Source organism: Staurois parvus, unplaced genomic scaffold (assembly GCF_062004578.1).
Source record: "Staurois parvus isolate SC_StPar_1 unplaced genomic scaffold, SC_StPar_1.0 ptg000086l, whole genome shotgun sequence".
Lineage (NCBI taxonomy): Eukaryota > Metazoa > Chordata > Amphibia > Anura > Ranidae > Staurois > Staurois parvus.
The window spans coordinates 14,286,737-14,358,825 of NW_028317882.1; the positions used below are offsets into that span (position 1 = coordinate 14,286,737).

Consider the following 72,089-nt stretch of genomic DNA (forward strand, 5'->3'; position numbering starts at 1 on the left):
GGTTAAATGTACACTACACACAGTGTAAATATATCTTCATGCTTTGTTCAATGATTTAGAAGCTTTTAGCAGAGTTATGTTTTTTTTAAAGCCCCCATGTGAACATATGTTGACATGTGGAGGCTTTCAGTGGTGCATCCTGGTCCAAGAGTTAGTAGGGCAACAGATTGCTTGTGCAAAGAACCAGTGCTGAGCAAAAAGTTGCACATCAGAGCCTCAGGCTCCATACAAATCTTCGAGGGGTTGCCTATACGAGTTGGGTCCATAATATAATGAGAATTAAATTCCTACACTCAAGAAGGGCTCTGTGAAGGGAAAAACTGGACAAGATCACTTGGGGTGGGGTGCCAGGAATACGTTAGAACACTGATTAGTTGCATTCCAGCCCTGTCAGAGTTGAGACATTCTTTTTTGTGATACCCTGCTAAAGTGCCTTGCATTAAGAAAAATGCAAGCGAGTTTGGAACAGCAGTACGCAATAGAATTTTGTGTGAAATTGGGTAAAAGTGCATAGGAAGCTTTGGAAATGGTGAGAAAAGCTTATGGAGAAGATGCGCTATTGTCTGCACAAGTGTACCAATGGCACAAGGCCTTCAAGGAAGGATGAGAAAGTGTTGAAGATAAACAATGATCAGGATGCCCCTCTTCATCAAAAACTAAACAGAATGTGGATGCAGTGAGGTCTGTTCTCAACCGTGATCCATGGCTCACTATCAAAATGATTGCAGAGGAAACAGGAATTGCCAAGTCAATTGTTCATGAAATTGTGACTCAGGATTTGAACATGAGAAAAGTGTGTGCAAAACTTGTTCCAAAGAACTTGCCACCTGATCAGAAGGAACACCGGCAACTTGTTTGCCAAGACCTGTGGGCCCGTTTGGAGAGAGAGCCTGATTTTTTTTGCGTCTCGTGATTACAGGAGATGAGTCCTAGATGTTTGAGTACAATCCTGAGATGAAGAAACGTTCAGCATGGCACTCACCTACGTCCCCTCGCCCCAGGACAGCTTGAATGGGCAAATCAAGTGAAATCTGTCTGCAATAAGCTCACCTCTGTCCTTGACCTTTTTGTCTCCCGCTCCCTTAACCTACTAGCAATTAAAGAAAACTGGCTTCAAGCAGCAGATTCTGCTTCTCCCGCAGCACTTTCCTATGGAGGCCTTCTCTGGACCCACTCACCCAGACCCAGTGGTCGGAAAGGTGGTGGAGTTGGTTTGCTCCTATCCCCACTGAGCACTTTTTAAGTCCTCCCTAACCCTCCCTCTCTATCCTTCTCTTCTTTTGAGACTCACTGCATCCGGCTGTTTTCTCCCATTTCTCTAAGGATTGCAGTGATCTATCGGTCTCCTGGACCGGTATCGCGGTTTCTTGATGATTTCTCTGCCTGGCTACCCTAATTTCTCTCCTCTGAACTACCCACTATCATTCTTGGAGATTTTAACATCCCCATTAATATCAACAATCCGGCTACATCCCAACTCTTCAACCTAATCTCATCTTTTGCATTAGCACAATGTATACAGTCCTCCACTCACTCTGATGGGAATACATTAGAAATTGTTTTCTCCCATCTTTGCACTCCCTACAACCTCACAAACACCCCCTTTCCTCTCTCTGATCACAATATCATCACCTTCACAGTGTCCCCTTCTTCAAACACTTATCCTTCCAAGCAGCAAACAATTACCTGCAGAAACCTTCACAACTTGAACCCTGCTCCTTTCCACTCTGCAACTGACCAACTCTACGACAGAATCTCTCCCCTGTCCTGCCCTGACCTGGCGACTGCTGTCTACAACAGTTCGCTTTCATCCACACTAGACTCACTTGCTCCTCTAACAACACGAAGCATCAGGCCCCGACCATTACAACCTTGGCAGACTGACGACACCAGAAATCTTAAATGACATAGTTGTGCGCTGGAGCGATTGTGGCGTAAAATCAAATCTCAACAAGCATTCACCCTATATAAATCTGCTTTCTTAACATACAATTCCTCCCTCCATGCTGCCAAACAAGCCTACTTTGTCACTCTCATCAATAGCTTATCATCCAATACTCATCATCTCTTCTCTACTTTTAACTCCCTACTTTCTCCACCTTCACCTCCACCCAGCACCTCACTCACTGCTCACGAGATTGCAAATCATTTCAAAAACAAGATTGATGCAATTTGTAGGGGCATCGCCACTGCAGAGACATCCATCCCACTTAGCATACCTTATACTAAACCTCCCTCAACACTTTCCTCTTTTGACCTGGCTACTACCAAAGAGGTCACTAAGGTTTTTTCAGAAGCCCGTCTCACCACCTGCCCCCTGGATCCTGTCCCCTCACAACTACTACGGTCACCCTCTTCTTCCGTCCTATGCTCCCTCACTCACATCTTCAATCTCTCCCTCTCTACTGGTGCCTTCCCCTCCCCTCTAAAGCATGCACAGATCACTCCCATACTTAAAAAGCCCTCCCTGGACCCCACCAACCTGAACAACTTAAGACCCATCTTTCTGCTCCCGTTTTCCTCTAAACTCTTAGAATGCCTAGTCTACAATCGCCTAAACTCCTACCTCACTGACAACAACCTTCTTGACCCTTTACAGTCTGGCTTTCGCTCAATACACTCCACTGAAACTGCCCTACTAAAACTCACTAATGATCTACTAACTGCTAAAACCAATGGCCACTACTCCCTACTCTTACTACTCGACCACTCTGTGGCTTTTGATACAGTTGACCATCCCCTCCTCCTCAAAAAACTCCACTCTCTTGGCCTCCGAGACTCTGCTCTCTCCTGGTTCCCTCCTACCTATTGCAGCGCTCCTTTAGCGTTACTTATAACTCTGGCTCCTCCTCTTCACTCCCTCTTTTTGTATGGTTCCGTCCTTGTGTCCCTACTCTTCTCCATCTACACCTCCTCCCTTGGTCACTTGATAAACTGCCATGGCTTTAAGTACCATCTCTATGCTGATGACACACAAATCTATCTTTCTACCCCTCACCTCATCCCTTCAGTCTCCTCTCGCATTACTAATCTACTAAGCGACATATCGGCATGGATGTCACTCCACTTCCTCAAACTCAATCTTTCCAAAACTGAGCTCTTAGTATTCTCTCCAGCCCGTGCCCCTTCCATCAGGATCAATAACACAATCATCAGTCTCTCCCCTCATGCCAGGGTACTAGGTGTAACCCTAGTCTCCCATCTGTCCTTTCAGCTCCAAATCCAATCGCTGTCCAAATCTTGTAGATTTCACCTCTGCAACATCTCCAAGATGCGGCTGTTCTTAACCTCGGAAGCCACTAAGCAACTTATTCACTCCCTTGCTATATCTCGCCTTGACTATTGTAACTCCCTCCTCATTGGCCTACCTCATCGCAGGCTATCCCCTCTTCAGTCTATCATGAATGCTGCTGCCAGACTCATCCACCTTACTAACCGTTCTGTATCAGCCACCCCTCTCTGCGAATCCCTCCACTGGCTTCCCATTGCCCAACGGATACAATTCAAAACATTAACAATAACATATAAAGCCATTTATAACTCTGCCCCAAATTACATCACCAATCTTGTCTCCAAATATCACCCAAACTGTACTCTCCGCTCCTCGCAAGACCTCCTGCTCTCTAGCTCCCTTGTCTCCTCCTCCCATGCTTGTCTCCAGGACTTCTCCAGGGTTTCCCCCATCCTATGGAACTCTCTACCCCAATTTATCAGACTATCACCTACTCTGCTCACTTTTAGGCGATCTCTGAAAACCTATCTCTTCAGGGAAGCCTATTATGCCCTCAGCTAATATTGGAATCTTCTACTCTTCCTACCAGTCCATCCCCCACAGTTACTACCTTTTGTACCACTAACCCCTCCCTCCTAGATTGTAAGCTCCAAGGAGCAGGGTCATCCTATCCCTCTTGTATTGAACTGTATTGTTGCTGTATTGTCTCCCTTTATATTGTAAAGCGCTGAGCAAACTGTTGGCGCTAAATAAATCCTGAATAATAATAATATCAATAGTCATTGTTTTTTTTTTTAGTGGAATTTTCCATAAGGAATTTGTACTTACTGGTGAAACAGTGATCAGTTCAACTTGGATCCTTCATGACAACAACGCACCGAGTCAGAGTGCTTTGACTGTCAGAGAGTTTTTGGCTGAAAAACACGTCACGGTGCTACCCCATCCACCCTACAGCCCCGACTTGGCTCCTGTCGAATTTTTCATATTCCCAAAAATGAAGAAGGATTTGAAAGGACACCTTTTTGGTAGTGAGGATAACGTCCTAAACGCCATTCCATCACTGGAAGCGTTGTGTACACTCACAAGGTTCATACTTAAAGGAGACATTGTTCAATTGTAAAATTAAAAAAATATATTTTTTAAAATATTATTACTTTCATTACTTTCAGGACACACCTCCTATACCTTCACTCTATATTTCACCAAGTCTATAATCTTGTTGCAAAAGTTTACACTTTTATTGAATGTAAGTATTGCTTCTATGAAACTCTCCATGACCTAATGCCTCTGCTGGGCCTATTAATACAAGGCTATTGTTTTACAGAACCTCTGTTCACTGAAACCACTCAATTGGATTACAGCTTTTCTTTTATATAGTTGTACAAGGAGTTTGTCAAGCACATCCTGCAACATTTGTGCTTCATTGGTCTAAACCAGATATTACTTGCAATGGCTTTGCTGAGACAGACACTTAATGCCCATAATGAGCATCTAAGTAACTAGGAAGAATATTATCAGAAGTAACATAGAGTAACATATGTAAATGTTGGATTTGATTTTTAGCCACATGCACTTGATAGAAATTGAATGATTTAAGCTGTAGAAACATGCATGCTAAGTGAACAAGGGGGTAAGCAGACAGACACCCCTTGATCAAATTAAACTCAGGAGAAAAAAAGAACAGATGGGTCAAAGAATTCAACACTAGGTTTATTATCCATGGGTGTCTGCTTGCAACCAGTTATATGAGGATCATCACCTAATTCTCTCTAAAACAAGAAAAAAAAATAGTTTTGACTATAAATATACTTTAAATCTTGCGAACAAGGAAACTGTGTCTAAGACAAAAAGTCCCCTAAATGTACCATAACCTGATTTCTACAAAATTCACTGTAGCCATATAGCAAACATCTACTCAGGTTTATTGATGGTGGATCTCCTTCCTGTAGCATACCTCTACTTTATGTATTACGGATCAGAATGACAAATCCAAGGCTTGTTTAAATGGTGACTGTGACACATTTCTTCAGAATAACACTTTCATACATCGACCTTTCTGTATGTGAGAGAAAGATAATAAGGAGTCCACAGCAGATTAAAAAAAATATTTGATAGTGAACAAAATGGACTGGGATGGATTGGTGTGCTGCAGATATATCTGATATACATGAATTAAAAAAATGAAGAGCTGCACAGGACAGCTATGCTCTCTGTATATGATGCAAGGCTTAGTTTTCAATGTTGGCTGGTGTGTTTCTTTATCGGTGTTTTCATAAATGTATAATTTATTTGCTGTTTCTGTTCAGGATGCTACTGACTTAAAATGTATATAAACCCAAATACAAAGGTTGGGTGTATATACCCCACTTTCTACTTTGTAAATGTAGTTGCAGAAGGTTTGTTTTTACTTTAGTGTGAATAAAAGTTTCATAAATACATGTTGAACATGCCAGTTTCTGATCTTTCTCTCTGTGGCCTTTTTAAAAGAGGGACCACCAGCTCACATTTCTGCAGGATGGTGGTCACGCTGTGCTTTCATCCACTCCACAGCAATCGATGCCCTCTGCTGGTTGACCAGTGGCTGAGACAGGGACTTACTGTAAATGTAACTGCCCCTTTTGCTGGATAGTTTGGCTTCTTACAGTTAGTGGAAAAAGAACGGATCTACTGGCAGGACTAACAGGTAACAAATCTGAGCTATGGGGGTATGCAGAAAAACAAAAAGACTGTGTTAATGCTAGGTAATTGTGGGTATGTTGAGTCTATAAGGCTGCTGGTGAAATGTTTAGAACGCTTTCTATAGTACTGGAGACTCCAAACCACTTTTGATGGCTAGGTAATGTTTTCTATAGTTTAGGATCTGGAGTCATATAGTAGATTCATTTGTGTCAATGCTAGTGACAGTCTGCATCATGGATGTATTTTTATTCTTTGGCTCTACCTACACTTTAAATATAAGACTTAGTTAACTAGATAGCCAAGAAGCAATACAGGGGCAATGTTGTATGGTTTATTAAAATGTTTTGTGTGTTATAAAAGAAATGATTCTTGGAATCAAACATTGCTTTAATTGACTAGTAAATGCCGTACTTTAAATTTTATTTGCCGCACTGACAGCACAGCAACTTCTCATATGACTATAGTAATTGGTTTCTGGTTGCTGTGGGATAGTGCACTTTGTTTTTAGCCTGTAAAATAAGGCCAATCATTTCTAACATCATAAATATAATCAATTCATGTCTAACTCTATGATGCATGTTATTAAAAGGTTGTGACAGATTCAAAGGATATTAAATAAAAGCCTGATTTTTATACTTGTGTTCCAGTGTTGTGTTCATGTAAAAGTAAAAAAACACTACACACAGGGAGACAATTTAAAAAAAGAAAATGTATTTGGCCAATATGAGCACTTCATTTTGGATAAGGAAGGACCAAAAATGGGGCCCATGACATCTCTCCACTTGGAAAAATAGTAATAATGAATAGAAGTAGTAACAAACTGTTCTGTTTAATTTAGGATGAAAGGCAAGTGTTTAGCGTTTGAAATAGAACCTAATCTTAAAGTATCATGTTTCCTATTTAATGTAGCCTCATCAAGCAGTTACCAAACATTGCTGGGAAGGCCTGTCTGTTTATCTTACTTTGTCTAGCTTGTTCTGTGATTTGGTGCTACAAAATGGCAAAATCATTTGAGAGAGGAAGATTATATAGCTTTCAGAAGTTGTGAAAAAGTCTTCCCAATTCCCATTCATGAGATGTTGTAACCTTTAAATCTTTACATTCATACATTTCAGCTATGACTTTATGTATGGTATTTTTGAAACTTAAACAAAGAAGCATAAAAAACAGAAAGATTTTTAGTGGATTTAATTAAATTTCAGGCTTAAGTACTGCCAGTTGGCAAGTTGTCACAAGATGATTTGAAATCTTTAATACAACTAGAAGTTTGTGTTAAGCTTGTTAGAACATAATTGGTGCTCTCATATTAAACACACATATGTCATAATTGAAATGTTATTTCACAGAGAAGAATCTTGCAGCATTTTATATCGTCTTTTATAAAACACACAAGCACAACGCGCTTTTAAACGGTAATCCATGCCTTGAAGAAAGATTCTTTAGAAAAACAGCAATTAAAACCAGATGCTGGAACTTGCAGCCTCAGCAGGCGTTTCCTAGGTTTTGCAGGGAAACACAGAAATTCTGCAAACCGATTCTTTTTTTTTTTTTTGTTCAATTTGTTTTATGCAGTTTAAGACACATTTTAAAGTAAGCTCAGCTTCCCTCAAGATGAACTGTGTGAATCTCTACAAATCACAGACAAAGGATTAATACATGCTATGTTTTCGCTCTAAAAGACATAGCATGAAATGAGAGTAATGTAAACTCTCATAAAGATTTGCATTGCCAATCCCAGCTTAGTGCTCTGCTTTTTACTATGGACCATTTCTCCAGCCATAGCAGGAAAAGGTGTTGGAATGTAGAACGATTTGTAGACTAGGACTAGTCAGTTTTCATATGCATTGTGAGAATCAAGTGTTATAAAACATATATCCAGGAACCAAGGTTAAACAAACGTGCCATTTCCTGTTCCTGGAAATATAGCAAGACGGTATCATAGACAAGCTCTCGTGCCTGTGTCTTGCTGTCGCACAAGTCTGACATCATTCCGCACAACAGCAGCGCTGCCTGTAAAAAGTTTACTACTTAGAACTGGCTTCTTAGCAAATGTTCCTTCTATTGCACAACTGAAGCCATCCCGTTTCCGTTATTCAGCAGGAGAGATCATTATTTTTCGTAACTGTTTCCAAAAAATCCCTCTGTAAGTTTATATTGTTCATCACGGGGAGAAAGCACAGTGTTTCTGCCTTGTCAATCGCCTGCCTCCTGTCATTCAGACCAAAATTCTCCGTCAAGTTGTCATAGAGAGACTGGGGGGATTATGCCCAGGCTCTGTCCAGAAATGATTCATGTGGAACGCATGCTTGACTAGCGGAACCGCTGCTGTGAGAGAGCACTTCGGAGACCCTCTTTTCCCACCTTCTTTAGACAATCCTGTATTGTTTGGCTGCAGTCTTAGTGATCCCTGTCCCGGCACACTGACTGACATTGCTTTGAGGTTGCGAGACCTGCTTTGAATTTCTAAAACCTTTCAGGAAGTCCCCATGGGTGCCTTGTGCCATTGAGCTGTTCCTCCTTGGATTTTTCATAATTCTGGGCTTAAAGGTCCCAGCACAATCCCCCTCCCCATTTCACTCTCTTGTTCTCTGCGGTTACTGAACCATTTTGCAAGCACAATTTTCAAAGAGGAGTTAGTGGGATGAGATGAAAGTTAGCTAAACTTTTCATGGCTTTGAGGTCATCATGCCCTTCTCTTAAATTGACTAAATACAAAATAGGATGTTACTCAAAGTATTAATCTTTGTGTACAAGCTGAAGATTCTTTAAAGAAATATATCAGCAGCAATTCATAAGCTATATACTACCTTCTTCTTTCTGCTTTGATTTAGTGGGATGCCAGATTGATTCCATGTACTGAAAAGAATTTCATTAGTTCACTATAAAAGACACACACTACAGCAAAAGTTTGTTTTTTTTTTTTCATTAATATGTAGGAAGATACCAGGCACAACTTCATAAATTTGTAATATTTGTATATTTAAGTTCTAGACTATAATAAAAGTGGCCATAGAAGGGCCATAGAAGGGCCATAGAAGGGCAGATGTCTAGCCAAAAGCAACAGGCATGTATACAGTACATCTGTCCATTTTTTTTTCATCAGTATGACTTATACCAATGTTCACTTTGACTTGGCCAATGGAAACATGTGTCTCCAAAGAAAATGGAATGGTCACTGGCTGCTTGTAAAGAGATTTTCAAATATGCTGGAGAATGCTCTGTGCAATGATGAGTAGTTTGGAAGCTTGGATGCACTTGTTATGCCCCCTACAGAAGTCCTATATGGTTCAGTTGTTGCAAGCAATTCTTAGAATTGTCACATTGATTATAAAAGGTCAGGCCTTGTATGGCCATCCCATGTGTTAGGTTAAGCATTCTGGCCTACAGGTCTTATACATTGCAATCCCACATTTAACATTTGTTGTTTTTTTTCACTATGGTTGTTGGATTTTTAGACACATATAATACTTCTTCTAGTGTCTTGAGGCGATTATGAATGAAAGAGCCATTGAAATAAAAAATGAAGTGTGATTTTATTCTATCACACAATGGTGTAAAATAACAATGTAAAGCGTATTATGAACAGTTCCATGTAGATAAAACTACTGTAAAAATGACAAGCAAACGTTTAAAACAAAGTCACCATTATCTGTCATGGCTGTCCTTGCCATGTGCGATTCTCATGTCCTTGTCCAACTCAATGACTTTGTTGAAGAAGCAGCCGGAAGTAGACGGATATGATGATCTAGCAGCAGTATGCACCTGTTGCAGCTTTTCAGACGTGTGTATGCAAGAGTTATGTAGCGTGTAAGTGTGTGTGTGAGAGAGTCTCTCTTGTCCGATGTCTCATGGTCTTTTAAGAGGCAAATTTACGTCATAGTTAGTGATCTTAATACGTTCTATGGAAATTATTACTGCTTAGCAAAGCCATTTCATATAAGGAAGGGATGCTATACATATGATGTTTGATGGACAGGAACATATGTATGCTGATGTACTAATGACGTAATCCTCAGCTATATATTTACAGAATAGTATAGCTTAAGAACATATCAATGTATAATCACTAAACTATATATGTATCAATGTTAGAAACGTATACTAAATACACACAGATGCTATTAAAATACGTAATGTAATAGTAAGTCACTTCTAATAACCTTGACATAACTAACAGATACTTTTAACCAACTATATCTAAATATAGTATACTCAACCTAACTTGTATATCTTTTGGTCTCAGCTATAATTGAAGAATAGTAAATACTACCATTTGTCAAAGACCATTCACACATATTAATTTTAATTATGACTAATCATAAAAACCAAATATTTTGCAAGCTTGCCATCAATATAAGTGCCGAATCATAATTTAGATTTAACAATGGTTAAGTTGCATAAATAACAAGGTATCAACAAAAACTAGATTGAAGAATAACTATTTCAAGTTTCTGAATCTGAAGATTATTTTAAAATTCCATATTTTTTGCGTGACAATGATAAAAGACAATTCTGTTCAATAATATAAGAATCAAATTAAGCATAAACATGTATACATTGCATAAAGGTAAACAAAAGAAGATATGCATTCAAAGAACTAATCCCCAGAAACACCTTGCCTTGCCCCCACTTCCAAGAGCACACACCATGCTGCCCCAAGCTTATTGATTATTAACCAGAGTTATCTGCTCTGCCGCTGGCACTTGTCAGAAACATGTCTTTTGTCCGTCAGAGAAGCTCCTCTCAATGGAGGTTAAGCATGAATTAATTACCAGTTCATCACATTTAACCTCCTGTCTATCTCTCAAATGCATACCACCAAAAATGCTGCTCTTGTGGCTTCAGGGATCTCCTAGGTCTGAATTAAGAGTTTGCTTCTCATTGACTGACAGAGCAGTTGTGTCTTTTATAGTGTAGCTGACTCTCCAATGAAAATAACATGTTTTGTCTTACAGCTGTATCAACCTCACTTATGCTACTACTTTGAGCAATCATTTCTTTTCCTAAGCTTGGTCAAATAGAGGAAGTCTGTAGAGAGTGCAGAACATTCATTAACATACAAATATTTCCCTATCTGACTGTAATGTGATCTGGTTGATGATCATCTCACATCTATGGACATCTTAAAGCTAGCCATAGGCAAAATATCATGTCTCCACATTTGGCTGTTATCAGAAAGATCAGCTGCTAATCCCATGGCTACATCCAGAGTAGAGGCACACTGATTGGCCACTCTTTGGTGGAATGATGGATCAAGCAATTTTAAAAATGTATTTGTTGTTGTGCCCTAGATAAGCAAAGTTGGCTGCTTTTCTGTTTATCTGCAAGCACTTGACAAAGCTAAGATTTTATGTGTTTGGGACCAATGGATCATTGGATGATTGCTGTATCTGAAGGGGACCAAATTATGGATGTATGCATGTCTTTTGACCATTCATGTTTAGCCTATTCAGAGATTCAAGAGAGACACACTAGAGACACATCAGGGTTTATTTACTAAAGCTGGAGAGTCCAAAATCAGACTCCCTTCTGCATAGAAACCAATCAGCTTCTAACCTCAGCTTGTTCAATGAAGCTTTGGCAATGAAACCTGGAAGCTGATTGGTTTCTATGCAGAAGTGAGTCTGATTTTGCACTCTCCAGCTTTAGTAAATAAACCCCATCATGTCTCTGCACATCATGTCTCTGAGACAAATCACCCCATCATGTCTCTGAGACAAAGCCATAAAGATAAAGAAAGACATTTTGCTTTGACAGCCTTAAGGGTCAGTTCACACATAGTACAATGACTGGAATTTTTCCTCACTGGAAGAATGTCTGTCACTGCTAGGGCACATGGAAATCAATTGTTTTCTGTGTGCCCTTTTCGCAGTGCAAAACAGTCTGGAGGTCCGGTGCAGGGAGCTGCAATTGCAGCACACTAAATGGCATGGCACGGCATGTCACAGCACAGCAGTATAACGCACTGAGCTGCTGTACCTTGACATGGTGTACCTTGAGCACTTTAACCCTTTTGCGCCGACTTCACACAAATATGCAGCCTCACAGAACTGGGCTTTTTCCGCGGAGCCGCATATTTGCGTACCTGTCTTTATGCTGGGAGCACGCCGCACAGCGCGCTCCTAGCACAGAGAATGGGGTGTCACAGAGAGTCCCAGGTTCCAGTTCTAACGGTCGTGACCTGAGAATACTGATTCCAGATCACATGATCGCTGTGCTAGCCTCTGATTGGCTATCACAGTAATCAGTAACAGTATAGCCCGGCCCCCTTGTTTTTTTTTCCTTTCTCTTTCTATGAATGGAGTAGAGAGATACATTGTATCTTTCTAACTCTTAGCATAGAGGGGGGGAAAAAGTTTGTTAAAAAGATAAATAAAAAATAAAATAAAATTTAAGAAAAAATACCTAGATCAAGGTTTGATCTAGTTCAGTACCAGGGTAAGTGGTTGGGTCAAGGTCAAGGTCAAAAGGTTAGGGTCAAAGGTCAGGATTTTTTTTTATTGGTATCAGTGTCAGTTAGTGTCAGTGTGTTTTAGGTAAACTCCCCCCCCCCCCCAAAAAAAACAAAATGCGCACTATTGTTTCTGGGCTGTGCTACGGGTACAAACAACAAATAACATACACATAAATGGTATTGCTGCGATTGTCAAGAGCTGGAAAATTTATTTTGGGTTGTTCTTTGGTGGTAGGTTATGGTAGTAAAAAGAAACACGCAGCTAAATCGTAAAAAATTTTTTTTTTTTACTATTTTGGGCCAGTTTTCCTTTGATAATAAAAAAAAATCAGGAGATATCCATTACCATTTACCACCAAATGAAAGTCCAATTTGTCCTGAAAAAAACAAGGTATAATTCACCTGGATGTACAAAGTAGTTGTGATGATATGTACGGTTTTACTAACACATGTTAACATTGCAAAATTCTGCTTAGGCATTAAGATTTGTTTTACCCTTAGGCATGAAGGGGTTAAATAAAGTTTAGAATAAAGAAGAAAAAAGGAACTGTGTCATTCACTGTAATGCACATCACACTGCTTCCTCACCAGTCACTATAACAGCATTGGACAGCTGCCCACATGCTAAACTTTTCTAGTTTAGTGTGCGGGCAGTGTGAACAGTCCCTTAAGGGTGATAATGAACAATGAAAATGTTTTTCGACCCAGCAAAGTGTAGGCTTGAGTACATGGACTGCCTTTGTAAAAACTGAAAACAGACTGAAGCTTTGTAATTACCTACTACTACTAGTGTCTGCATGTATGCTGTTGCAGTCCCTTTGCAGTATATTTATTAGGCTTGGCAATACAGCGTCCCCTATCCAACGATGACAGATGGTGATGGGCATCTTGTACAACACCCACAAGTAGACTCCTGGGGCAGATGCTTGAAATCTCAAGTTAATAAGTTTATTTGTATATACTCCACAGTTCAACATCAATACAATACAATACAATACCAAACAACAGTTAAAATATGCCCAGATGTCTATATTCTACTTCTCCCGATGCATTTGTCAAAGTCCTACTTTCTCTTGACCCCTTCACACTTTGACGAATACTTTGGAGTATATGCAAATTAACTTATTTGTTGGTGCTAGATAAGTACCTGGGTATACTGTTTGAGTGCAAATGTTCATATCCTTTCAATACTTTTATTATGTTTTTAAAAAATAGAATAAAGTAGAATAATAATCACGCCCGTTAACTAGCAGACTTTGGAAACATTGCAGGGATATGTGGGATGTTATGCCCAACTGCATATAACATTTACTGTTGTAAACTAATAGACATGATTATAACCAGAAAGAAGAGAAATTGCGAAAGTTAAAGGCTGAGCAACAAAGAGAGAATAGGAGAGAAGGGAGAGAAAAGAAGACAAAAAAAGACTACAGCTATGCAGTATCCCGCTATTGCCTATAGATGGATAATAACCAGCAGAATGTAACATCTCAACAATCAAGAATTGGTAATACAATTGGTAATACATTCAATCCAGGGTTTCAACACTTTTTCAAAATGTTGTTGTCCATCTTGTAATGTGCTAGCTAATTTCTCATTAGACATAATCCAGGATATTTTGTGTTTAACTATTTTAAAAGATACCACTGAATTTTTCCATGTCCTTGCTATTGAGATTTTAGCAGTAGGTGGAATAAAAAAGATCAGACCCTGGATTATATCATTGAATATTATGAAGTGAGGATGTTTGGCAACCCAAATACCAGAAGTCCTAAAGATTCTGCACTTTCCAAAATTGTCTAAATCTAGAGCATTCCCACCATATGTGTATCATTGCGTCCTGTAGTTCACATCCCAGGAAACATTATAGCAAGTCTAATGGGCACCATATACCATCTTGACAGAAATTAAAAGTTAGCTTCAATAAAAGAGATACATTCAGAATGCCACAAAAAAACAAGAAAAAAAAAGCATTTAGAATGGCAAGTGTCAATGGTATCAGTTACTCCTGTCTCTGTTTCCCAGGCAATCTTGTATAGTAAAAGTGCAAACATTTTTATGATTCGAATGTTTTATTTTTTGTTATTATATTAAATGTTATTGTACTATTAGTTCTTGTTTTGTCATAATACTTCAGGTCATGTCCTGTGTAAAATTGAAGAGATTATCCATAGAGAAGTCATTTTGGACTATACCACATAGTACAATGGGTCATATTCTGTATGATATTATATGCATTATTCACAAATCTAAGGCAGTATATGAAGTAAAAAGCTCAGATGACCTTTTATAACTTAAGGTCGTTCTATGTTGGTGAGTACCTTTTCATATGGGTGAAGGAATCACAAGTAATATTGAGTGCAGCATACAAATTAGTTGGAATATCACAGTGAAAGATAATTGAAAGTTGTTGTTTCAATCTGGTTGGGAACTGGGTTCACTTTAAACTAAGACCTTTGTTTAAGATTGTATTTCTTTTACAATTTTGATCAAAAGACATATTGTCATATGTGTTTCAATGTTTATTATTAATATTTTGTTCAGGCGGTGCTATACATATTGCATTTAATATTTGTTTTTGATGTTTCTTCACTCTTTCTGTATAGTAGCTGTCTCAAGATCTAACTATATAGATAGTGAAGAAATATTTTCATACAAATCTGTAAGTGTTGATAACAAGTCATGGATATAATGAAGTGTTTTCACTGAATAGGAGCTCATGTATAGGTTTGCAGCCAGCTTGTCTGTGGTTTTGAACTTGAACTTAAGGCCAACCAATGTCACAGGTTTTCAGAGCTCTAGCGTTAGGGAAAACATAGGCTATAAGTTGTTCTTGAAGACCACAGACACATTAAGCTCATTTAGTAAGGATGTTGAGAATGTACACACATAATAGAGTGATGATTCACTTCAATTATCCAATCATGTGCAGATTAAACAATAAACAAGAATTTGCTTTTCACATTACATGATAATTAAAGTAAATCTTCATTCTTTGTGTGAACATTCTGATCTTCTTCAGTAAATTAGCCTCATTGTATACTCACATAATAGGTTAGAATGTGTGTTTTCTTTTATCACCTTTGGGGTTCTGCTTTGGTCACATTCTGGTCAGTGCAAAGTGAGCACAAAATTTGATTTGTGCAGTAACCTATCCAACTGCACAAACGTGCAACAAAATCGAAATCTGAATGATCAGCTAACAACAGTATGGAACCAATAAATCTACACAGTGTACTATAATTCTTTGGACACTATGGGGTTTATTTACTAAAGCTGGAGAGTCCAAAATCAGACTCCCTTCTGCATAGAAACAAATCAGCTTCTAACCTCAGCTTGTTCAATGAAGCTTTGGCAATGAAACCTGGAAGCTGATTGGTTTCTATGCAGAAGGGAGTCTGATTTTGGACTCTCCAGCTTTAGTAAATAATCCCCGACATGCCAGAGCTTTTATGGTATCAGATAATTGTACCATCTGTTGCCAGCATAACTCCTTTAAATTTAAATTATGAATGGGTTTAGTTTTAGTACAGTTATCCCTAAACATGTTCCTGGCCCCTGATGACATCAATTCTGATGAAACAAGTCCAGCGGAGCATGCAGTCTGAGATTATCATTAGAGATGAGCGAATCGAACTTGGCGAAGTGGAATTCGTTTCGAATATTAGGAAAAATTCGATTCGCATCGAATCCGAATTTTAGCAAACTTCGGATGCACGAATCGAATTTTCCCCGATCAGCCGGCAAAAGTGTCACTGCAGAGAGCTCCGCTATTTCTGACAGTTCTCTGACAGTTCTGACAGTTCATTTACAGCGGTTGAAACATTGTATCTATTTGTTTCCATTTAGGATACAGATGTTTTTATTTGGAAATAAATAGATACAATGTTTCAACCGCTGTAAATGAACTGTCAGAACTGTCAGAGAACTGTCAGAAATAGCGGAGCTCTCTGCAGATACACTTTTTGCTGTACTGGAATTCTTCTTCTTTTCATTCTTCTTCTTCTTTTCATTCTTCTTCTTCTTCTTTTCATTCTTCTTTTCATTCTTCTTCTTCTTCTTTTCATTCTTCTTCTTCTTCTTTTCATTCTTCTTCTTCTTCTTTTCATTCTTCTTTTCATTCTTCTTCTTCTTCTTTTCATTCTTCTTTTCATTCTTCTTTTCATTCTTCTTCTTCTTCTTTTCATTCTTCTTTTCATTCTTCTTTTCATTCTTCTTCTTCTTCTTTTCATTCTTCTTTTCATTCTTCTCATTCTTCTATTAATTCTTCTTTTCATTCTTCTTCTCATTCTTCTTTTCATTCTTCTTCTTCTTCTTTTCATTCTTCTTCTTCTTCTTTTCATTCTTCTTTTCATTCATCTTCTTTTCATTCTTCTTCTTTTCATTCTTCTTTTCATTCTTCTACTTCTTCTTCTTTTCATTCTTCTTCTTCTTCTTTTCATTCTTCTTTTCATTCTTCTTTTCATTCTTCTTCTTTTCATTCTTCTTCTTCTTCTTTTCATTCTTCTTCTTCTTCTTTTCATTCTTCTTTTCATTCTTCTTCTTCTTTTCATTCTTCTTTTCATTCTTCTTCTTTTCATTCTGCTTTTCATTCTTCTTCTTCTTCTTTTCATTCTTCTTCTTCTTCTTCTTCTTCGTCGTGCCCCGTGACTGCCCAAATGAGTGAAGTGTGCGGTGATTCTAAGATCGACGGCACTCATCTGCATGTCATACTGACTGACAGTATTATTTCTCTTCCCCAGCAGACTCCAAGGGCATTTAAATTAAAGGTACAGTGTTCTGCACTAATATAAAGGCTCTCTGAAGCCTAGAAACCCTTTAAATAAGTTAAATTCGCGGCGAATAAATTTGCATCGAATCGAATTTCTCCCGCAAATTCGGCGAATCAGCCGAATCGAATTTTTGAATAATTCGCTCATCTCTAATTATCATACATGCACAGTGAGAGGTGCAGCTCTTTTCATTTGTGCGCATTCATTACCTTTACTTGTGAGTATAATTTTATATCAGTAAACCCGGAGTATTTTTACAGTATTACGCTATGTGGGGTCTCTTTCTGATATGGCCACTTTACAGTACTGGTGTTGTGGAGTCCACCAGTGGGAATGTAGGATCCATTGTTCCTGGAAGCATGTTTGAGCTCCTGTATTTGAGGGGTCATAAAATCTGGTAAAAGGCATACTATTTATGTTAGTGAGTGTTACCGGATGCATTGCACAACATTTCTGGTATCATTGAAAGTGGACATTTTTCACTACTGCTTTCACAACGTATGGATGTTTAAAAAAATATTTATTTTTGCACTTGACACTTTTTTGTCCTTTTTGCACAACTGTCCTTTTTGCACAACTGTCCTTTTTGCACAAGTGTTTTGAATTGCACAATATATGCAGAGTATTTATGAATCATTATTGTAAATTTAAAGTGACAGCACAACACTTTTTTCTATATTTATTTTTGCTCAATATCTGTTTGTGGATATTATGTGTATTCTGCTGTCTGTTTCATTAGCTATTATTTCACTGTAATCAACATTAAGCGCAAAGATTATATGATTTTGATATCCTTAAACTGACCCTATTTTTCACCACAGCAAAGTCCCTTGGTCCGGCAACTTCTCTTATGTGATCCTATGATGGAGGGGCTCTCTGTACAAATGAATGGAGATTTCTCCAAGCACGTGCAGTAGAAGAATGTGGAGACATTGCAGAGGTGGCTGTGGGGCTTTCTAGGTGTCAGTTTTATCATCTTTCGTGTTTAGAATCCACTGTGCTCTAATTATTCGCCGTCTTAACTGAATGAACATGTACCAGTGTCGCTGTGGTTATAACATTGCTAATCTTTTTAAGCTAGTTGATGTTAAAATGTGAGTTCATCCAAAATGTGATTAATTTATTTTCTATTCTTCAGAATGCTACAAGAGGTGTAGGAACACCCAAATGTGACTGGGAACAGCCAAAGCTGCAAGAATGGTAGGAATCAAAACATGAATTATGGAAGGGATCAGACCCAGATCCAGATGCCTGCTGATATATAAGAATGACCATTTAGGAAGACTTTCCTCATGTAATCTTGCTTTTTCAGTTGCAACAAAGAGGTGCCTACATTCTAGTAATTCTGACATTCACTAACATTTATAAAAGTCCTTTTAGAATAAACCATTGGCAAACACATATCATTAAGTTATGTGTGAACATGCTTTGAAATTTGAGATTCATAGAAAAACATGGCCCTGTTTCAACAAATACTGATTAACAAGTTGCAATGATTTTCAGAATGTAGGTGAAATTGTCTGAAAAACAGGTGTCAGACTTCTGGAAAATAGAATACTGAAACTTGCGAGTGACTTTTCCACCGTCAATTGCAGTGGAAAATAGGGATCAATGATCCCTTCACTGATCAGAAAGTACATTTCTTAGTTCTTTTTGATAAAGCAATCCAGGCACAGTCTGTTATTTATTTTGCTACTGGAAGACATCAACCAAAAGACGGAAATCGTCTTTAACAGAATCATAACTGCTACGAAAAAGAATGGAAATTGCCTATTTATATATTTCATAGCAGTAGAAGATGAAATAAAAGTTAAAAGTGTAGCATACTGTAATCTATCTATCTATCTATCTATCTATCTATCTATCTATCTATCTATCTATTTTACCTTTACTAAGACACACTAATTTTTCCCTAATACAGCTTTTGTACCTTCTGCATGTCTGAAATAAAGAAACAGCACTAAAACCTAGGTCATCACCACAAGATCTATTTAAGTTACGATGATAAGAAAGGAAACAAAGAAAACACAGAATTAACACAAATTAATACAAGACTTATATAAAATGCAAAAATATGAATACAAATAGGAAATTGAAAGGATCTACAATAAAATGCCAATTGTGTATTCATCAATAGGAGTAGGTTATCAAAAAGGGAGGTTAATGCCTGACAGCCAGGTTTTCTGACTGTAACCATGCTTATTTTGTCTGTAGAAATCACAGGTTTTAAAAACATGACATGGCATTCCCAACTAGCTACCTGCCCATCAAAGCATTAGCTGTTTGTCACATCTCTGTTTTTTTACTAACCCAGCTTGTCCAGTGATGCATTTGGAAGAAATGGCTCCACACTTGATGCCTCCGTTGAAATTGGTGTCTTCTATATAGATTTAAAAAACATATATGTAGCTCATGACAACTTCTTTATAAAGTCTATAAGATTTATGAAGGTGGATATAAAAATAAATTCTGATCACCATTTCATTCATCTTCAACAACCCTTTTACATTATTCCTTGGGAACACAATCAATTCATCCTGTTCCAGCTACTTTTTACCTCACTCTTTTATCTTCCTGACTGCTTTCTCATCTTTCATGTCTGTTTGCTTCCTTTAACATACTACGATAAGCTAGAACTGTAATTTTTTTTACCTGCTTAGTATTTGTTTACCTGCTTGAAACAAAAGTTACTGTAGGTAACGCCCTAATAATCCCAGCAACCCAGATTTGTTTTTTATAGCTGATATTTGCTTTCATTCTCTCAGTTAAATCTCACATTAGTCATCCAATCTCATCTTAAAGTTAAAAACATTTTAGTATCTGTACTATCCTTACTTATGACACAAAGCATAGCCCATGTGTCCCTTAACAGTTGTAGCATCCAAATTTGAGGCCTTTAAATAATCAGGCTGGTACCCCCCTGATTCATCCTGAACTCTTTTTGGTCAATTCATCCATCCTCCTTCCTTCTGCTTGATTGCTATTCCTCTCTGTCAGCTTTTACTCTTTGACAACTAAATAGTTCACACTTTCGATGCTAACATACAAAGTTTTGTCCTACCTGGCCTCTTCCTACATTTCCTAAAAAATGTCCTAAATACTACTTAAAATGTTCCTATTTTCTACAGTTGACCTTTCCCTTTTCCTCCACTCACTTCAATCTCATCTTAAGGACTTCTCACATACTTCTCCTCTTATCTCTCATTTTATTACACCATTTGGCACTTTTAAGTCTTTAACTTTTAAATGTTTCAAAATGACCTCTTTAGGCAAGCATAAAACCTAACGTAAGATATTGGGGTTGATTTACTAAAGGCAAATGCACTGTTCATTAAAGTAAAACTAAAGGAAAATTTTTTTTAGTTTTGGATAGAATGGAAAGGGATTAGAATGCTTGTCAGTTTTTATTGCAATCTGTGGCTGCCATTCAGGAAATTCTCCCTCTCTATTTGTCCTGTTTACCATTATAAATGAAAGTGAAAGTAAAAGAAAATCCCTAAGTTTGAGTTGTCTCCAGAAAAGTAATAGAGGGGAAATCTTCCAATGAGGACACTAGTTCTGGTGGCCTGGGGTTCCCCAATGATCTTCTCTCACTTCCTATTTTGCTATGGGACAGAAAGTGAAGGGATATCTCCACAATAGGATACAGATGCTGAAAAAATTGACAGTGGTCATAACCCTTCCTCGCGCTATCCAAAATGAAAAAAAAAATGTGCCTATAGTTCTACTTTAAACTCATGGGATAATTCCCTTGCAGAGTGCAAATGCACTTGCAAAGTAAACATTCTATTTGCTTTTAGTAAATTAACCTCATTGTTTCCAGCTACTGAGTCGCCACTACTTTCCTACCTACTTATTAATAATATTACCTTACCCCTTGCTGTTGCCATTTTAACTCTGTAGACTGTATGCATGTATGGACAGAGCTATTGTTCCAGTAGTTTGGTATTGATATAGTATGTACATGTCACTGTAGATTTTGTATTATTTGTATTACCTATATTTTCATTCATTGTATTATGCAGCAAACCAAACAGAAGACTATGTTAGTATAGAAATCAATAATAAAATAATAGAAATGCAGGATATGAGGTTCACAAAAGATGTATATATTATTCCTACGCATAGAAATATTATAATAAAATATGTCTGGCCACACTATAATAATAAATTATCACGTTACCTATTTTCATCTTTTGTATCCTCCTTTTTGCTCAGTTGCTCTCAAGGAAGCTGATATACAATAGCTTCTTAATATGTAAGTTTACTGGAAGATAAGAAGAGAATAAAAAAGTGGGATCAAATCAAAGTCTGGTAGACAGTGGATGACTAAATTCACCTGGGACTGATATGTCAGTGTAAACTATGTTTTTTATTCCTCAAACTCTTGAGAAAATAATCTATGCCCTCCCCTGAAGGCCATCACATATCTCATTCGGTTTTGTGTTGAGTTCTAATGTCACCAAGCTCAATGGAGTTTCTCCATATGGAATTCAGAAATATTCACTTCTTAATATCAAGCTGAGCTAGCTATGTTACTTCTACTGTGGGGGGCCAGATGTAGGACTTCTTTGTCAAGGTCTTCAAAAGTTCTAATAAATTTACATATGTAAAATGTTGTCTTCCACTTAAAAGTGGCATATCATTGTAGCCTTACCTATAACTGCAAATTTTGCTTTCATTCATTATTTAATACAGAAAAATACACACTTACAAAAATATGGAAAGCATACAGTGTCCTAAAAAGACAAGTACATTCAACTTAAAAAAATACATAAAATAACTATACAAAAATGAAAAAGAATATGGCACACAGATCAAAGATCAGTGTCTTCAAAGCTCGTAATGATTGTGAATCAATGAAGTTGGTTTACATATTAGGTTTCATATACTTTGATATTCAGCTTCAGAACTAAACATCAGAAAATGGGCATGGCTCCTTTACAGTGAATTTACCTAAAAAAAGGCTCACTTTACTATACAGACTTCTTTAGAGTTGTGCAGGGCAGGGCTCCTTTCTATTTTGAAATAGGTAGCTGGTGACTTTTTACTGTCTCAAAGTTGGATTTTTTTGTTGACCGTGTATTCTGAAAATATGAGAGCATCTCAAGGGAACTCTAGTCCTGTAAGTATTTCCTGCACAAGATCATCATTCTTCTTTACTTGTACCACTGGCATAAAATCTTGCTTTACTATCCATTTAGTGTAAGTGCTGCCTCTTTTACAGGCATTTTATAAGGAAGTGCAATACATGGATTCCTAGATGTAAGCTATAAAAAACTGGCCAGCAGGAATTCAAGAATATGTGAAGAGATTTTATAGTAAGAGACAAAGTCTAAAGCTGCTGTGTCAATGTGTTTGCTTGGCAAAGACAATGAGGATCTTTGCTCTGATTTAATCATGTGTGTTTGACGTGCTGACATGTTAAATTTACATGCAATCCTTTGGTAATGAGCACAGTGAACATTGGGGTGTATATCTAAATGTAGTTAGCATACTGTAATAAAAACAGCTCCTTCCCAGCCATCCTCTGGCAAGCAGTTATAGCCTCCGGTGCTCCACTCTGCTCAAAGAGTGGGAGGTTATAAATATGAATTAGTATTGAAAAAAATTCTGCCTTCTAATCTAAATCCAAATGTTATGATCTAGGTTCCTCACCAACTCTGGATGGGATCCCCCAAAGCACTTGTCACAGTTGGTGAACAATTCACGTTTAGTTAATGAGAAAAAGGGAGACATTTTAGAGAAGAATTTTCTTTTTTTTTTGCCAGGTTCATTTTCTCACTATTGGAAATAGGTTCAAAGTAAATGTGTTTTCTATTCCATTTCCCTGCTAATACCTGATAGTTGTATATACAGCTCTTCAGCTGCAATTAATAAGTCAAACTAAACTTACTTGGGCATATGTTTGAACTGGCAATCCTACCGAACGCTGTAGAGAAACAGCATTTTGCATATGCCACCGCAAATTTACAGTTAAAAAAAGACTACTGCTTAAAATTTCAAATGTTGATAGGGGATGTTTATCTGTGCCAGTTATTGGCTGCAGGAGAAAAACAGTGCAGCCACATTGACATTTATGGTCTATAGGTCTGTGGGTTGGAAGGGACCATCTGTAGTCTAGTTTTCAGACCAGGCACCTTCATACAGTTGCGATTCTACATCAAAACAGAATCTAATTTCTTTTCAATAACACTTTCATTCCTGAGATATTTTTGGTGTGATGTCCTCTTGACCTTATACATGTGTTGTGAGCCTGTATGTATATTGCAGCAAACATATGCTACTGAGAATAAATATAATATACATAAAATGAAAACTCATAAATGCAGCTCAAAGAACTGTTGGCAAAAAAATTGTAAAATGATAACATTTGATGCTTTTTTTTTTACTTTAACTCTGCCACAATTCCCTTCATGAAAGTGGCTGCAGGTTTCTTCATCAGGGTTACGTCCTAGGAGAATATGGTGGAACCCCCTGAGCACATCCAATGTATTGAGAAAAAGTGTCACAAATGTGTTGGGGAGGAAGAAGCGCTAATTGAACAAATCTCTTATTACCATCACATAATGGGTTTGCAAACTTTCACTCCAGGCCCCTAATGCAATCTTGAAAAGACTTCTTAATGGTGTAACACAAGAAGTCTTCCATGAGAAGCACAAATAAGCTTCCCGCTTGGATCAAACTAGTAATTAATTATACATTATTATTTATCTTCCGTCTGCTGGGAAAATGCACATTTTCTATAAAATAATAGGATTCTGTATTTCTTCAAGTGAAGATGCTGAGTAACTCCCATCTGAGCAGAGGACTCTGTCCATACCAGATCAAACAAAAGAAGGCACTCGTATTCATGGAGCTTCTTACTACAGAGGAAAAGAGCTCGTTAATCACATACGCACGCAATCATTTTGGATTCAGTCAAAATCTAGTATTCCCTCATGCTGTCATCTAACCAAATCAATGTTTCTTGAAGGGAGTGGAGCACAAAGAAGAGGGCTCTCTAATGGGATGCTGAAGTTGCTTCACATTGCCTTCTATATAATGAGAAAGTTCATTGGATAAAAGTTAATTACGCCAGGTACACCTGTCATACTCATTTGCTTCATGTCAGGTTGTGGCGTGTCTCTGTGACTTTGTCTGAATACACCACTCTTTGTCAGAGCGGGCCTGACCTCATTCTATTTTCTTTGATGTTTTCCAGAATCCTATTCGATTTATGGGCAAGAAATTCATTAAAGGGCTTAAAAGGGAGGGGAGAGTAATTATACCACTTTAAAATACTAGAGCCCAGATCTCAATGTCCAAGTGAATAACTTTCACTCAGTTTGCAAGGCGAATTCAAGGCATATTTGTATCTTAAATGCTTGATTAACCATTTTTTTCTGTTCAAGATTATACAGGCAACTGATTGCATAATTGAATTGTGGGTAAAAAAAAGACAGGTTTCTGCCCCAGCAATACAGGAGTTAACTAAATAATGATCATATTAGATATGTGCATTAATATACTATGGGGCATATAGTCCTGGCTTCAGGCTGAAGCATTCTTGCTGTCAATTGTGATTTTTTTTTTGCCGGAAGCTTCCGAATTGGTGATTTGGAGTATACCAAATACATAATGCTAACATAAAGAGGGTGCCTATGACAAGAGGGTAATTTATCATAGTCACCAGGGGCAAGAGTATGACAAGGAAAGTGAAATTCTAACAAAAAAATCTAAGCCGATTATTTAACTCTGAACTTGGCAAACTAGTTTAAGTCAAATGTTTGTGTGAATGGAACACTTGATAAAATGCAAAAGGCAATACTGACACAATTAATTAAAGAATGATTTGGTCTGACAAGCATTTTATTTGCTGCCGCGGTAAAGTCCCAGAGTGCACACACACAGAAGACTCCCCTTGCAAAGGCATAGATAATTGTACCAAATTAACACTTATACAATACTGGCTATTAAAGAAGGTTCATGAAAAATCCATTTTTTAATAACCATTTCATGAACTCAGCAAATAATAGGGAGAATCTGGACAGCCTTTGCATGATGAGGTATAATGCATTTAAAAATTAAAGAACCACCTCTTAGCTCTTTATATTAAAAATCATTTGGTAAGAGAAAGAAAAGAATCAGGCAGTGTTCAGATTAGTGTGCGTACAGGTCAGTGTGATACTGCAGTCGCTGGAATCATGCTTATTATATAGCGCACAATACAGTCAAGCTAAATGAAATGTTAATGAATGTTAACTAGAGCACCTGCCCTAGTCATTTCCAGTAAGTTGACACATTCATAGGACTCTCTCACTTATATTCTTGTCAAAGCACATTTTGCAAGGAGCATGATTGCCGCCTAGTGGTCTGTCTATATTAATGGCAAACTTCATTCAAAACAAAATCATCCCTATATATACTGAAGCTCAAGTTAGGTACCTGGGCTTTCTGTTTTATAGGCGTAGAGTGTGTCTTGTTTTGGGGAGCCTTGATATTAATGAACAAATTGGATTAGATATAGATGTTAAGAAAATAGGATTGCACAAAAAAAATCCTAACTAAGGTGATGAGGGTTGAGGATTAGCCAACTACCTCGGCACAACTTTCTATCATCTACACAAACACATCTGTCTATCCTTTGACTAATCCCACTAAGAGGTCTTTGCAAATCATTATTCTTGATCCAGCAGTAGAACCAACTTCCTAAACTTGTCAAGGTTGAATATTGTCCTTGGTTTGTCTCATATTTGGGTTCAGTCTTTTGAAGGTGGCCAAAGATGGTGAATTTGGTGAATAACACATTGATCCAAACAAATTCCTGCTGATCATACACCAAACACTCAAACAGTGCCTGAGTTTTGGCCAAGTAGAGAAAAATAGGATTGACCTTATTATCAATAATAGCATTTTTGCAATTTAATGGTACAGCACAGGGGCGGACTGACCATTCGAGCACTCGGGCACTGCTCGAGGGCCCGGGGTCAGTAGGGGGCCACATGAAATGCCCCTGGTACCTTTTATAGGCTTTTTTGAGTGTGGGCAAGGACACAGGGGCCCCAAGATCCCCTATTGCCTGGGGGCCCCATGAGTTGTCAGTCCGCCCCTGGCAGCTGCAAAGAAATTTATGTTACCACTGCTGTCAATTTGTAAGTTCCAGAACTATCTGTGTTAAGGTTTTGAGCACATGCTATTAGCTATTATTATATTATAATACAGTAGTATTATATATATTATATTATTACACTAATTAGAAATGCTGTTTGTGATGGGCCTACTTATTTTAGCAGATCATTCACGTCTGTGTACTCTAAGAAGTGCATCTTCCCAGTTCCATACATCTTGTACTCAGGAATTTGCAATCTCCATGCCAGGAAATATTCATTTTTTACTGTTTCATCCTAGCTGGCAAAAACAAAAATACAGCTGCTAGTTACACTAAGGCCTGGTTCACACCTGTGCATTTTTCAGTGCTTTTTGCATTTTGCAGAAACTCACTACAGTCCATTTAACATGGTTTCCTATAGAACACATTCACATCCATTCCTTTTTTTAACCGCTATGTTTTTCTGCAGCAGATTGCAACATGCATTGGTGTGAACCAGGCCCTAGGCCCTGACTCGCACAAGAACATGGTCTGTGTTTCTGTGCAATTCCTTTGCAATTCATTGTGGTGCGATTTTGCAGCCCATTCGTTTGAATGGACTAAAGACGTACTGGATTGCACAAGAAGTAGTGCATGTACCTCACTAAATTGTATGGTACTGAGATACTATGCGATCTGGTGCAGATAAACGCATCTGCATATGGGGTGCCATTAATAATGGCATTGGCACCTGCAAAGGCAGTGTGTCTGAACGCGATGTGGGAAATGCACATGGAACATGCCTTTCCAGCACCATGTTCTGGTGTGAAGCAGCCCTAAATAAGTGTCTAAGTTGTCATGTGGGGGTCTTGCCTGCAATGTGTACATGCAGTTAGGAGAACAGTGATTTCCAATGAGCAATTGGCCATCTGGGAGGCAATCGACGGTTACATGGCATGGCCGGTTCTTGCTGTTGCATTTTTCTGGTGTCCACCTCTGTTTCCCTAGAGCCAGTTTCCTCTTGTGTGTGTTACTGGTTATCTCTCTGGGTCTTTCTATTCTTCAGTTCTGCTAAGTTCTCTTTTCTCTTGTATTCCAAATTTTCTTCCTATGCCTAGACATGAAAATCAGAGTTCCCTTTATGTCCTATTGTGTGCACCCAGAATCCCTGACCAGTTTGTTTATAAACAGAAGCCATCAGGAATTCAATCAATTTTTTTTCTCTTTTACTGCCAGTTTTAAAGCTTTAGAGCAAAACTATAGGCAATCTTTTTTCTCCATTTTGGTTATAATCCCTGTCAGATTTTTTTCCCATTGAGGAGCTTTCCCTTCAATTCTTGTCCCATAGCCAAACAGGAAGTGAGAGGAAATCTTTGCATAATAAGGGAATTCCTTGGGACCCCTAAATCACCAGAACTAGTGAGCCCATTGGAAGGTTTCGCCTCTATTACTTTTCTGGGAACAACTCAAAATCAGGGATTTTCTTTTACTATCAATGATAATTTTTATTTATTTATTTCAGGTACTTATATAGCGCCATCAATTTACGCAGCGCTTTACATATATATTGTACATTCACATCAGTCCCTAACCCTCAAGGGGTGTACAATCTAAGGTCCCTAACTTACATTCATACATACACATACTAGGGCCAATTTAGACAGGAGCCAATTCACCTACCAGCATGTCTTTGGAGTGTGGGAGGAAACCGGAGTACCCGGAGGAAACCCACGCAGGCACAGGGAGAACATGCAAACTCCAGGCAGGTGGTGCCGTGACTGGGATTCGAACCAACGACCCTAGTACTGCCAGACGGAAGTGCTAACCACTAAGCCACTGTGCTGCCCATAATGGTAAACAGAATAAATTGAGAGGGTGAATCTCCTTAACGGGGGCACGGACAGCAATAAAAACCTGACAGGGGTTCTAATCCCTCTCTACTCTGTCCAAAACTAAAAAAAAAAAAAAGTTTTCCCTTTAGTTATACTTTATCTTGTACTTTTCCAAAACTTCATGTGCAGCTTTTAGGGCATCCTTATGTAATTTAACCACTTGTCCTCCAGAGGATTTAACCCCCTTCCTGACCAGGCCATTTTTTGTGTTATGGCACTGCGCTACTTTAACTGACAATTGCGCGGTCATGCAACACTGCACCCAAATGAAATGTATGGCCTTTTTTCCCCACAAACTGAGCTTTCTTTCTGAGGTATTTAATTGTCTGTGCATTTTTTATTTTTTGCGCTATAAAAAAAAAAGACAATTTGAGAAAAAAAACTATATTTTTAACTTTTTGCTATTAAACATGTCCAGTAAAAAAAAAATCAACTTTCATCATAAATTTATGCCAAAATGTATTCTGCTACACGTCTTTGCTAAAAAAAATCCCAATACATGTAAATTAATTGGTTTATGTGAAAGTTATAGCATTTACTAATGGCGGTGTATATATATATAGTGGGATTTTTTAAAATTTATTTTTACTAGTATTGGCGGCGATCAGCAACTTATAGCAGGACTGCAGGACTGAAGTGGACATTCTGACACTGGGGGAAACTGACTTGGTGTCACTGACATCCCCAGTGACACCAATACAGTGATCAACGCTAAAAAAGCACTGACACTGTACTAATGGCACTGGGCAGGAAGGGGTTAACATGAGGGGCGATCAAAGGGTTAACTGTGTGCTGGGAGTGTTTTACTAGGGGGTGGTGTCAGTGTGCTTCACTGAAATCGCACTGCTTTGGATGACTAAGCTGTGCACAGCCATCCAAAGCAGTCTGCCCAAGCTGACAGGGAGGAGAACTGTTAGTACACAAAACAGTTCTCCCCATCGGAGATCCTCGGAAATCACCAGGCGCTGGTGAGTAATCACCGGCAGGAACCTAGTGATTGACAGCCGTGGACGCAAATGGCAGCATGGGTAGGGCGTGCATGTGGCACTCGCACGCCCCCTACCCAGGAATGTAAAAGCACGTATATATATGTGATTTTGTGCACCCATGCCACCCTGTAGCAGTATTTCTGCTACAGGGCGGTCGGAAAGCGGTTAAAGGCTTTGTGTATTTTTAAATTTATCCTTTAAACCAAATAAAAGACCCTTTCCTGCTGAACATTAATTTGTAAAAAAATATATGGCATTGATACATGTTCTTCTGTATTAGTGCCCAGCTACATTTGCACTATTTTAGACAGTTTGTAATTTAGTCTTCAAAAAAGGCCAAAAAAACAACAAGATTCTGCTTCCATAAACTTCAATAGGGCTTGGCAATATGTTTCAGGGTGCTAAACGTCCTACTGGGTTTTCCATACCTCCTGCAAACCGGACTTCGCTTGGTTTGCTTATCCCTACTGCCTTTATCCATCAGCAATAAGGCTGCCCTTCAACATTTGCTTTTTAGTAGGAAACGAGATTTTCAGTTTGGCATTGTGCATCAACTGACCAAAAAAAGTTGATTACAGCTTAAACTGTCCTGGTAACCCATACTTGTTCCCCGTAGTGGTGAGTGAATGTGCTTAAGTTCAATTCACAGGACATTCATTTAAAGTGGTTCTAAAGGCTGAAGGATTTTTTATCTTCATGGAGTTTATGCATGAAGGTAAAAAAGCTTCTGTGTGCAGCTTCCCCCTCAGTCCTCCCCCCCCCCAATACTTACCGGAGCCCCCCCTGGACCTGCCGATTACCCTTCCTGCCCACATATGACTCACCCAGCTGCCTGGGCCCCCCTTCTGGCCTGAGCCCCATACAGAAGGACTGGTGGTATCCCCTTATGAATGGCCCTGCTGAAGACACCCAGCCCCCCCCTTGAGGAGCCAAGCGTACCAACAGGGGTTTCAAGAAGAGGATTGGGGCTGCTCTGGGCAAAACCATTGCATAGAGCAGGTAAGGATAACATATATGTTGTTTTTTTTTTAATTCAAAACCTTTAGTATCGCTATAACTCATCAAATATTTAAAAAATTTGAATTTTAATGCAGTATTAAACACAAAACTAAAATGTATTATATTGCAAATGATCAATTTTTAAATGCAGTGCCTGCACCAGCAAATTTAGATTGACATGACTAACGAATTAAAGCTGAACTCCTACTAAAATATTTTTAAGCAGCAATTTTTCTTTTTCCTTTTGTGATAAAGGTTTTACATTGAGGAATATAGGCTGCCCATTGTAAGCACCCATAAGAGTGTTAAATAATCTGTATAAAAGAACAGACTTACTGACTGTATAAACAGGTGAGAATATAGTAAAAAAAAAAGGCTAAAAAATGAATACAGCAACTACATGTAAGAATTGGCAAACTGAAATTACATAACATTTTTTCTTCGTTTTATACACCTTTAATATGACATTTGCAACACGTAAAGAACTATTTTAAGAAACACCGTTCAGCGGGGAGAAGGCCCTTTCCCTTTTATGTTATTTTGAGCATGGTATGTGAAAACACAGATTCTTCAAATTACATGCTTGGGAGATGCCCTAAAACTGTATGTGGTGTTAAGAAACAGTATCAATCTCCTGAATAGCATCAGTGACACCAAATTCTGGCATCACATACATTGCATGTGTATTTTTTTCAAACATTATTCCTTGGCTTATATACAGCAATAGCACCCTAACCTGATTTGTTTTAAAGCGGAGTTCCACCCAAAAGTGAAAGCTACACTTGTTTGCCTCCTCCCCCCCTCCACTGCCATATTTGACACTTTTTGGGGGGGAGCGGACACTTGGTTTTAACAGGTACCCGCTCCCACTTCTGGCTCAGTTCACTGCAGCAAAGTGAGCCAGAAATACGGCCCCTCTCCTTCCTCCTGCAGTCTTCTGGGACACTTCACAGGTCTCAAGACTGCAAGACCAATCAGGATGCGCGCGCTGCCTTGCGCATGTGGAGTGGACGCCCGGTTGTGAAGCCGCAAGCTGTCACAACCTAGTGCCCACAGTTGCGATGCCGGTGAGAGAAGAGGGAGAGAAGGGATGGTGCGGATGAGCACTTTGCTGGACCCTGGGACAGGTGAGTGTGTGTTTATTAAAAGTCAGCAGCTACGGTTTTTGTAGCTGCTGAATTTTAATAAACACAAAAATGACTGGAACGCCACTTTAACTTGAAAAATAAAATTCTTTATTAGACAGTTTTTGCTGGGACACATTTTCTTTTATCTAGCACTAATAGGCCACAAGTAAATGTAACAGATCTAAAAGCTTACGGAATGGTAACATCAACAGAAATAAAAATCCAAAGTCCTCAAGTTTGTAACAATTTCCAAACAGTTTCAAAACATGTTTTCATAACATAGCTTTCCAGAGATGAACGAGCAGGTACGATGAAATAAAAAATTACAGTGTCATATTTCAGAGAGGATGCCAAAACACATCACACAGTGGCTGAGGAGTATTTCAGCAGCTTGACTGGGCAGCAATGTAAGAGAGAGAGAGAGAGAGAGAGAAATGAGTCATTTTTACCAAGAAATAAATATTAAATGCAGCAAGAAATATTGTACAGACTGGTTTCACATTATATAGATAGTTATTTTGCAAAGACACACTGCATGTAAATGGTTTCACTAGGCCATAGTGAAGAAAGAAAGACAGAGCAGATTTCACTAAGAAATAAAAATGATAGTGTATCATGTCAGAGGCAACAGCAGGAAATGTTGCAGACACGTTGCACATCTTGTAAGCAGTTTTACTAGGTTGCTAAGGAAGAGACAAGGCAGTAAGGTAGAAATAAAGATTACATTGTCCTATGTCAGACACAAGGCCAGAGATCATGCACAGGCACACTGCTCATCATGTAAGTGGTTTTACTGGTTTGCAATGAAAGAGCGAAAAGAGTTTTTATTGTGAAATAAAAATTACATTGTATTGAGTTAGAGATAGGAGTGAGATGAATGTTTCTGGGTTTGATTCAGTTTTTAGCATGAACTAAAAATGACATTGTATTGAGTCAGAGGTAGGAATGAGCCAAATGTACCTGGGTTTGGTTTTCAGAGCATGACCAAAGTAAGGGTGCCAAATCTGAACTCCGCTGAAGTCAATGGGAGCCTAAAGGGACAGGGGATGCTGTGTCTTACCTGTGTCCGCGACTCCATGTCCCATGTCAATCCAGTCCACACGGCGCTGCTGGAGGAGGGGTGCTGAGGGTGTCCGTCCGGTGTCCTCATCTTCCTGGATCTTGATTGCGATGTGGGTGGGATGACAAGCCACCCCTTGGATCTGGCCACACCTCTGGGATCACTGGGCAGCCTATGGCAGTCTGTCCCTCCCTCTGCAAACTCCACCTCCTCACTGGTGATTGTCCGCCAGATCTGTAGCTCAGAAAAGGCGCACAGGTGGCCAATCACAGGCGAGGAGGTGGAGCTTTGAGAGGAGGAGCTGAGCGGCAGCGTGAAGATTGAAGATCGAGTGAGGGAGCAGCTGGAGCCGGTGAAGAGGCTGGAGAAGCAAGACAGCTGTTGGGTAAGTGTCTGTGCCTGAAGGAGGGAGCCCGAGCTGGAGCAGGGGTTAGCACAGCGATGTAAGTATAATTGGTGTCAGTGTAAGTAATAGTGCCCCATCATTAGTGTCAGCGTGAGAGGAATAGTGCCCTCTCATTAGTGTCACTGACACCAATGATGGGGCACTATTCCTCCCCCTGATACCAATGATGGGGCACAATTCCTCCCACTGACACCAATGATGGGGCACAATTCCTCCCACTAACACCAATGATGGGGCATGATTCTTTCCACTGACACTAACGATGGAGCACTATTCCTCCCACTGACACTAATGATGGGGCACTATTCCTCCCACTGACACCAATGATGGGGCACTATTCCTCCCACTAACACCAATGATGGGGCATGATTCTTCCCACTGACACTAATGATGGAGCACTATTCCTCTCACTGACACTAATGATGGGGCACTATTCCTCACACACTTGCACTAATGATGGGGCACTATTCCTCACACACTGACACTAATGATGGGGCACTTCCTCCCACTGATACCAATGATGGGGCACTATTCCTCCCCCTGACACCAATGATGGGGCACTATTCCTCCTACTGACACCAATGATGAGGCACTATTCCTCCCACTGACACCAATGATAGGGCACTATTCCTCCCACTGACACTAATGATGGGGCACTTCCTCCCACTGATACCAATGATGGGGCACTATTCCTCCCCCGACACCAATGATGGGGCACTATTCCTCCTACTGATACCAATGATGGGGCACTATCCCTCCCCCTGAAACCAATGATGGGGCAGGATTCCTCCCACTGACAACAATGATGGGACACTATTCCTCCCACTGACACCAATGATGGGGCACTATTCCTCACACTGACACTAATGATGGGGCACTTCCTCCCACTGATACCAATGATGGGGCACTATTCCTCCCCCTGACACCAATGATGGGGCACTATTCCTCCTACTGACACCAATGATGAGGCACTATTCCTCCCACTGACACCAAAGATGGGGCACTATTCCTCCCACTGACACCAATGATGGGGCACTATTCCTCTCACTGACACTAATGATGGGGCACTATTCCTCACACACTTGCACTATTCCTCCCATATGGGGCACTATTCCTCCCCCGACACCAATGATGGGGCACTATTCCTCCTACTGATACCAATGGTGGGGCACTATTCCTCCCCCTGACACCAATGATGGGGCACGATTCCTCCCACTGACACCAATGATGAGGCACTATTCCTCCCACTGACACCAATGATGGGGCACTATTCCTCCTACTGATACCAATGGTGGGGCACTATTCCTCCCCCTGACACCAATGATGGGGCACGATTCCTCCCACTGATACCAATGATGGGGCACTATCCCTCCCCCTGAAACCAATGATGGGGCAGGATTCCTCCCACTGACACCAATGATGGGGCACAATTCCTCCCACTGACACCAATGATGGGGCACTATTCCTCCCACTGACACCAAAGATGGGGCACTATTCCTCCCACTGACACCAATGATGGGGCACTATTCCTCCCCCTGACACCAAAGATGGGGCACTATTCCTCCCACTGATACTAATGGTGGGGCACTACTCCTCCCACTGACACTGAAGATGGGGCACTATTCCTCCCCCTGACACCAATGATGAGGCAAAATTCCTCCCACTGATACCAATGATGGGGCAATTCCTCCCACTGACACCAAAGATAGGGCACTATTCATCTCACTGACACCAATGATGGGGCACTATTCCTACCACTGACACCAATGATGGGCCACTATTCCTCCCACTGACACCAATGATGGGGCACTATTCCTCCCACTGACACTAATGATGAGGCACTATTCCTCCCACTGACACCAATGATGGGGCACTATTCCTCCCCCTGATACCAATGATGGGGCACAATTCCTCCCACTGACACCAATGATGGGGCACAATTCCTCCCACTAACACCAATGATGGGGCATGATTCTTCCCACTGACACTAATGATGGAGCACTATTCCTCCCACTGACACTAATGATGGGGCACTATTCCTCCCACTGACACCAATGATGGGGCACTATTCCTCCCACTAACACCAATGATGGGGCATGATTCTTCCCACTGACACTAATGATGGAGCACTATTCCTCTCACTGACACTAATGATGGGGCACTATTCCTCACACACTTGCACTAATGATGGGGCACTATTCCTCACACACTGACACTAATGATGGGGCACTTCCTCCCACTGATACCAATGATGGGGCACTATTCCTCCCCCTGACACCAATGATGGGGCACTATTCCTCCTACTGACACCAATGATGAGGCACTATTCCTCCCACTGACACCAAAGATGGGGCACTATTCCTCCCACTGACACCAATGATGGGGCACTATTCCTCCCACTGACACTAATGATGGGGCACTTCCTCCCACTGATACCAATGATGGGGCACTATTCCTCCCCCGACACCAATGATGGGGCACTATTCCTCCTACTGATACCAATGATGGGGCACTATCCCTCCCCCTGAAACCAATGATGGGGCAGGATTCCTCCCACTGACACCAATGATGGGACACTATTCCTCCCACTGACACCAATGATGGGGCACTATTCCTCCCACTGACACCAAAGATGGGGCACTATTCCTCCCACTGACACCAATGATGGGGCACTATTCCTCCCCCTGACACCAAAGATGGGGCACTATTCCCCCCACTGATACTAATGGTGGGGCACTACTCCTCCCACTGACACTGAAGATGGGGCACTATTCCTCCCCCTGACACCAATGATGAGGCAAAATTCCTCCCACTGATACCAATGATGGGGCAATTCCTCCCACTGACACCAAAGATAGGGCACTATTCATCTCACTGACACCAATGATGGGGCACTATTCCTACCACTGACACCAATGATGGGCCACTATTTCTCCCACTGACACCAATGATGGGGCATGATTCTTCCCACTGACACTAATGATGGAGCACTATTCCTCCCACTGACACTAATGATGGGGCACTATTCCTCACACACTGACACCAATGATGGGGCACTATTCCTCACACTGACACTAATGATGGGGCACTTCCTCCCACTGATACCAATGATGGGGCACTATTCCTCCCCCTGACACCAATGATGGGGCACTATTCCTCCTACTGACACCAATGATGAGGCACTATTCCTCCCACTGACACCAAAGATGGGGCACTATTCCTCCCACTGACACCAATGATGGGGCACTATTCCTCCCACTGACACTAATGATGGGGCACTTCCTCCCACTGATACCAATGATGGGGCACTATTCCTCCCCCGACACCAATGATGGGGCACTATTCCTCCTACTGATACTAATGGTGGGGCACTATTCCTCCCCCTGACACCAATGATGGGGCACGATTCCTCCCACTGATACCAATGATGGGGCACTATCCCTCCCCCTGAAACCAATGATGGGGCAGGATTCCTCCCACTGACACCAATGATGGGGCACCATTCCTCCCACTGACACCAATGATGGGGCACTATTCCTCCCCCTGACACCAAAGATGGGGCACTATTCCTCCCACTGATACTAATGGTGGGGCACTACTCCTCCCACTGACACTTAAGATGGGGCACTATTCCTCCCCGACACCAATGATGAGGCAAAATTCCTCCCACTGATACCAATGATGGGGCAATTCCTCCCACTGACACCAAAGATAGGGCACTATTCATCTCACTGACATCAATGATGGGGCACTATTCCTACCACTGACACCAATGATGGGCCACTATTCCTCCCACTGACACCAATGATGGGGCACTATTCCTCCCACTGACACTAATGATGAGGCACTATTCCTCCCAGTGACACCAATGATGGGGCACTATTCCTCCCCCTGATACCAATGATGGGGCACAATTCCTCCCACTGACACCAATGATGGGGCACAATTCCTCCCACTAACACCAATGATGGGGCATGATTCTTCCCACTGACACTAATGATGGAGCACTATTCCTCCCACTGACACTAATGATGGGGCACTATTCCTCCCACTGACACCAATGATGGGGCACTATTCCTCCCACTAACACCAATGATGGTGCATGATTCTTCCCACTGACACCAATGATGGAGCACTATTCCTCCCACTGAAACTAATGATGGGGCACTATTCCTCACACACTGACACTAATGATGGGGCACTATTCCTCACACACTGACACTAATGATGGGGCACTATTCCTCACACACTGACACTAATGATGGGGCACTATTCCTCACACACTGACACTAATGATGGGGCACTATTCCTTACACACTGACACTAATGATGGGGCACCATCATTGGTGTCAGTGGGAGGAATACACCACTTTTATGGATGCCAGGGAATGTCAAGGGGAACTCCACATCCCATACCAGATCCTTCTGATCTGATGTAAATTTTAAGTGGGAATGCATGCAAAAAATTTAAACAAAAAAGAAAAAACTTGGGATCCCCAAAAAATCTATATTAGACCCTTATCGAATCTTTCAGAATGGGGGGCCAAGAAGAAGCCCTTTAATAATAAGGGAGCAGCCAGAAACTTCTCCCCGTGTGAATGGGTAAGAGGTACACGGTAAAAGTGAATACTAAATAAATACAGTTACACAGTTTTGGATTTGTTCTTTATAAAATCCCCAAAAAAGTTCTACAGTGTACATCCAGTATCAGTCAAGTCATCCAGAAATGCAGATCCACATCAATAATAATGCATTTGGAGTAAGAGAATTTGGAGTGGGGCACATTTGAAAGAATCACAGCATGCAACTTTTCATCAAAAAATCTACATCTAAATGTACAAGGGGCATTCAACTCAAACCAGGGCTTTTGAGTTTAGATAATAAAAAAACACATTTCAAAGAGTTGAAACTGTATATATTTTTTTGACTCCCCTGCTACATTTATACACTTATCCCAGTCTTTAACTAATGCCTGGAAAGCTTTGGCATAGAAATATTTGTCAGTACACCTGAACCATCCTAGGACATTTGTGAATGATTTTTTTCACCGCGCCCACAAAAAGATTCCACACGCTGAATGTTCATACGAATGACTACTGTAGGATGGTAACCACCAAGGCCAGGATTGCCACTGACGGACATGCGGCCATCTTTGAAATGTTTACACCATTCAAATGTCTTACTGCAGCTGAGCCTCTCATTACTATACTATTCTGTAGATATCCTCAGGTATTACACCTTCGTTCACAAGAAACTTCATCACCACACGCACTAACACTGTTGTCTGCCATCTTCATTAACCAACCTGGCAGTATTCCCGAGTGTAGTTCGGGGTTAACTTTCAGTACCAGAAGCAGTAACCCCGAGCAACACTCGGGATTACCCTGCAGCATTGCACTGGGATCCCTCCAGCACTTACCTTGTCCTGCGCTCCCACGATGTCCCCCCTGCAGTGTCCCCGGCCATGTCCTCCGGCCGATGCCGGCATCCGCCTTCGGGACGTATAGGGGACGGAACCGGCGGGAAATTAAAAAATTTAAAAATATGACATTCACTCAATACACTAAAATCTGATAGTATAACATTACTGTATCAAACCATTTCACATACATTTTGTCCCGAGTGCTTTGTCTTGTGCCCTGCCTGCATTTTTACTGTTCTTTCTGCATGGAAACTGAGAAACGTCCATGACGTCCAAAAAGCATCCCTTTAGGTCAAAAGCGGTTTTAGCCCAGCTAGAGAACAGCGATAGTAAATTAGAACCCCTTGCAGAATTGAGTGATAATGATTCGTGGGGAAATTTGTCATCAGACACTGAAAACGATTTTGCGACTTTGCTCAGTGATGTGCGAACCCCAGGTGGAATAATAGAAATACTACAACCTACTCTTGATTAAATCCTGGAAGGATATCCACCATTGGAAAAGATCTCATCAATCCAACAAAGGACCAAAAGCTGTGTTAGCCTAATTTTGTGTTAGGCTAAAAGTGAGCACATAAGAACATTATATCCGATTCATGTTTGAAGTTGCTGTTTCCAGACGTTTTATCAATTAGCGGACACTTTTTTGGATTGATTTTTTGGATTAATTTTTTTCACTAATAATAATTTATATTTTTTTTGTGTATTGTGGACATTTTTTGATTATTTTTCACTATAATTAATTTTCACTTGATACTAATGATACATATGTTAATTTAACATTACAACTATCAGATTGATTTTTGGACACATGAGTCATAGATTATTTTTCAATTATTAGGTTTATTATGTTTATTGATAGAGTGAAGCGCGGCACATATTTATTATTTTAAATCAGTTATATGCACTAGTATATGAGTAAGTGTTGGTGTCAGTGAACCACGTGTGTGTCAATTTAATTTTATTGATGAATTATTGAGGCACTTTTTTATTCACCATTGTAGCTCGCAAGCACATTTTGCACATATTTCCATTGAAAACAATGTACCGCTTTGAGCACAGAAATACTGACATAATTAGACTGCTAGGGAGGTTAAGGAGAAGAGACCAGGCAGGTTTTAATGAAGAATTTACAGTTAGAGTACACTATCTTGGAGTTACAATAGCCACAAATATTTTTTTTCGATTGAAGGAGCACTACAATAGTTCACAAATAAGGAGACATATTTTAACTTGCAGCAAATACTTTCAATTTCCCTTATCCCTTTGAGGACCATAAGATTACGGAATGCCAAAAGAATCAATTTTTTGTTTTACAGTTCGTACACTTCAGTTGCTGTAACTAAGCCATTTCATGAAATAATTGGCAAAAAGCTAGATCCATTTGTTGATAAGAACTAATATTTTGACTCAAACCAAAAAAAAAAAAAGTATTTTAAGTTCTTAATCAGATGATACAGGCAATTAAAAACATGGGACAAATAAGTCCCTTGGTCCTCAAAGGGAGGAGCAGCTGCCTCAACATTACTTTCAAAGAAGATTTCTACAGGGTCTAGCTCCCTGCACAATCTGGCACATACATTAAAGGTAAGCAATGTCACTAAACGGAAAACAACTTACCTTTTAAAGCCTATTTCCACTTTTGCACTCAAATTTATGAAAACCCCACTATATGTTTGTAACGTGTTCCCATCTACAGAGCATGCCTAAGATTTCCTACTAATGATGGGCTGCATGTTTGAGTTGAAGTGCATTGTGGGACACCCACCGTGCCCCACAATGCACTGCGCCCTGACAGTGCATTGTGATTGGAAAAGCATTGCACCTGACCACAGGGCAATCACAGGGCATGATGATATCACAAGGGGTGGGGGTGATCCCACCCCCTTGTGACATCATCACCCTATATAAGAACTGTGATTGCGGCGCAGCTGTCAGATGGCGGGAGCCAGCATCAAAGGCAGAGTGGATTTTTTTTCCTTTTTTTGGAATGGCGGCGGGCATCGTGATTGACATTGGATCTTCTTTGCGGCGGCATTATTTTTATTTTTAATAAAGGACTTGTCAAAGACTGTCTCCTGTCACTTTTGTCTTGTGAATGGGTAGTGGTACCATGTACCGCATACTCATTCACATGGGGGGGGCTGGGATCTGGGGGCCTCCTTGTTAAAGGGGGCTTCCTCCAGATTCCAATAAGCCCCCCATCTGCAGATCCTCACAATCACCAGCCAGGGTTGTGGGGAATAGGCCCTTGCCCCCAAGGAGCCTGAAAAGGTGCTTTGGGAGGAGAGCCTCCCCTACCCCAAAGCACCCCCCCATGTTGAGGTCATGTGGCCTGGAATGGTATGGTTCAGGAGGGGGGGTGCTCACTCGCCCTCCCTTTTCTGACCTACCAGGTTGCATGCTCATATAAGGGTCTGGTATGGACTTTGGGGGAGACCCCCCCATGCCAAAATTAAAAAAAAATGGTGTGGGCGTTCCCTTTAAAATCCATACCAGACCCAAAAGGCTTGGTATAGATGGGAGGGGGGGACCCCATGCCATTTTATTTTTTTTTTATTGTTGGGCAACGTTGACAAATCTTTTGACATTCAGCTGTCAGCAGGGAACCTCGCTGACAGCTGAAAAATGAATGAATGTTTCTCTACTAAAATACTGCTTGACTTAATAATAAAACTCATGCTGTATTTTAGTAACTGAGCGGTATCTTACCGTATACTCAGATGTGGTAAGATACCACTCAGTAAATTGTCCCTGTTCGAAGTTCGCGGTTGAAATTTCGTTAGGTTCGAATGTTCGACCGCGAACCGAACAGGGGGGTGTTTATCCCATCACTATTTCCTACCTTTTAAATGTTTTTTAAGAAGAAGTGTCATGGCTGACTGCAAGGGTTTTTGAAAAATGCTGTGCCAAGTCTGTCCTCATTAACATACAATGCAAGAACCCCAGCCTTTACATTGTGTTAGGAGAGACAATGTTCAAATCTATTTACATTATATCATAATGAAAATCTGCAGGCACAGTATAGACAGTGTTAATTATGGCAAACACACCTGTCCAGTTCTCTCATAAACAAAGAAATCTACCCAGCAATTTTCTTTGCTGGACAGTCAATAATAGAGCTTCTAAAAAGGTGAGCTGCAATTTTTCTATTTTTAAGTTATGCTACATGAATGGGAACATACATATAACAGATACAAAGTAGGTGTGTGGCCCACATTGATTTTTATAAGAATTGGATTTGGCATCTGAAATTTCCTAAAGTTTGCCTAACAACATTCAAATCAAATGCCAGATAGTTCAGCTCATCCCTTGCCATCATAAAGCAATGACAGGCAGCCATGCCACAGACAGCTGACATAATCAGCAAGGGCTCTCTTTACTGCAGGGGAGGCAAAGTAAACAGAGGGTGGAGGATGTATTTGTCACCCTGTAAGCCGTGTACCGGGGTGGGCTCCCCAGGATACAGTGAAGTCACGAACGAGGAAAGCAACCCCAACACCAGCTTTTCCCACAACAGAATTTTACTTAGATGTGGCAAATAAGCACAATCACAAATGCTGGAAACATACAATAAATTTACATACACCCAGCCCAAAGGCTGAGACCCTTGTGCTGCACAGCACGGCGCCTTCTGATGCATGAAGGTAGAAAGTGAAGTAATTTACCTACTGGCGGGCACAAATAAGCTGCCACACCTTACCTGTTATTACCCTAAAAGAGCAGGAATCAGTGTATGGGTGTACGGTATGGGCTAGCCTGCGGTGCAGCACAACAGCTTACAATCTTACACAAATCTACAGTATTCCCCCTCCCATAACTGGTCCTGTAGCACATGCCTGAGTATTCCTTCTGAGCAAACCGCCAGTCTGGCTTGAGTTTGTAGGATTTTATCAGCTCTCCAATGTGAAATGTCACTTTAAGTTGTGGAGTCCTTCCAATAATCAGTAACAACACTTGTGGCCTGACACAAACAGAGACCCTAACTAACTAACTATAGGCCTGGACTCAGTCTCAAGGCGCCAACACTGAAATGAGGTGCGTGCACGATCTTACCGACCCGGGTCTACTTTGCATCCGCTGGTGACTCTGAACAGAACAAATGTCTCTCCAAAAAGCATGCGGTCTTGCCGTATATGTTGCTTAGTTCCTCTGCTCTCATCAGCCTTCCTGGCAGCAATCTCGTCAGCTTCCTGGCAGCAATCTCTTCAGCATTCCTGGCAGCAATCTCTGGTTACTGAGAGACGCTTTCACACCTGGATGTCATCAGATTCTCAACTCACACAGCCCCTTATTCACCATGCTCCAAAACATGGCTTCTCCCTCTCCTTCCTGTTCTCTCCAACTCTGTGTGCAAAACCCCACCTCTTCGTGACATCTTGTGGCTAAACCACAGAATGTCAGTCAAAACATTAATTTACTTCCACACAAACAGTGTTCAAACAATGAGAGCTGTTTCCCCATCTCACAACCCCTACTTCTGACAAGGGCCAGCTGTAAGTCTGTCTGAAAGAAAGGTGCTCTAGGTGAGTAGCCCAGATGAGTAAGTTGAAGCCAGACATAATATCACATAAGTTTAAAGTGAAACTCCTTAAAGCGGAGCTCCACCCAAAAGGCGAAGTTCCGCTTTAAGGACTGATTCCCCGCTCCCCATTAAGGATTGGCACCTTTGGGGGGGGGGGGAAGCGGGTACCCGAATTTGACAGGTACCCGTTCCCACTTCCAGTCCAATCGCCTAGGCGCATGCGCAGTGGGTTCCCAGTTGTGAAGCCACAAGCAGTCACAGCCGGGTGCCCACACTGAAGATGCCGGCCTCCTGGAATCCAGGACGGCCGGTGAAACGGACTGCGGGGAACACAACACGGGATGGAGGGACAGGTAAGTGGTTGTTTTTTAAAAGTCAGCAGCTACAGTTTTTGTAACTGCTGACTTTTATTTTTTGACAGGGTGAGTGGAACTCCACTTTAATTCAATACTCTGATAAATATATAATTTTGGTTGTATTTATTATTGATAAGTTTTGGTTGAAAACAGCAAGCTAAGAGAATATTTGTACGTTTTTTGTACCTAAGATCATATTTGCCCAAGCTTCTATTATTTTTTTATTTTGCTACATGTACAAGTATTTCATCACATATAGGTTTGAATGAATTCAAAATCAAATATTGTACATCCAAAAATCAAAAAGGTAAGAGCCACACTCCAACATTAGCTCTTCTTGTATTAATTAAATGACAAACAAATAAGCTGTATGCATGGTATGTCCACCAAAAATTAAACTTTCTTGACGTGTTTCACCACTCCTGGCTTACTCACAAGGAGTGTCAAGGAAGTTTGGTTTTTAGGTGGAGATAGCAGCTTACTTGTTGATCGTTTAATAAATACAGCAAGAGGGGATAATCTTGGAGTATGGCTCTTATCTTTTTGATTTTTGGATGGTAAATGGAGACGGGCTACAGGAGTCAGATTGTCCATGCAAGATAAGAGGAGTGGGTCTTGAGTAATACTGTGGATTTGTGTGTGCTTCCAAAAATTGCAAATATTTTTTTTTACATGGAAATCAATAGTCTGTTAGGCCCCATGTACAAGGGACATTTCTGAACAATGGAAACTGACTGCTGGAAAACGTGGGTTAAAAAATGTCTGTTTAGCCATGTTTGCATAATGTGTTTATGCGCGTTTATGCATGTTTGCGTTTAGAAGCGTTTTTTAAAGATAAGCACAGGAGAACCTCCCAAATGCCCAGAATGCACTGAAAAATGAAAGTTTCAGAGACATACAGAGAGTAGAAGCAGAGACAGCAGTATATGTTGAGATAATTAGGTGTGAGTTGCTCATTAACATTTCTTTTGTTTCCAAAGGTGGGAAGGTGTCTGCTGGAGGGAGTCATTAAGGTCACCTGGCAGGGAGTCTTCATGAGGAATTTGAGGTGTGAATGGGCATTAACATATCTTTTGTTTCCAAGTGTGGGAGAGGTCTGAGGTGTGAATTGGTCATTACAATGTGTGACAAGCTTGGTAGGAACATCCTGTGTTCAGTGTTTTGTCCATCTGAGCAACTTGAAAACTCTTTGCATGCAGTTTTCATGATGAAAAAAGGCTCTGGACAGCATTGGGAACTGGAAGAGTTAAAAAACAAATTCAACCGCAAACGCTTATAAACACAATTTGTCACCTTTAGACGCATTTAGCCACGTTTACAAGCATTTTGCGTTTGAAACGCTGATTAAATCAACATCTGAACGCAAGTTTGTTGCGTTTAAAAAAACGACTGTAAACTCAACTGCCTATAAACGACTGTAAACGAAGATGTGTACATGGACACATAGGGAAACATTAGGGTGAGTTCAGGGGATGCTGAAAAAAACGCTGAACAGTCCTAAACATGAGTTTATCAGCTGCAGTGTACATGAGCCCTTACACTTATTGCACCTACAAAAAATTATACTGGATAGGGTTATAGCCAAAATACTCCCTCTCTCTAATAGCATTATTGCAATGCAATAGTATGTAAACAACACCTGACTCATCATACATGAGGTTCTCCCATATGAAACCGAGCTGCTCACTGACTTTGGGGAGGAGAATATTACCAAACTCCTCAATTATCCAGGTTGGTGGCATCATTTAATTTGTCCTCCTCTTTGGTAGCATCTGGCAATTATTTGCTCATGTGCCATAAAACCTTTTATTCTAGACCACTAAGTGACAGACCGCCTTCCAGATCTGGACCGAGTTGCAGTCCTATTTAGACTGTAGGGACTTTTATTCTAGACCAGGCATCACTTAATGGAAAAGAAACAAATGGAGGGTGCAATGGCCTAGTGCATTACCTTAAATAACATTTTATTAATAAAAAGGTAATGAGTAATATACTCACAAAACACGGATAAGTCAAAAGCTCATCATAAAAGAACAGCACTGTCCACTTCACATTGCATGACTGTCCACAATAGGAACCCTGAACCTCCAATAGACTAATGCGTTTCGAGGACTTGCGTCTTCCTCACTTAATGGCAGACCATTGTCCAGACCTGGACCGAGTGACAATCCTATCTGGACCACGGGGTGTCTTCTCCAAGGTGATTTTCCCGTCTGCTGACACCGCTGTCGTCCTCACAGCAGGGAAGAGGACAATAGATACAATAGGTCTGGATAGAAGACGGGAGCTGCCCAACTTTTCAAATGAACAAACTAGGGATTGCTAGAATGCAGGGTAGTCCTAGTGGCCAATTTCCAACTTGTTAACATGAAATGTTGGAGCTCCTGCTCTCTGTTCATACCTGCTGCTCTTCCTAACCTCAGCCCTGCTTTTTAAGGTAGAACTATGAAGGGGGGGGTTGATTGGAATGGGGGGTTTGATGTAAAAAATATACTTATATGAAAGGAGGGCTATGATGTGAAGGAAGGAGGGGAAAGCTATGATGTGAGGAGAAATGTAGAGAAAGGACACTCACGTTGAGGGGGGGGAACTGTGATGTGAAGGGGTTCTGTGATGTAAAGGGGGCTGTGATGTGAAGGGGAGACTGTGATACAAAGGGGAAACTGAGATGTAAAGGGTGGCTGAGGAAACTGAAGAAAAAAGGGGAATGTATTGTAAAAGGGGAGCTCTGATGTAAAGGATGGGATGTGATGTGATATACAGAAAAGGGGGAGTTGTGATGCAAAGGGGGGCTGAGAACACTGATTCTCATGAAGAGAAGGGTTGATTATGATTACCCTGATGAGAAGGGGGTGACTATGATGTGAAGGTGGTCTTTGATGTGAAGGGGGGGGAACTAAAGATTGTGATATAAAGAGGAATGAGGAATCTGATGTAAAGAGGGGGTTGACTGTAATGTAAAGTGGGGGGTGCTGTTATGTGATGAAAGGATTTTGATGTAAAGAGGATCTCTCATGTGAAGGGGGAACTGTGAAATCTGATGTGGGAGTGGGGGACTGTAATGTAAAGGGGGTGGACTGTGATGTGAAGGGTTTAGGTCATAATGCAAACCTGGGATTTGGGCCTCTGCTGGAAGAAACTTTTACTGACTCGACCTGCATGTATTTAAATTCAGTACCCCTGTTCTATACTGTTTTACAGAACCCTATCTATGGCTTTTCATGTATTAGTTTGTCAGTGCTGTACCTGCCAAAGATTTAGATTTTTCACAGACTTTTGAGACAGGCAAGGAAATCTTAGAAATTTGGTTGGTTACACGATACCTCATTTTTCATTTAACTTTATAGAGATGATTGGCAAACAAAGGTTCACACATCTTAAATTGTTCATATTTTTTTATTTCCATTGACACCAATGACAATGACATTTTCTACAGTGACCATAGGATTTGGCCTCACATGCTGAAGGTAAGGAAAATTTTATTGTAATTTGAGGCCTAGAGAGAGAGAGATTGAGAGATAAAGTGTGACGATTAACCCCATTTGTTGGTAAACTTTTACTGTGCCCTGCTTTGCCATCCTGAGAGTGGCTATTTACATATATCAATTAATTTGTAGTACTTTATGAGACTGAAAATTGTAATTTTCAGCATTCTTCTTTAAATTAACCAGTTCTGCTGGAGTCTCCTGATTCTGATGCTGAGAAGGTGCCTGCAGAGCAGGGGTGGACTGACAACTCATGGGGCCCCTGGGCAATAGGGGATCATGGGGCCCCTGTGTCCTTGCCCAAATTCAAAAAGTCCTATGAAAAAGCTACCAGGGGCATCTCATGGGGCCCCCTACTGACCCCGGGCCCTCAGACAGTGCCCGAGTTTCCAAATGGTCAGTCCACCCCTGCTGCAGAGACTCCTGGGGAGGACATGTCTGCATTGACTGCAGTGGGTGTTAGTTTGTATGTGACTAACCAATCTGGTTTTAGTTTGAAACACATGTAGCACTGCCCCTTGGGACAAGCTGGAATATATTATGGGTCCTGCGCTCAATAGATCCAACCCTAAGCAAACCCAATCCCTCTGGCACAACTGGTAATGAATAGCAAATACCCCACCAAGAAATTTGCTGACACAGGGTTAAATGAAACAAGAACAATTTTATGGAGAATGAAATGCAGTGTAGAGGGGTGGGGTTCCCCTTTCAACTTCAAAACTTACTTTTCTTCTTTTATGCAATGCAGTAGATTTGGTCTGCCACTAGAGGGCTTCACAGCCAAGAGTCTCCGGGTGGCAGAGTTGCACTTTAAGCAGAATACAACTGATATCAAACAAATAAACTTACTTATGCTCTATCAATGAAATGTATTACCCACACCGGTGTATGATTCTGCTTCTGAGGGGCGTTAGCCAAAAATCACCTCAGAGTCAGAACAGAATGCAATAAAGAGGTACCTCTAATAAGGCTACTAAGCCAGATTCCCCCACTCTAGTCCTTGTAACGGTGGAGCTCTAGTTGGTGCACGTTTAGTCCTTACAATGAAGTAAATAGCAGCTGAAGGCTTCTTTGGAGTTTCAGCTGGTGTGGGTTACATCAGATTTCACTAGGTTTCTGGGCTGAGAGGGTCCAACCTCAGTGTCTAAACGCAACACAAAGCACCCCAAGACCAGGGGCAGTCGCAGGATGCAATCTCCCAGTATGTGTCAGTCCCCGGGGCAGACAGTCTCAATTACACTGGTGGTGAGGGGCAAAGCAGGCAGAGGGATCTGTGGCTTGCACAGGGCCCCGGATGGGTGAGATCCCAGCAGTGGGGTGCGGATGTCCCAGTCTATATGCACAGTGTAAATGGTGTCTCTTACTCTCTCCAGGGGGACAGCTCACCAGACTCTGAACACACAGCAGGGTCCCTCTATCCGAGCTGAGTGCTGTAGTGCCTCCTCCTCTGCTTGGACGGGCTCCACATGTCCCTGTCTTTTCTCCAGCCTCGTGTCTCTCCGTTCTCCCCTTCACTTCCTGCTTCCTCCCCCTCCCAGCGTTCTTTGCTGTGTAGTGGATGAGTCATCAACTTGGCAGAATGCCCAGGTTTTACAAATAGGAGAGAGAGAGGAAGGACTGACTGCTGCACATGTGATTCCTTCTGAATCCTCTTGTACAAGGAGCCTGCTACACACAGTTACATACAAAACCTTCATAACAGATTGTGGAGATGGTGTCTACTTATATTTAATGGTGATCTCTCAACAATATGTACAGAATGTTAAAACAGCCTGGAAAATATTAATAATTTCTATTACCTTCACAGGTCCCATCTTCATGCTTCATCTGGATCCGAGAGAGGAAGCCAAGGATGAGGAGCAGCCACTGGACCTCTTAGCACCTATGTCTTCCTCCCAGCTCTACTCCTCAGTAGTTGTTGCCATGCTACAGTCCCCCTTCTATTCTCCCCTCCATCTGTATTCTCCAAAACCCCAAAATAAACCCTGAATTACCCTTTTCTTGTCCAAGTGCTCCCACAATATCTTCAGGGCCTGACTGAGTGGTAGGCAGAAGAGGTGACTGCCAACAGGAAGGGGGGGCAAAAATAGCAAGGCCTAAAACCTGTTGCTAAAGTATTTCCTTATTCATGAGGGCACATTTTGACATTTTTACCTTGGGAGCTAAAGGACCTTGTCTGGACATTGAGTAATTCTAAGCTATCTTGATGTAGATCAGGCTAGTAGTGATACACTAAAATCAAGATACAAACTTTTTATAAAGATTCATTTGAAACCAGTAATGCCCCACATGTTTACCAACATGAAGATCGACTTAGTTTGAAATAAAGTTACTTACAAAACATTCATAACAAATTGTGGAGATAAACATCCAATTGGACTACCTTCATAGCAATTTGAAATTATGTTAGAAGGTCAACTACACTCCTGTGAAATAAATATAACCACTTGAACTCTGGAAGATTTTACCCCATTCATTACCCTACAAACTATGATACAGTATATATACTGTTTTTTTTTTCTTTTTTAATACTACTAATGGCGGTGGTCAGTGACTTATAATGGGACTGCGAAAGTGCGGAAGGCAATCTGATACTTACTGACGTTGGGGGAACTGGATAACTGCCACTGACATCACCAGTAACATTAATACAGTGACAGTGATAATATTATACACCGTCACTGTACTAATGACACTGGCTGGAAAGGGTTTAACATCTAGGGCAATCAAAGGGTTAAATGTATGCCTAAATATGTGTAATATGTGTAAAGTGTTCTGCTTTGTACTAATGATGCTTTGCAGGGATGAGAAACACAGAGATCATTCCCTCAGTACAGAGCTCTGTGTTGATTGTTAACACTGAGCTCAGAGCTGTGATTGTACACAGCTGATCAGGAGGTCCCAGACATGAATCATTGGCTGGGACTTGCTGACAGGCTCCTGCTGTGCACAATTACAGTAGGTGCTGGCTGAGGGGCGCACATGTGTGAGCCTGAAACCCAGTAGTAGGCAGCAACCTACAGGTATGTCGCTTTGCCTACAGCACCCTCTCGTCCGCAGTATATTGCAGGCGGGAAGTGTATAAAGTTTCATGTGTGTGGATACCACTGTCCCAAACTGAGCAGCATATGAAAAGCAAGGACTGGCAATGGTATATGGGACAAGAATCAACATTCAATCTATTGAGTCACACACTACAATAAATTTCAATGTAAACCCCAACCTAAAAAGAGTGAAGGAAATCAAAAGACAAAGACAAGACACTGGCAAAATAGGGAAACTCAAACCATGTCAGCATGAATTTTATGACTTCAATATGCAAATAATCTGTATCAGCATAAAACATAGATAAGCATGACATCACACAAAATAATTCACAGACATGAAAATCAGGTAAATGGAGACTGAGCGTGAAACAATTGCATGAGCAAATGTGCTGTATGCCAATTACCAAATGGCAACCGAAGATGAAATCTTGGCTAACTAGAGCTTCCTGCCTAATAATTGGGCAAAGAAAATAGAAGCAGCCATGGACTACAATGACATCAGAACTCAAATAATGTTCAGACAATGAGCATGTATATGTTAAAAGACTAACTCAAACCAACACACACTGGTATTTTGTAAAAGCTAGGTGAACAATGTATTAAACAGGTAAGATTTGCTCACATAATCGCCAAATTATATTTGAAGTGCAATTCTGTAAACTGTTTCACTGTATTGAAGTGGATAGAACATAAATGACGCCTGGCTCAGCACGGACAATACAATGCCCCCCTCCAACCATTTGAGGGAAAAGTAAGTTTGTAAACAGCCCTTGGCTTGGTGTGGCCAATATAAGGTGAAGTTCCACCTTTTGAGGTAGCTTTAATGGCTGCGACTGGGAACTAGGAGATCAACAAGGTCCTCGACTGATTAGGAGGAGGAAACCCGTCTTGGATAGGACGCATAAATCTGATAAAAATGGTAATTGTGCCCAAAATCTTATATAGATTTCAAATGATCCCAATTAAACTCCCAGAAGTTTTCTTTAAGGCAATAAAAAAATGATAAGATATATATGGAGGAATAAAAAACGTAGAATATCCTATGAATTGTTAAGTAGAAATAAAGAGAAGGGTGGATTGGGAGTGCCAGATTTCAAGAGATACTATAAAGCAGTAATTTTAGCAAGAATTTTTGATTGGGCGTATAATTTAAAAGGGAAAAGCTGGGTTAAAATTGAAAATGAACTTAGTGGAACTAATTTGAGTAAAATTATATGGGTGCCAACACAATATAGAGGATTAAAAGATAGTATAAGTATATATACCTTAAATGTTTTAGGAGTTTGGGATACCTTGCACAAATATATGAAATGGGATTTTAATTCTTTATTAATGCCACTAAGGAACACAGAGTTTTTTCCTCCAGGAAGAGAGGAGATCACAGGTAAATGTTTTAAGAAGGAGGATGTCCAATTGGGAGATATAGCGGTGGAGGGGGAATTGAAATCATTTAACCATCTCAATACCGGGGAATTTTACACCTTCCTGCCCAGGCCATTTTTCACGTTTCAGCGCTCTCACACTTTGAATGACAATTGCGCGGTCATACAACATTGTACCCAAACTAAAATTTTATCATTTTCTTCACACAACTAGAGCTTTCTATTGGTGGTATGTAATCACCGCTGGGGTTTTTATTTTTTGCTAAATTAACAAAAAAAGACCAAAATTTTTTTAAAAAACACGTTTTTCTTTGTTTCTGTTTACAAATAAATAATTGTTCTTCATAAATTTAGGCCCAGATGTATTCTGCTACATGTCTTTGGTGAAAATAACCCAAATTAGGATGTATTATTTAGTTTGTAGGAAAGTTATAGAGTTCACAAACTATGGTATAGATCTGAAAATTGATCAATCCTAAAGTACTGACAGCCAATCTAATTTCTTGAGGTCCAAGAATGTCAGAATAGTACAGATATCCCCCAAATGACCCGTTTTTGCAGAGTAGACAGTCCGACATACTTCATAAGAGGAATGGCGAGTTTTTTGAAGTTGTATTTTTCGGAAAATTAAAAAATTAAAAAAATTATTTTCACTATTTTTTTTTTTACATACTGTCACCAGTGCAGTACAGCGTCATCATATAACTGGCATGGCAGTGAACAGGGACACAGACTGGTGACAGTATGAAAAAAAAATATATATGTTTTTTTTTTATTTTTGTATTATTTTTAATTATTTATTACATTTTTTTTATTTTTTTAAAGATTTTTTTTCATATTTTACTATGACCAAAGTAGTATAATGTTACCATAGTACTTTGGGGAAGTGATCAGTTTTTTTTTTTTTTTTTTTTACACAATTTGCTTATAGCAAAGAATTACTTTGCTATAAGCAAGCATTTACCTGAATGAAATCGATTCATTCACGTTTTTTTTTTTGGCCACAGCTGATCACATGACATGTGCATGTGACCTGCTGTGACCATTCACAGCTAGGCACTAGTATACAATGGATGGCATGAATGAAGCCATCCATTGTATACAACTGTCATGTGACCTGCTGTGATTGGTCACAGCAGGTCACATGGTATCGGCAACGGGGGCCGGCACTCAGATCTGTCATCAGCAGTGTCCGAGGAACATGGCCGGTGACAGATCGCGCCGCTGCGCGGCTCTGCAACCACGCGAACTGCGCATGTGCGGGAGGACGCCGGAAAGCTAGAGCATTTTTGCGGCCTCCAAACGGCTATAGGCCAGGCGGCTAATGGTTAAGGATTTGGAAAAGAAAAGGAGTCATTTTCACTAAGATAGATGAGTGGCGTTATCACCAATTAAAATGTTTTGTGGGGAATCTTCCGAATCCCTTGAGATCTAGAAAAGATTGGAATTTGTTTAAGAGATTGCTGGACACACGGGGAGATGGGAAACACGGTACTGCCAAAATATATAAAATTCCCACTGAACTAGACACAAACACAAAGGCAATGTATATAGTAAAATGGGAAAGAGACTTGGGGGTAGTGTTAGAAGAGGATAAACAGAAGAAAATATATAGATTAACTCACGAAAATATAAGTATGCGAGAGGTGGAAATAAATTATAAGTGTTTGACAAGATGGCACATTACACCGAACATTGAACATAAGATGAGTGGGGAGAATTCACCATGGTGTTGGCGGGGGTGTGGAGAGATAGGCACGGTGTATCACATATGGTGGGATTGTCCAGAAATTCAAGTATTTTGGAAGATAATAGTTCACCTAATTGGGATGATTACTGAGATTGATATTGGGTTGGATCCAGAGACTTGTCTTCTACACAGTACAGAGCTATCAATGAAAAAATATAAGGAATCGGGTGTATGGTACTATCTAAATGCAGCAAAAGGTCTGATACCCAAGTTTTGGCCTAAGTTAGAGGGGCCGAAGGAGGAAGATTGGGTAGAGTGAACCAGATTTGTAAGATGGAGAAACTTTACCATATGCATGAAGACAAGATGGGGTTATACTATCTGAAATGGAAAAAATGGGAAGAATTTGTATTGAAGGTGAAATATAGGAAGATATAGTGTGTGAAGATGTGAATGTTCCTCTTACTATAGTAGGGAAGAAGTAGGGGAAAGCAGAGGGGGTGGATCAGGGGAAGGGGATGGGGGGGATTAGTTGGGAGGGAGTGGGAAATAGATATAGAAAGGGAAATAAGTAATGGTTTTGTATATTTTATGTGAAGATGATGGATATATGTATTTATTTGAAAAATTAATAAATATTTAAATAAATAAAAAAAACAAGGTCCTCGACTGTCCAAGTTTGTGGCATCGTTTCATGCCAGGGACATTTTTCTATTTTTGGTGGCACCATGTAATTTCTAATTATGTGTATTTTATGCAGAAACCAGCTGAACAAAGTGACAGCTAGTGGAGTAGATACATCATCCTCTTCTTTTATTGTGACTGGTAGGTACCTGTTTCATGTGCCATATTACCTTTTATTTTAAACTGTAATACAAAACTCAAAATCCTTAGCCATATGTGTTTGTTTGTCAGCACGTTTAATTTTTCACAGGACTCAAATGAAAGTTTTTTTTGTATGCAATGACACCAATGGCACTTTCATAATGGCCATAGGAATTCAAAATTTAACATGCAGATGGCAGGAGGGTGAAGGTGTACAGTAAAACATATGTTGCCCTGATGTAAATATCGATAGTTTGCAAAATGGTGTTAGAAATTCACAGGATAGATTCGCAGAATAAAGCTTGAAATATACCAAGTACACATGGTAACTCTCTTTGTAGTTAAACTTTTAATTTGCCCTGTGATACCAACCTGAGAACGGATAATAACATTTATCAATGAATTTGTAGCACTTTGTGGGATTGATAATTGGAACATTCAACATTCTTCTTCATATTATTCATTTTCGCTGGAGTCATCTGATATGTTTGATGCTGAGGAAACGTTTTCAGAGGATGAGCCATTTCCTTTTGTCATTATAAAGACTTGACCGCAAAATGACACCTACACTGTGTTTTATGGAGCAAATGCAACACCTACCTGCTTACATTATGGAAAAACATTCACCAAACAACTGCACAGTGCCTGTGTTGTACATTGTACATCTATAAGATGTCAATAGCATTTACACAACAGTTCCTCTTTTCTGAGTCCCACTTGTAACATGTTTTATTACCTGTTGATTCTGCCAGTCGAGCTGTTATTTTTCCATTTCCTTTAACAAGGCAAGTAAGATGCTAATAAGTGAACAGTTTTTGGGACAGTGTGCACAGGAGTTACATCATCAGTGGTCACCCAACAGCCTAAGATGTCAGGAGAATATGCAGCGTAGATGGCAATAGCAAGGGAGGCAGCGGTCACAGATACCTGGACCTGCCATTGCTGGAGAACAGCACATAAAGAAGTAGATATGCCATTATCTGCAACTATGCTATGTATACTTACAAATTATGGTAAAAGCTCACTCCCAAAATAAATACAACAATTACCTGCGATATGTGTGTAAAAAAAGAATCAAATGATGTGTAAATAGAATAAATAAAATAACTGACCAACAGCTACACTCACTACATGTTTTTACCAAACTACAAAAACAAATGACAGCAAATAGTGTTGCCATGTTAAATATGTTAAATCAATACACAACTGTGATACGATAATCCCAATAAAGTGAAATAATTCATAATAAAGATAAATTCATAATATACAATCTTGACATAAATACTCCATAAAAGTGCCTAAAAAGATAATTCATGACAATGATAATAAATAATCATTCAATTGTGACATAAATAAAATAAAAGATATATATAATGCAGTCCAACAGCCAAAAGGTGTAGATAAAAAATCGTGCTCAGTCCGTGCATCAAATAACAGCAAAAGGTAGCTTGTGCTTACAATCCTCATCATCGTGCATGCCACCAAGAAAAATATAAGCCTCTTACCAAAAGCAGAGGCCTTAAAGTCAAGGTCTAACAGCACTTCATGAGAAAGCCCAATCCCGGATGGATGAATCAGCAATCGGAGCTCCAGTGGCAATCAGCCTTTAACATGATAACTCTGGATCCCACTCATCACTCCGCCAGCAAGCGTCGACCAAAATTGTATGAAGAAATCAATCACCAGATCCACATGTAGTGAGAAAGGGAATCACTCATAGTATAGTACAAAAGATTTATTTATAAAAGCATAGACACATGCTTACAAATATCAAAAACAATGCAGAGCATCCTGTGCCCTTGCAGGCGTGATGACGTCACTGCTTTGTCTTTACCCTACGTGTTTTGTCCTAAAGTATGCCATCACTGAGGCAACGGAGATAGTGGCGAGGTTCAACAAAGAAGACTAAAGAGGTTCATAAAATGGTCCACCAGAGGGCACTGAACTACACTGATGAATAATCATAAATGATGGCCGCCAAATACGGCCGCCATAAACAAGAAGACCATCCATTATGACTGCCATTTCCCAAAAGGACATAAAATAGACAGCCAGGAAGTACTCAATAAATAAAAAATAAATAAAATGAATAAGTCTAAAATAATTATTCAGAGTAAGAAAATATAATTATATAAGGAAGAAATATTTATTTATTTCAGGTACTTATATAGCACCGTCAATTTATGCAGAGCTTTACATATATATTGTACATTCACATCAGTCCCTAACGCTCAAGGGGTGTACAATCTAAGGTCCCTAACTTACATTCATACATACACATACTAGGGCCAATTTAGACAGGATCCAATTAACCTACCAGCATGTCTTTGGAGTGTGGGAGGAAACTGGAGTACCTGGAGTAAACCCACGCAGGCACAGGGAGAACATGCAAACTCCAGGCAGGCGATGCCGTGGTTGGGAATCGAACCAGCGACCCTAGTACTTCCAGGTGGAAGTGCTAACCACTTAGCCACTGTGCTGAAATATAAAAAAGAAAATGTAAAAAAATAATAATATATATATAAGCTCTCCCCCACCATTGAAGTTTACTTCTGCTTTAGAGAGCTATGCATGAGACATTACAGCATTTGTGCTTTGCTGGCAGATCCTCAAAGACGATTTGTTCCTATTTAAATTCTATTTGCTCGTCACAGAGATACCACAAAATTTCAGAGCATACCAGGTCCTTGGTTAGTAGTTGGGGAAATATATAAGGCAATCCCCCAAAGGGAGGACTAAATAGATCTATGGTCAAAATCAAGGATAATATTTATGATGCAGTCTGTCAATAGCACTATCACAGCAGTTTCTCTTTTCTGAGTCCCACCTGTAACATAGTTTTATTACGTATTGATCCTGCCAGTAAAGCTGTTGTTTTTCCACTTCCTTTAACAAGCCAAACTGTCCAGAAAATGTGGCAGTTACAAGGTTGCTCTAATGATATAGTTTAAATGTTTTTCGCCAAAAAAACTATTGCAGTATATTTAAAAAAAAGTTTTAACTCCAGTTGAGCTTTAATTTCTCTTCCTCTAAAGCTGGCCATAAACTGGTAAAAATTCAGCCAAATGTTTATCAGGCTGTGGCTTCCTCTGCTTGACAGGAGTTTACTAAATAGTATTTTAAAATGTGTATCAGCATTTTGCTGATCAGGAAAAATGTATAGTAACAGTCCTGTATACAGTCACAAGTTCCAAAACATATGTGTATGAAGGCATGCAGCTAATACAGAAATAGACTGCTAATGTGGTTCAGCCCTTCAGGGCTTTATTCATAGCTGACAAGTTACTTTCACAATGCACATAGTATATATACTCTACACCCCCAACATAACACAGAGGAGTTCCCAATTAACAAACATTACCCACAGATGAAAAGAGAAGCTGTTGTACAAAATTGTTAAAACATATACTATGCAGCATAAAATATTCCTACTTGTAAATCACAAATTTTGTACAATAATTGCAACTCACTCTGCAGTACTTGCAGGTATTCATATAGGTGCAGATCAACTTTTCTTTAGGTATAGAACCACATCCAAGCGATGACTGAGACCACCTGGCACTCTCATGCCCAATCTATATGTCCAGAACACTTCACGTTTCAAAAGTTTATTGTGCAGGTTACCATCTCTGTCAGATAAACTGATTTTTTTCTATGCCAAAGGAATACTAAAGAAGACATATCTCCCTTGTGTACCTTCAAAAAGTGCTTGGATACAGTTGATATGTGTCAGGATTACTGCCATCACAATAATGATCCCAAACTCTTACCCTAGGTCAGTGATGGCGAACCTATGGCACGCGTGCCAGAGCTGGCACGCAGAGCCATCTCAGTGGGCACGCCAGGAAGAAGAGCATGATGAGCGCGCATGGACCGGCCATCCAGATCTCGTCCACACTGGACCCCCATCAAACTACATTTCCCACATGTCTCAGGGGCCAGGGTGGGCGTGGACAAGAGGAAACGGCTCCAATGCAGCTCTGGCACCAGGGGTGATGTACCCGGGGATTGGCGCGGAAGAGAGGAAGAGGCTCCCACACTGCTCCCACACTGCTCCGGGGCCAGGGGCAACGTGTTCAGAGTGGATGGGAATGAGCTGCTGGGTTGGAAGCCACACCGACGCTGCAGAGGTGAGATTAACTGCTTGCAGTGTCGCCTGTCAGTGCCCAGCAGTGTCGCCTGTCAGTGCCCAGCAGTGTCGCCTGCCAGTGCCCAGCAGTGTCGCCCATCAGTGCTGCCCATCAATGCCATACATCAATGATGCCCAGCAGTGCCATCCATCAGTGCCCAGCAGTGTCGCCTGTCAGTGCTGCCCAGCAGTGCCACCTGTCAGTGCTGCCCAGCAGTGCCACATGTCAGTGCTGCCCAGCAGTGCCACATGTCAGTGCCCAGCAGTATCGCCCATCAGTGCTGCCCATCAGTGCCACCCATCAATGATGCCCAGCAGTGCCATCCATCAGTGCCCAGCAGTGTCACCCATCAGTGCCCAGCAGTGTCGCCTGTCAGTGCTGCCCAGCAGTGCCACCTGTCAGTGCTGCCCAGCAGTGCCACCTGTCAGTGCCCAGCAGTGTCGCCCATCAGTGCTGCCCATCAGTGCCACCCATCAATGATGCCCAGCAGTGTCCAGCAGTGTCATCCATCAGTGCCCAGCAGTGTCACCCTTCAGTGCCCAGCAGTGTCGCCTGTCAGCGCTGCCCAGCAGTGCCACCTGTCAGTGCTGCCCAGCAGTGCCACCTGTCAGTGCTGCCCAGCAGTGCCACCTGTCAGTGCCCAGCAGTGTCGCCCATCAGTGCTGCCCATCAGTGCGACCCATCAATGATGCCCAGCAGTGCCACCGATCAGTGCCGTCTGTCAGTGCGTCCAGGTAGGCAAGTGGTTAATTGCAGTGTTGGCACTTTGAAATAAAAAAGTTGGTTTGTGTTGCAGTTTTGGGCACTCGGGCTCAAAAAGGTTCGCCATCACTGCCCTAGGTGAACAAATAGAATAGCCCAAATGTGGCAGGGAATATTGAATGCACTCTTTTAGATACACCACTAACTTTGTGTTACAATTTATGATATTCTTGACTGGAATTACTTGTAATTATAGATTTTACAAATGGAATCTTTTGCATTTCTTTCCCAAGATGGCTTGTACAATTTCAGATGTGTACCATATGGATTAGCGTTAGCAACCAGTTATTTTCAAAGACTGATATTTTTATTCCTCAGTAACATACTTTTTGTATAGTGCTATCTAGACCTTAAAAGTATTCTAAATCACATTAATTCTGCAGGACTGAAACTGAATCTTTTGTATGCTGCTTTAGACAACCTCAGCTGTCTTTTCTGGGCCACAATATATCACAAGAGGGACTAGTGCCTGATCCTGAGTGTGTGTGTGAGCTGTGATATAAGCACCTGCTCCATCTGACTTTCAGACCATATTTATTTTCTTAGGTTTTATTTCATGGTTTTCTCAAATTCTTCACATCTGTGCCTCAGTTTTGGAGCATAAAATCCAAAAGACGTGCTCAATCCCTATATCCCAATCAAACAGACTACCAGGCTCCAGAGCCCAACTCTAGCTTGCTTCCAATAGGATATTAATAATAGACAGTCCACATCATGGAAAGTTCCAGTGTAAAAAAAGTCATACATTTTATTAAAACATAAGTCTAAAAACACAGCCCTGCAGGAAAAGCTGACGTGTTTCAGCCCAAAACAGCCTTAGTAACAGCTACCTGTTAACCAAGTATACGTCAGCTTTTCCAGCACGACTGTGTGCATCAATAAAATTTATGACTTTTTTTTACACCGGAACTTTCCGTGATGTGGATTATCAATTACTAATATCAGTTGTGGACCCATTGAAAGCATTACTATATGGAAATGTAAGCATGGTCTGGTCAGAGACAGTCCAGTACAACTTTGAAACTGGTAAACAGCTCATTGTGAGCAGTGCAGTACTAGCATTATTTGGTCCTTCTCTGCCTACTATTGTTACTACAGATGTTCCAGGCTGGATTTACAATGTTCTGTAAATGCAGCACGCATGATAAGTTTGCCTTCCACATTAAACTGCAGTGCATAGATGTGAACCAGCCATATATGAAATAATAGGATCTCATACTTGATATGCATTTTCATGCAGCAAAATGCAAGTGTTTTGCTACATCAAAAAAAAAAAAAGGTATGACTAGGCCCTCAGACTCAGGTCCTGTTGCAGTTCTTACACAGTATCATGTAGACCAGGCAAGGAGAATCATTGCTTTTGCATCCAGAACCCTTACAGAAGCAAAACTAACATATTATCCTGCAGAAAAAGAAGACCTAGCATGTGTTTTGGGCAACAGAAAAATTAAGAACATATCTGTGAGGTCAACAGTTTACCTTGTACACCAACCATATTTCTTTTATTACACTGCATACTACAAAGGGAGAAGGGTGAGCAGGAATGCATAAAGTCAGATGACCAACAAGGCTACTCAATTTTAACTACACAATACAATAGAAACTGGGTGTAAAAAACATTACTGCCGATTCTCATGGTTACCCTTACCCGCAACTGCGAGTACACAGGATAATGATGTTGAAGTGGTTGCATTTACTGATATTGATGCAGTTTTGGCATCTGAGTTCAAACAAGCTTGCTCTCAGGAACAGTACACGTACAATTATTATCATGCTACAGGATTAGACATGAACTATCCTTTGTTGATGGCTATATTGCGCATTGATATTGTCAATTACTAGTACTAAAGATCTTAAGAGAGCACCTTATACAACTTGCACTTGAGAGACACCAAGGAAATGCATGAATAAAGTGAAGACTGCAGGAACTTTGATGGTGACCAGGCATGGATGCCCAAGTACTAACTAACATTCAATCTTGCATTATTTGTCGTACGTCATGACCAATCTGCTGCCACAGACACTGAACTACTCCAGCCAGTCCCATTGACTGATTTTGCTTGGGAAAACTTGCTATTGATATTGTAGGTCATTTCACAAAGCCACCGGTGGTCTGTTGATTAACTACGTATAACATGAATACAATGGTGGGCCATTCATTTACCACCTAGGCCTTCAGTGATTTCCTACCTGAATTAATCCAGCATTTTTTGGGTGTAACCTAAAAAATTTAGCATGGGAAAAATGTAGACATAGAAAAAGTGGGGCCTGGATTAGCCATGGTTGACTGTATAAAAAATGTAAATAAAAGACATTATACTAACCAAAACTACTGATTATTACTGGTTAAATTATGCTGTTGTACAGGTTATCTGTGCATTCCAGTTCCAACAGCAAATTCTTTCCTATCACCATGGAGGCTAATGCTGAAACATTAGTCTGTTCAGTCATATTTCTGGCATTATTGTACACCTGCTAGATGACCCCGGTGTCACCAACTTAAAATCTGATTGGTTAAAGCAATTGTTTAATTGCCATTTACTGTAATCTACAGGAGGCAGTGCTGTTGATTGTGAAGGCCTCAAGGCAGATTTTTTTGACCCTGTCAACACATGATAGCTATCATGGCTGAAATATGATTGGATAAAAATTACTGAAAGCAGTGAAACCAAGAGAAAACCTAAAAAATTAAGAGAATAGACTATTGTGAAAATATATTAATATACATTCATAGAAAAAATATATTAAACTGAAAGTCAGGGATTCTGATAGTTTAGACAGTGTTTAAACCAGCAGAGAAGACCTTGTTGGCCCTGACAGCTCGCCACTGCATCAATGGATTATTCCAGTAAATGCCCAGAAATTGCATTTGTTTCAGAAATATTAGCTGCTACTGTAATTACATTTCTCTCCAAGCTTTTCGACAGGAAAGGTAACCCAAAGGAACTAGTGTCTGACAATGATCCACAATTTGTTTCATCTGAGTTTAATTCCTTCTCGAGAGAGAATTGTTCTGCATAAGAAATTCTTCTTTTCTAATGCATAGCAAGTTGAGATATTGAGATATTTAACAGATGCCTTAAATAAGCTATTCAGACTGGAAATATTGCAGGGAAATCTTGGAAAGTATTAATACAGATTTCTTACATTACACATCTTCAAAGCAATTACACATGCAACTACACAAGTATCACCAGCTGAACTACTACATAGCAGACAAACTCCCACAAAGTTCAGTGCCTCGTAAATCATGTGTTAAGACCTTTATAAATCAGCAAGATAAAAAGTAAGGTATATACTGATTTGAAATACAGTGTGAAAGACGTACATTTTTAGCCTGGATCTCTGTTTAGAGTTAAGAAACCTGACTTAGCAAAGGATAATCCAAATTTTCCAGTCCGCTTACATTGACAAGTCAGCAAGGAACTTACACCTATAAACCGTCTAAAGGAAGAAGGGAATGCACTTGTCTTTGCCTGTTTTTTTTTTTAACGAAGGACATTTTCTTATTTGTATTGATAACAACCATACAAGATACCATACAAGGTACCAAAACCACTTAGATATATTTAAAGAATCAGAAGGCCACCTGTGTGGACCATAGATTATGTGATATAATTAAATTGCACAGTACTGCTTTGTGATATAATTCATTACATTGCTGTTGTCTGGAGTTTTCAATATTGAGGAAATAGACTCTTCTATACTATAAGGGGAATATGTGGTGTTTACATCTTTGTCCTGTATCTGTCACTATTTACATTTGTTATACAGGTGAAACTCGAAAAATTAGAATATCGTGCAAAAGTTAATTTATTTCAGTAATGCAACTTAAAAGGTGAAACTAATATATGAGATAGACTCATTACATGCAAAGCAAGATAGTTCAAGCCGTGATTTGTCATAATTTTGATGATTATGGCTTCCAGCTCATGAAAACCCCAAATCCACAATCTCAGAATTACTTGCAATCAATAAAACAAGGATTGTACACAGAACAATATCGGACCTTTGAAAAGTATAAGCATACATATGTACTCAGTATTTGGTTTGGGCCCCTTTTGCAGCAATTACTGCCTCAATGCGGCGTGGCATGGAAGCTATCAGCCTGTGGCACTGCTGAGGTGTTATGGAAGACCAGGATGCTTCAATAACTTTTGCACGATATTCTAGTTTTTCAAGTTTCACCTGTATATACCGTATAATACCTTCTATACAGTTGCAAGAAAAAGTATGTGAACCCCTTGGGATTATGTGGAGTTTTGCATGAATTGGGCATAAAATGTGCTCTGAACGTCAACTAAGTCACAACAATAGAAGAACACAGTCTGCTGAACATAATACTACACAAACATTAGATGTTGCCATGGTTTAATTGCACATAACATGTAAACATTCACAGTGCAGAGAGGAAAAAGTATGTGAACCTTTGGACTTAATAACTGGTTGACCCTCCTTTGGCAGCAATAACCTCAACCAAACGTTTCCTGTAGTTGCAGATCAGACCTGCACAACGATCTGGAGTAATTTTGGACCACTCCTCTTCACAAAACTGTTTCAGTGTAGCAATATTCTTGTAATGTCTGGTGTGAATCGCTCTCTTAAGGTCATGCCACAGCATTTCAATCTGGTTGAGGTCAGGACTCTGACTGGGCCACTCCAGAAGGCGTATTCTGTGCTTTTGCAGCCATTGTTTTGTTGAATTACTTGTATGCTTTGAGTCATTGTCCTGTTGCATCACCCATCCTCTGCGGAGCTTCAGTTGGCGGACAGATGGTCATACGTTTTCCTGCAAAATGTCTTGATAAACTCTGGAATTCATTTTCCCATCAATGACAACAATCTGTCCAGGCCCTGAGGCAGCCCCAAACCATGATGCTTCCTCCGCCATGTTTTACAGTGGGGATGAGGTTTTGATGTTGGTGTGCTGTGCCTTTTTTCTCCACACATAGTGTTGTGTGTTCTTCCCAAACAACTCAATCTTGGTTTCATCTGTCCACAATATATTTTGCCAGTAGTGCTGTGGAACATCCAGGTGCTCTTTTGCAAACTTCAAACGTGCTGCAATATTCTTTTTGGACAGCAATGGCTTCGTTCGTGGTGTCCTCCCATGTACTCCATTCTTGTTTAATGTTTTCCTTATTGTAGATGTGTCAACAAAAATGTTAGCATGTGCCAGAGATTTCTGTAGGTCTTTAGCTGACACTCTGGGATTCTTCTTTACCTCATGCAGCATTCTGCGCTGTGCTCTTGCAGTCATTTTTACAGGACGACCACGCCTAGGGAGAGTAGCAACAGTGCTAAACTTTCTCCATTTGTAGACAGTCTTACCATGGACACATGAACATCAAGGATTTTGGAGATACTTTTGTAACCCTTTCCAGCTTCATGCAAATCAACAATTCTTGATCGTAGGTCTTCTGAGAGCTCTTTTCTGTGAGGCATGGTTCACATCAGACAGTGCTTCTTGAAACCAGTAAACCCAAAACAGGTGTGTGTTTTTTAAGGGCAGGACAGCTGTCAGCAACACATCCAATATCATCACACTGATTGGGGTCAAGGTTGGCTCACTCCTGGCTCCAATTAGCTCTGGGAGAAGTCATTAAGCTAGGGCCTCACATACTTTTTCCTCCCTGCGCTGTGAATGTTTACATGTTATGTGCAATTAAACCATGGCAACATCTAATGTTTGTGTAGCATTATGTTCAGCAGACTGTGTTCTTCTATTGTTGTGACTTAGATGACGTTCAGAGCACATTTTATGCCCAATTCATGCAAAACTCCACGTAATCCCAAGGGGTTCACATACTTTTTCTTGCAACTGTACTTTGTTCAAGTTAGTTCCAGTCCCTGATAAGATACATTCAGAACGTGGCATGCGTTTTTTTGGATGCTTTCCAAGCTACAAAACACGACAGCAAGCAAATTTCAAAATTTCTTTATGACAAAAAAATATAAAAGAGAAATGTGCAGAAAACTGCCTAAAAAGGTATTAGTCTCAATTCAATTGAACATCTGCCCTTCCAGAAGTCCCTTGGGTTAGTGTAAATAGTAATCAGTACAACCATATGATTAATCCAAGCTCAATGCACCAGTAAGGCAGAACCTATATCTCCAAAGGCAAGGAAACCAAACTGGAAATAAAAGAAAAACAAACAAGACACCGGGTGCCCCTAGTACCATCCATGGTAATAGACATTGAAACCAAATAATAATCTATGCATTCACAATTGGATCGTCAAGATAGATTTGTTGCTAAAAATCAATATGGGAACCTCTCAACTTCTCATAAAGATGGAAGAAAGTGCAGATAGAGCATTAACAGTAATCAATTTATTATGAATAAAAAAATTGTCCCATTCACATGATTGCACTTGTCATAGCCTCTGCATAATATTCTGTAGCCTGCCATGGCCCGTTTTCAGGCTATAGTCTAAGTCAGCTCTTCCCACATGCAGGGAGCCTATAAACTGGAGCCTATAGCTTTATCTCTGCAACGTTCCCGCAGCCATTGAGCAAATTTCTCTGAAAACGTCCAGGTCCCAGGGTAGTCATGTCATGCCAGGCAACAAGTTATGGGTACCATATCTAAGAAATTAATTGAAATTGCGCCCTAATGTAACTGACAAGGAATAGAACATTAGCACTTTATGTTGGTCTTGTCCCAGTTGGGTTAGAAATAGAAGTAGAAGTGCTTGACTTAATACATTCACTTACTCCTTGTTCTGCCTTTGGTTTACTTTTTCTATCAGAAGGACTACCAGGCAAGAATTGTAAAGGTGGAACCAAGTTTACACATAATAGCTTGTTTTCATTAAATCATTTGTGAAACATTATCATTCCAAAATGGCTCTAAAATCAACTATGTAGCTGTTTTTGTTTTAAAAGTTTTAATGAAAAATATAAACAATAGAATCATACATTACGTATAGTACCTATGCAGAAATCTATTGTAAATGATTTCTGCATATAGTAGTACATTAAAATAAACACATTAAGTAATACATTTTTAAATAAAAAAAATTAACAATCAACAATTAAACAGTTCTTCTTGTAGACAGTAGAGAGTGATATGATTATGATGTATAAACTGTAACCAGAGTGGTTTGAGTCATACCAGCAATGGGATCACTTTGGGTACTCTTCATGGGCAATGGAACATTAAAACTTTAAGGATGTTGATCACAGACCCACATTTCCATGTTGATAGGACCAAGACTGCCAACTTATAAGATAGATTCCATTATTGTGCACATACTTGTTTTTTTGAAGACCACTGTAAACCAGGGGTCTCCACAAACTTTTCAGTATGAGGACCAGATTTATTTTTTTTATATCCATGGGCATTTTTTCTTTTTTAAGTGAACACATCACATTTAAATAAGTGAGTACATGTTACTTGGAGTTTTTTTTGTAATTAGCATGTTATGATTTAGAACAGTAAGAAACCTAAGTAAAACATAGCAAAGAAATTCTAAGTAAACTTGAGCCCATCAGAGTCCCCATCAAAGACCCCTTACAATGGTAATTCCCTTACATCAGAGTCCTCATCAGAGTCCCCCCTCTTACATCCATGTCCCCATCAGAGTGCCCTCCTACATCAAAGGGTCGCATAAAATGTTGTAGTGAGCTGGATATGGCATGCAGGCTGCAGTTTGAAGACCCCTGTCGTAGACCTTAAGACAAATTTTTTGGAATTACTGGTATTCTTTTCAAAATAATTTTGGAGTTTTCTTTGTAAATAACTGCAAAAATGTGAGAAATATTTGTCTAATAATCTACAGGGAGCCAGCATTTGCATAAATAAAATTTGTAAAATTAGGTAGATATATTTACTTAATTAAAGCTGCACTTCAGCTAAAAACAATTTTTGGCCATTTACACTGTGAGAATAAATTAACAATACTGGAGGGTGTGCAATGTGTGCCCAATTCTGTGTTATGTAGTTCTCTTACTTTCCTTCCTCTCCCTTCCCCATAGTGCAGTCAGCGTCGAACGTCCGTCCTTGAAACTTACAGTTCTGGCTGATGTACACACCGCTGTTTGCTCATGCTGTAGCTTGTCTATTCCAAAAAATCTTGCTTTTGTAGTAGTAGTAGGATAGCCTGATATCTTGGGGGGAGTTAAAGTATTGTGAAAACAAAACTGTCACCACTTTCATAAACTTTCTACACATCCTTTACAAAATATGAAAGCATACAGTTAATAATTTAGTGGAAAATATAAAACATTAAAACAGCGCAAAAAAAGAATTTATAATAAATACCACTGCAAAAAAAATATATAAAATTATAATTTCCATTCCAAAATAGGTGAAAAAATTATTATATCATAAAAATTATAAAAAACACATAAAGATTCTTGAAAGTCCTCTTTTCCAAAGAAATAAATTGTGCTTCCACCAAAAATAGTGCTCAAAAAATTATACCGCACTCACCAGATATTGGTGAAAAAACACCTTTAGGGCTTTTTTGGGGATCCTAAACCCAGTGTCAGGGCAGGGCTGTGGAACGGACAGGTAGGCCTAGTGGCAGGGTAAGGCACTGGCTGACGACAACCACCACCAACAGACCGAAGTCCCTCAGGCGCGGAGTCCCAGGCTGCCCTTCACCAGGGCCCCTGATGGTGGGGATGGACTTGACGCAGCCAGGAACCAGGTCACGGCCCCCGAGACACCCCGGCTGCGGTAATGGCCGCCGCCAATGGCGTGTAGCTGGTGAGAATGACAATAGCGTAGTCAGGCAAGCCGAGTCGACAACACCAGGACAAAACAGTACAGAACAGTAGACAGAGAATCACAGGTCACGGGCCGGGTTCAGCAACGGAAGGTCAGATCGAAGGAAAACACAGAGAATGGTCTTAATCACAAGCCGAGTCAGAATACCAGAAGAGTCACGAGCATATACACAGAGCTGTAGCAAGACAAAGACACAAGACACAAGTGCAAAGAGCATGTGCGGATCACAGGCTTATATGTACTCAGCCACACCCCTCTGGGGGATGGACCTCAGAGACCTGAAGGCATAAAAGCTTCCCACCATGCTCAGCAGAAATCCAAGATGGATGCCAGCACATGGAGTAACATAACCTCTGGGAAAAGGTAGGACCTTGACACCCAGTCAGTATGCCTCCAGATATCCCTGGATTTTCTCCACTCCAAACCAGAATATAGCCAGCCTCCAACCTCCAGGATCAACAGACACCACTCTCCAAGAAAAAGCTCAAAGTATTGTAGGGAAAAAAAACAAATATATAGCGTAATACTGCAACACTTGGTTATATTCAATTTTCAAGTGCCAAGCCACTCACATTCTTAATGATCAAAATCAGCATTTTATTGCATTTAAATGAATCCAAAACGCCACATCTCCAGGGTAATTTTCCTGAGATCCCACGGTCAGCAACAGATGACAGCACAGAGAATCTCCCATACACAAGATGGCCCCCGGTAACGCCGCACGCCGGCATGCGTTCCACTCACCGGAAGTGACGTATTACGTATGGCTGCGGAACCGGAAATGTGTCAACGCGTTTCACCCCTCCTCCAGGGCGTTTTCACAGACAACACCATTCCAGTCAAGCGCCATATATATGCTGGATGCAGAATCCTCCCCTCTAAATCTGACAGGCTACATGCAAATCATAAACCCTATTCAGCTGTCAGCTTTTACTATCGTGGGATCCCTTTACAATACACCATACTTCAACTTTATACAACTCAAGGGCACAATCCTTTTCTCTCAAACCCCATTAACAGGTATCAAAAAATGCATTCCTGCCGATCTCCCATTAACACTTTATAATAAAACATTTCTAATTAATTTATTAAATTAAAATTATTAAATAAGATTTTACAAAAAATATTTTAATGAAAATTGAAAATCTAAAAATTTTTTAATAAAAATAAAGATAAAAATAAAAAATATTAAAATAAAAAATAAAATAAAAAAGGAAAATTAAAAAATTGTAATAAAATAAAATTCAAATTAAAAAACATCTCCTAGGTATGCTCCCAGATAAGGCTATTTACCGATTTTACAAAAAAAGTTTATATCTATCTACATTTAACCCTTTAGGTACCAAGGTGCCCAACTGGTATATCCATTTTGTTTCGTTCTGTGAAACAGATTTAACCATATCACCCCCTCTCCAAGGGGTTCTGACTTTTTCTATACCACAAAACATCAAAAATTATGGATCTCTAATATGAATTAATCTATAATGATGCGATAAACTATGGTATTTATAACCCTTTTTTATGTCCCTAATGTGTTCCTCTAATCTTATAGATAATTTCCTAGTGGTCCTACCTATATACTGGAGATGACAAGGACATTCCAGCAAATATGTAACATAAGTACTATCACAAGAAATAAATTCTCTAATCTTATAAGACAACCCATTGGAACATGACTGAAATTGTACATAACTTTTATTCTTATCACCCTTCATATTTTTGCATGCCAAACATCTCCCACATTTGAAAAAACCAACTCTATCCAAAAAAGTTAGTTTTTTCAAGGGTGCATCTGGAACATTTTTAACCAACTTATTCCTCAGGGATGGTGGTTTCCTATAGATGAATTTAGGTTTATTTGGCAATAACTTATTTATTACCTCGTCTCTTTTTAAAATAGGCCAGTGATTCTTAATAATATTTTTAATTAGCTTATATTGATTAGAACCAAAAAAGATATAATTAATGGTCTACAACAACTAGAAAAGAATAAAGAGATTGTAATTAGGCCAGCTGACAAGGGGGGAGGGTGGTTATATTAAATAAGAGTGATTATTATAGTGAATTAAATAGGCTAGTTGGTGATATTACTACTTATGAGGTTTTGAAAGGTAACCCAACTAAGAAGTATAAAACAAAATTTGTGAAATTAATCAAAGAAGGTGAAAAAGAAGGTTTTTTGAATAAAAAGGAGGCAAAATATGTAATACCTGGTGCTCCGGTGATACCTGTAATTTATCAACTACCAAAAATTCATAAAGTATGAATTTTGGATTTGGCCATGTCACATAATTTCTTTTGGCATAATAAAAAGTTCTATAGACAGGCAATGGGGGTAGCTATGGGGGCTAAATATGCCCCTTCTGTAGCGAATTTGTTCATGAGTTGATGGGAGAGTGAGGCTATATTTAAAAATAAAAGACCGGAACTGTGGTTGTATAGGAGATTTATAGATGACATCGTAATAATATGGAATGGAACTCAAGAGGGTTTGGAGGAATACATTCAGGGAATGGGATGTAACACCTTCAATATCTCCTTTACCAATAATATTAGCTAAGTAGCTATAAACCTTTTGGATTTAACTATTTTTAGACATGGGTAGATTCCTAATCATAGTTGTCATCACAGAAATTGGTTGCGGGCTATTCCTAAGAGTCAACTAATTAGAATAAAACATAATTGTGATGGCAATAATGATTTTGAGGTACAATCTAAAATGGTGCTACAGAGATTTAAGGAAACGGGTTATAAGGAAAAAATCCTAATCAACGCATTAGAACAAGTCAATAAGATAAAGAGAGAAGATTTATTAAAAAAGAAATGGAAGGAAAATAATAATGGTGATTTGGCCTTTCGTACAGGTTTTTCTAATCAATATAAGCTAATTGAAAATATTTAACTAATATGTGAATAAAATATAATAAATAATATATAATATAGCCACAAATAAAAGCGCTCACAAAATATAAATAAATAATAACGGTATATATAAAATGTTATATTACTCCACCACCAAAATAAGTTGTGTGAAAAAAATAATAATACACTTAAATAATTAATGGATCCTCATAAAGTCCATTCAATAAAGTCCACATATCTTTTGTATATATGATCTTCAATCAAATGAAGTTATAGAATCTTAGCCTTCATCGATAATAAATCCAGTGCTCAACACCCCATCAAAATGCAAACTCACCAGATACTGGTGAAAAACCAGCATATCTTTGTACACTCAATATTCGTGATACACTCCACAGCTTACAGTGGGGCAAAAAAGTATTTAGTCAGCCACCAATTGTGCAAGTTCTCCCACTTATAAAGATGAGAGGCCTGTAATTGGCATCATAGGTAGACCTCAACTGTGAGAGACAAAATAAAAAAAAAATCCAGACAATCTCATTGGCTGATTTGGAAAGAATTTATTTGCAAATTATGGTGGAAAATAAGTATTTGGTCAATATCAAAAGTTAATCTCAATACTTTGTTATATATCCTTTGTTGGCAATGACAGAGGTCAAATGTCTCCTGGAAGTCTTCACAAGGTTGGCACACACTGTTGCTGGTATGTTGGCCCATTCCTCCATGCAGATCTCCTCTAGAGCAGTGATGTTTTGGGGCTGTTGCTGGGCAACACAGACTTTCAACTCCCTCCAAAGGTTTTCTATGGGGTTGAGATCTGGAGACTGGCTAGACCACTCCAGGACCTTGAAATGCTTCTTACGAAGCCACTCCTTCGTTGCCCGGGCGGTATGTTTGGGATCATTGTCATGTTGGAAGACCCAACCACGTTTCATCTTCAATGCCCTTCCTGATGGAAGGAGGTTTGCACTCAAAATCTCACGATACATGGCCCCATTCATTCTGTCCTGTACATGGACCAGTTGTCCTGGTCCCTTTGCGGAGAAACAGCCCCAAAGCATGATGTTGCCACCCCCATGCTTCACAGTAGGTATGGTGTTCTTTGGATGCAACTCAGCATTCTCTCTCCTCCAAACACCACGAGTTGTGTTTCTACTAAACAGTTCTATTTTGGTTTCATCTGACCATATGACATTCTCCCAATCCTAGGTCCCCCCGTGTGGTCCTGGGATTTTTGCTCACCGTTCTTATGATCATTTTGACCCCACGGGGTGAGATCTTGCGTGGAGCCCCAGATCGAGGGAAGATTATCAGTAGTCTTTTATGTTTTCCATTTTCTAATTATTGCTCCCACAGTTGATTTGTTCACACCAAGCTGCTTGCCTATTGCAGATTCAGTCTTCCCAGCCTGGTGCAGGTCTCCAATTTTGTTTCTGGTGTCCTTTGACAGCTCTTTGGTCTTCACCATAGTGGAGTTTGGAGTGTGACTGTTTGAGGCTGTGGACGGGTATCTTTTATGCTGATAACAAGTTCAAACAGGTGCCATTGATACAAGTAATGAGTGCAGGACAGAGGAGCCTCTTAAAGAAGAAGGTACAGGTCTGTGAGAGCCAGAAATCTTGCTTGTTTGTAGGTGGCCAAATACTTATTTTCCACCATAATGTGCAAATAAATTCTTTCCAAATCAGCCAATGTGATTGTCTGGATTTTTTTTCTCATTTTGTCTCTCATAGTTGAGGTCTAGCTATGATGCCAATTACAGGCATTTTTCACAGCAGCGTTGTAACCCACATCGTTACCACAGTGCTCCCTGCTCCTACAGTGGCGTCTCACCAGCCTGCACAGATGGTGTAGTTGCGGTCACATGATCCAGACATGTGACGTGGCGTACGTGATGACGTCACTACTTGATCACACACTAACACGTTTCGTCACACGACTTCTTCCGACACCCTCGGCTGGCTATATTCTGGTTTGGAGTGGAGAAAATCCAGGGATATCTGGAGGCACACTGAGTGGGTCTAGGATCCCCAAAAAAACTCACCAATATCTGGTGAGTGCGGTATAATTTTTTGAGCACTATTTTTGGTGGAAGCACAATTTATTTCTTTGGAAAAGAGGACTTTTAAGAATCTTTATGTGTTTTTTATAATTTTTATTATATAATAATTTTTTCACCTATTTTG

General features: G+C 40.1%; 1 long non-coding RNA gene across 2 annotated transcripts; it reads left to right on the forward strand.

Moving 5' to 3' along the window:
• The first annotated feature begins 5,817 nt into the window (after positions 1–5,817).
• LOC149468550 (uncharacterized) lies at positions 5,818–48,467 on the forward strand. 2 transcript variants are annotated; one of them, XR_016311715.1, is made up of 5 exons: positions 5,818–5,915; positions 18,276–18,337; positions 43,964–44,031; positions 46,420–46,450; positions 48,276–48,467. It is a non-coding gene; the product is annotated as an uncharacterized LOC149468550 (long non-coding RNA). The 2 variants fall into 2 exon arrangements; XR_016311716.1 differs by lacking the exons at positions 43,964–44,031; positions 46,420–46,450.
• The last annotated feature ends 23,622 nt before the right edge of the window (positions 48,468–72,089 follow it).